The sequence below is a fragment of the Pelodiscus sinensis genome, chromosome 3 (assembly GCF_052426305.1).
Source record: "Pelodiscus sinensis isolate ZL-2025 chromosome 3, ASM5242630v1, whole genome shotgun sequence".
Classification (NCBI taxonomy): Eukaryota; Metazoa; Chordata; order Testudines; family Trionychidae; genus Pelodiscus; species Pelodiscus sinensis.
The window spans coordinates 134,602,165-134,674,253 of record NC_143054.1 but is presented as its reverse complement, the minus strand read 5'-3'; the positions used below and the strand labels follow the sequence as shown (position 1 = coordinate 134,674,253).

Below are 72,089 nucleotides of genomic sequence, written 5' to 3'. Positions count from 1 at the left end.
CCAGCTGGGGCAAAAATTGGGCATTTGCTGATGTGCTCTGTTAAAACAAGTCTATTATGGGAATCTTCCTTTGATGAAATATTGGCTGTATGATGGACTTCAAAACAACCATCTCTGTGTTCTGATTTGTAAAAAACCCAGCTGTCTCATTGTGGATGCCTGAGAGGTGTTGAGCCAACAGGCGTATTCTGTGTTGACACCCCATCCAGGCCTCATGGCCTGAGAGAAGGGAAGAGAGAATCCCTCTTTGCCTGTGAATACAGTTTGTTGCAGCCATGGAGCTTTGCACTGTGGTGTTCCACAAAGTAAGCAGGAATACAATGCAGGCCACTGTGGTGGCTCTCAGCTATAGAATATTAATATGTAATTTCAGGCTGTCCTGAGAGCTTGTTCCATGCACCATGATTCAGGTGGATATTCCTTGCTGTTCCTAAAGTATGCATCTGATTAAGTGGTTTTTAGCTATGAAAACTAATGCCAAAATAATCTGTTGGTCTTTAAGGTGCCATAGAACTCCTTGTTTTCCTAATGTGTCTGTGATAAATGCTTGTTAGGGAGGAAATAAAGGTATCTCTTTTTGTATGTTCATTGAATCTGGCTAAGTGAGCTCTTGGATGGGTCTGTGACCATTTGAATTATGTGATAACTGGATGTGGAATTCATTAGACCTCTGTCAGAGTTGTAAAGGCTGCAGGTGATGTCTGTTATGTGATATCATGTACATGTACACAGATGTGTAGCTTAACAATCCCAGACTTACATGTGCAGTTATTGCATTTGATTTTTTTTGTTGATTTGCTATCAAGCAGAGCAACCAGAATCTGGCCTCTGGGAGATAAATTCTTGTCTTGCAGGAGTTGGCCCCTGGCAGCCTAGTTGGTTATGTGGCCTCTCAAGCTTCAGCATCCCTGCCAGCTTCCCTGCTTCCCCAGCTGCAGTCTCTGCTGGTGCTCTCTGGTGTAGGGTCATCTGGCAGGACTACAGTTTCAACCTGTAGGCTCTTGTGAGAAGGGGCTCTGAAGAGGGAAGGTGAGGAGGGTATGGAGTAAAGTGAAATTGGATGAGAGGTAGCCATGGGTGATGAGCTCTAGCAGGAATAGAACAAAGTGGTGTTCAAAAATTGCCATGCTCACAAGACTTGATCGAATATGGATCCCACCATTTCTCACATTTGCTGATGCTATAGAAGTGGTGTGTGGTGCTGTGCAGAAGAGAAGCTGGGGTCCTTTGTACCTCAAGTCTCTTCTTGACATGGTATTTGATTGCACTGGATAGTAGGATGCATCTATTGTCTCCACTTGCACTGATAATGGTACAGCTTGTGGTATGGTGTTCTTCCCCTGTATCACAATAGCCTCATACATCTCACAATTACTGATATATGTAACCTGTAAGGAAGTATTTGCATTTTACGTATTTACAAGCCTACAATCATACAAGAGCTTTGTGACAAAGGTAGGAATTAAACTGAGTTCTGACGTGATTTTCATGCCTTAATAAGGAGATGATCCTGTTTATATCCCTATTGCTCCAGGGAGCCATAAATATACTCTTAATTAAACACGGATTGACCTGCAAGCAGCCACCTCTGAAAGAATCCTGCTACTTATGAGTAGTGGGGGGGGGGAAGGTGGTAGGCTATTAGTGACATCTGCTGAAGATTCCTACTGTAGCAGGATTTAGGGGTAAGATATTCCAGTTCATGTTCATCTTGGAGGTGGTGTAGACTAGTTTTAATGTGGGGGGGAGGGGGGGAGAATCTCATTACAGGAATTCATGGATATAAAAATCATCAATCACTATTTAAGAACAGTAGGAAAGGGGACACAATTTAGCTCAACTTTTTTTTTTTCTCTTGGATTTTAAAGAGAAATCAAAACCCAACCAATTGCGGCTCATACAGGATACATCACCACTGCATAGTGGAAGATCCTAGCTAGGTTAAGCAAATTTTGTAGATATTACTAGGAAACCATTAGGTAAAAGTTCATGTTCAGTTATTTTTGTAATCAATTTGTCACTCAGCTCACTGACATGGTTACAAATCACCAGCAGCTTTTTCACAACACAATCATGCTTTATCTGAACCTATGTATTGATGCCTATCATGGTGCCTGTGTTTGTATGTTCTGGAAGAATCCAGGCAGCTTATCCTGTATTTCCTCAGTGGGAGTTAGAGCTTCTGTAGCGCATGCATATGGTAACATGGGACAGTGTTCTCTCACCTGTAGGATGTTGCAGAGATCTGAAGGGAAAATGATTGACCAAATGAGCTGCAGTTACAGCTATAGGCATCCACCTACACAGTGCAGAAGTATTAGATCAGCTTAGGCCTCTGACAATTACAAATACCATTGTGTAGCCAGACACAAACCCCATCTTGTTTTTCCACGAACCCCATCTTGTCGTCGCCCCCAGAGAGCAAGAGAAAGGCAGTCAGCCTTTGATGCCCTGGGAACACAGCTGTGCTGCCTGTCCCTGACTCTACCATAAACAGAAACCAGACAGTAAATGGGCTAGCTGACGACCCGGGGCCTCTCATTGCCCTAATGGCTAGTACCAGTAATTGACATGCCTGCACTGTCCCAGGAGAGGAATCTTTGCCCATCACATACCAGAGGTGCCCATTGTCTGCATTTTCCCAGGTGTAAATTATGCTTTGCACCCTTCGTGGGAAACTTGGCATTCAAAGCCATTTTTCCTAATTGGCCACTTGAGCCCAGGAAGAAGCCTACATAACCCAAGGAGTATAAAAGAGGTTCAGCAGCCCACCCCATTTGAGCTCCAATCATCTATACCTGCTGGCAGGTATTGATTGTCTCCTGAGGTCTGTGGGACGCCCAACCTCACCCTACTTCTTCCCGAGGGATTGAGAGAAAGACGCTGGCCACGCCAAGTCTGGAACGCAGGGGTGAGAATATATACCTGCTATGTGTCTATTTTGCATGCATTTAATAAGAGCTCAGAGAACCAAAGGGTTTCATGGTACCTGTAAGTGACTTATTAGTGTAATTTCTGTCCTGTCCTTTGTAGTGTCTGTGTTATCTGTAACACAGTAGTAGCATTTAACAACTAAGTTTACCCTGTAACAATAAAATAGTAACTGTTTAAGCTTTAACCTGACTCCTTCAGTTGCTGTAACAGAACCAAGCACAATTTAAAAGAACTTCAGCCGGTCATGAGGGACTCACTGCCCTGACAGTCGGCTGACAGATTGTTAACCAAATATTAAGATTACGTATAGAGGTAAACAATCTCTTAAAAACTGTTATGCTACTAACTAGTTGCACATTTGGTTCAAAGTTGAAAGGACTGAATAAGCCCTCCATGTTTCACACAGAAAGCACTCGGACTAAAATCTTAACATATGATGATGTAGCTCAAGTACAAAAATGTTATAGGAAATCAGCAGCTTAATTGACAGTCATGACAACTCGAATAGCTTGAACATCAGAATTGATATTTTCAAATACAACACAATGCTTTCAGCCAACTGCACTGAGTCTGATGCCTCAGCTTTTTCAAAGATAGTTGGGCTAACTTTCATTGTAGATACTCCTAGTTCCATGTATATATAAACAGTCTTAAATAGGGTGGTTACAATAGGGTAGGGTTAATAGGTAGCTGATGCACAGGTGTGGCCTGAGGTTACTTAATAGCTGTGAGGAACACGGCTCAATTTTAACTTTTTTTTTAAGTGCTACAAAGAAAAATAGTTCCTACTAGGATATAATAGGGAATTTATATAAAAGATAAAATGTATTTAAAAAAAACCCTCCATGTATTTTGACTAGACTTTAAAGATTTCATAGTTTTGCTGCATGTCCCTCAGCACAGCAGCAGCGCATTGTGTCCAGTCACTTTCAGTTTACTTTCTATTGTTGGCACAAACAGCTGCAGCAGGCACTGAGACAGGGATGATGTCAGAGTGCATCTAGTTTTAATCTGAATATTCTTTCCCCTTACAACTGTTCCCTCTTCTCACTGTAGCCCACTTTCCCCTACCTTTTGTCTCATCCACATTGTAAATTCTTCAAGCCAACTAGCACAATGGTGTTCTTAAGCACTACTGAAATTCAAAAATAATCTATCAATTGAAAGTGTCAGTCCTGCAAGAATATATGTATCTGATTTGCCACACTGAATTCAATGGGATGAGTCAGGTGAGTAAATTTAGATCATTGAACAGTCTGCAATTTTGTTTTTACAACAGCTAGTAATAAAATCATGGCTGCAGGGCCCTGGACAGCTGCTGAAAAGCACTTGGCAGCAGTTTAAAACTGATACTACTGCTGAAAGGGCAGCAGGGAATATTACCACTGTCCTCCCACACTTTGAATATAATGCAAAAACAGTGAAATTATTGCTGCTTTCAACTTTTTCCCTATTTTGTTTGGTTTCTTCTACTAGAAGAAAATTCTAGTTTAGAATATTTTGCAAAATCCAACCCCACAAATTAGTGTTTTTTAAAACAATTAGCTACAACACAAGTAAGTAATTACCAGTTACTCAATGCAAATCTCTCAAATATAATACACAGGCACATGAGCTTATGTTCCAGCTTTGTATAATATTCTTTACCCCTATACTGTAACATGGGGTAAGTGATCCCTAACCTGACCTAGCATAACACAGGGCTACTGAATGTCAATCTAAAATTGAAGTTTCCTCTCTTCTATTCAAGTTTTTGCCAGTTTCCTCTACCAGATGATCTTTTGTTGGAAAATCTGTTCACTGCTGATTGCTGGGGAAGGAGTTAACATGCAGATAAGGGCAGTCATGAGTGGATTACACTTCTTTTCAAATAAAGTTGTAAACTGTAATCTGTATTATTGTCTTTTTTCCCCTATCCCATTTATGCCTGTTCAGCTAGTAAGCATGCTCAACCCTTTGTTAGGCTGTAATTCCATTGCAATTCCTATTCTCCCAGAGCAAGAACTACTCAGAGATGTATTAATATAGCAGTGAACAATGCATAGCAATCTGTTCCCTTGTCACTCTCACTTGCTGTATGTAACAAGTTGGACAGAAACCTATGAGGAAGTCATAAAACTAGAGAGGAAATACTTACCTTTCTGAACTGGGAGTTGTTTTGTGTGGCTACTGTCCTATGTATGAGTTTGTACAGATACTCTGGTCAATGGAAGATTTAACAAAGTAAAGTACTTTAGACATCTGTCAGGGATGGTGTAGGTGGAGCTTGGTCCTGCCTTGAGGGCGGGGGGCTGGACTTGATGACCTCTTGAGGTCCCTTCCAGTCCTATTATTCTATGATTCTATGATTACCAGAATCCTGCAGAGATTTTATACGTCATACAAAAACTTTTAAACTGAACATCTCTCTTCCCAAACAAAATCCCCTTTTACTGTTAATTTCTCATACAAGATGAGAACAGGATAATTCAACTCAACAGGAGAAGAAAAATAGGATTAAAAAAAATCAGTTGGGAGATTAATCCACATGTATGTAAAATTTAAAAAAGTTTGTCTATACTCACAGGTAATTTTAAAGGGAAGTGCTTTGGCATAGAGTGGTGTTTTCTTAAGTAAAAGACATTAAACATGACACACTGGTTAATATTCAATAGGTCTGTGTAAAACTTGCTTCCTGATCAAATGATTTATATTATATGAAGTTATTACAGCCCTGAAATGCAAATAAATCTAAACCCCTTTCAGAGTACACTAGAAAGGATTGACTACTTTGGACCAAGAGCAGTCTATTAAATAATGCACTTTAAAAAGAATAAAGGCTTGATTCTATCAAGTACTAAGCATCCTCATCACTGACACTAATGGCCCAATATAGGGTAGCACTATCTACAAAGAGAAACCCTGAATTACAGGAAAGTTTCAATAATATGCTAAACAATAGTATATACAGGGGTTTCTAATATAGAATAGTGAGTTTTAAAACACCAATTTAACAATATATGGTGCACATTTCAAACTAACAAACTACTGCTGGGTCAATTTAACTCATTACTGTGACTAATCAAGGCAAGCAGGTACCTCTCTGCCAACTATTAAACTACAATTAGTACAGGTTACTGCAAAGGAGTACTTTAACTGGAAGATCTGGACTCTTAAGATAAAGGCTTTGTGTATGCTAGAAAGTTTGGCACTGTGTAGATAGCACACAATTATGAAATAAATTATTTCAAAATTGACTTGAAATAAGCTATACAAATTGCATAGTTCAAATTATGTACCTTATTTCGAGCTAAGAGTGTAGTGTGGCTGCACCCTGGGAGAATTGTGTGTCAGCACCTCCATGGAGGAGAGTAGCTAATGTGCTCCCAGCACTATAGTCAGGTTTATACTGGAACTTTGCAGTACTGTAAATTGTTGAGAGAGGTGCTTTTTCACACACCGAGGCAGAAAGTTGCAGTGGAGACTTAGCCAAAGAACCCTGAACATAACCGTACAAAAGAGTAGCAAATAGACTTCTTGAAGACTTACTAGCAAATTACTATTTCAAACTTAAATCAAGAACATCCCACCTTTATCTAGCCTCTATTTAAAAGTGTCTATTAAGGGACTTCATTAGCTAACATCACTGGTAGAAATTGCCGGTTATTCTGCATATGTTTCACAGAGATAAAAGGGATCTTTTCATTATTCATTTTGTTTCAGCCAACCAGATTAATATTCCTTTTATTAAAATAATTAATAGGAATAATTTTTCACATGAAATAACATGAAGCTGCATAGAGACTAAACTGCATTTAATGTTATTATTTATAAAGGTCTTGTTTAGATATGGGGAAACAATTATAGCCTGGATTATTTCTCTTTCAATGTAAAATACAAAATCTCCAGTCATTTTAGCAGAGCTATACACCATTGGTCTAAACAATTCTGAAACTTTATTAATCCTCAGCAATGACATTAATCTTTTTATTCCCCCCCAAAAAAGACAAGAAGTTAGAGACCAAGCAGCCATCCCTGATTCGTATATAAATGTACACAATGTTTAGATATATACACAATCCTAACATTTGATAGGGCCTTCTTTAACAGACTGAGTAGTTTGAGTCCAGTAGCAAAACAACAGGTAGGTTATCAGTTTTGTTCTCATTCTGTGCTTGCTTTTGCACTTCCAATTCCATTTTAAGATGCCACAGGTTGCATTTGATCATTAGGTTGCTCTTCAATAAGCTAAGAATGGCTTCCTTGGCTTTTATTTTGTTTACTTTCTGGATCAAAATCACTACTTTCATATAAAATCTTGTTTCTCATCCCTTCTTGAATAATTCTTTGCTGAATCCTTAGTTTTGCATGATTGTATCTGCAATAGACCCTTAAAGGGAAAAAAAATGAGAATATCAGGTTATAGCTGTTCAACTAGTTATGTATGAACCATAAAATTCTATACATCATTAACTGGACATTTTACAACATTTATGTAAACATTAGCACAGCTGCTAATTCTGTAAGGCATGGGCTCTATAGCCACTTTGTACTAGGAATTCCCACATGTAAGCAGGTACATATAACATTTATCCTAAACATATAATCCATTTCTACTTTTAAAGATCTAAATTTGGTCCTGATCCTGCAAAATAGTTACATACATGTATAGTTTTAAACACGTGACCAGTCCTCGCTGATTTCAATTTGACTACTTTTGAACCTGAAGATAAATACATCTTTCAACAGTTCACAGGATCACTCAGGGTGTAACACTGCACCCTTAGCTCGAAATAAGCTATGCAATTTGAGGTATGCAAGTTGCGTAGCTTATAGTTCATTTCTAAACAGCTTATTTAGTAATTTTGTACTGTCTACACAGTGCCAAATTTTGAAATAAACCACTATGCTGAAACATCCCTTAGTTCTTTGTGGAACAAGGTTGGCAGGGATGTCAGAATAGCGAGCCCAATATATTTAAAAAACCCAGCTTGCTTAGAAGTCTCAGAATAGCTATTACAGGATACTGGAAGTATCCCGAAATAGCACCACAGTGTAGACATACCCTAAGTTACAATTTTAATTGAAAGACTCAACAGTGGGAGGAAAAGGAGACACGAAGAAGGAAGAGAACAAGAGGACTGCACGGTCTTTTGGGCGAATAGCCACACGTAGCACAGTGCTCTTTTAATATTTTATTTACAATTAAATTTAAGTCTGATAGCTTAAGATTAATGAAGATTCTTTCCAAAATAAGTTTTGGGAATGGATTTATAGGAGAGGAAGGAAGCATGGCTAAGAGCCATGAAGACTTCCAAGATCAGTATGAAAGGTCACAGAGGATAGCACAAGAATACATGTATAAATTTGCAGCACTGATCTGTCATAATTCAAAGAACATTTTATATACCAGCATCCTAAGGTTGTCAAAACAAAACCTCCCATTCCAAAGTGAAAAGATCTTCTAACTCTACCTGAAAAAGAAGGGGAAAAAATAGATAATGAAAACTATTGTCCATCTTTTTTTTTCCTCAACTAGCAAAACAAAAATCAAACATATAAATTAATCTCTCTTTTTGAAGAAATGCAAAAAAACACCACACACACTTACTGGTAGCTAAAAAGTGTCCAAGGCCTGCAACTAGAGAACCCAAAGAACCATAGAGTACTGACTCTCGTGCACAGGGAATATTTTGGACATCAAGGATTCCTAGGAGCTTAAAGGACTAGAATTAAAACAAAAACAAAGTATTTAAAAATACATTAGAGTTGCATTCTCCATCCCTCTTTCTGATTTTTGGACAAAAAAGTGGTCTATAAATTCAGTCATTAGTACAACGTAGTTAATTTGCTTTTGGCTTTATTTTAAATATCCCATGAGACTCATTTCCAGCTATATTTGTTTGCATAAATAATGCACTGTCAAATATGAGGTTACAAAAGTAGACAGAGCCAAATTCATCCCAAATCTATCCAGTTATCTATCCCTGACATTCAGTAGCAGTCAGTGGAATTTGTCCCACTTTGTAATTCAATTATATGAAGTAAATGCATGTTACCAGTAATTTTCATTCATTATAAGCATTAATCAATTCCATCTAAAACCATACTGGGACTAATTCAGTGATTATACATTTGCTAACGAGTTCCACTTTCATTTAAGTTCTAGATAAATAAATGTACATATAGAGCCTCCAATCTCAGCAGTACCACAAGACATACTTGATTCCCTTTTTGTGTTTGTATGCATGAAAGGGCACAAGCACACATACAAACAAACTCGTATCTTTCAGATTTTCAGAGCTGTCTCCCATCACAACTAAAATGTGTTCAGAATGAAAAAGTATTTTTTGAGATTAAGACTTACAACGGCACAATTCTGAAATGTTTGTGTCCTGCCTTTCCAACAAAGTCACATTACCCCACAAAATTTGAGACATAGGTAGATGCTGGACACTGGCTAAATCAAGAGTAAGTATTCATGGGGGGGGATTATTTTTTTTAACCATTATTCAAAAGCTAGACATGAACATTTCAATAAAACACCGGTGGAAAAAACATGGTGAATATTCTTGTCATGCTCAACCCCCACCCCCAGGCTAATTTTCATCTTACCCTTAAATAACTTAGTAAAAGATGTGAGATGTTTGTGGCAGTATTGGAAACAGAACCCCAATTTATAAGTTTCTCGATTAATTGACCTAGGTCTACGTACCAGGCCATACAGGCTCACACAAACTGCTTTATATCTCTTTACTTGGCCAACCACAAAAATAAGGATATTATTTATCCACTTTATGAAGTTATTTGAGATGTACAAATTTAAAATCTGTTTTTCTGAGGCATTATCTTAAGCACTGAAATTTTGGATGACTTAGCAAGGAGGGCTTTAAGAACTTGTAGATTAAGCATTATATGTTTAGTCAGCAGGCCAGGATTCTAAACCTGAACCTGACTAATTTATTGAATTGTTTAAAGCATATTTTATCTGCATCTGTCTTGTAGTTCATATATAGCACAACATACCGTGACTAAATTATAGAGAGAGCATGTATATCTTTATCAGGCAGGCATTGCAGGAGACTGGGCAGCACTACTCAGAATACTTTAACAGAATAATTTGAAGTTATAAAAATCTATACACCTTCATTTATACTCACAAAAATAGTAGGTCTTCCACAAGACCTCTCCCCCCCCATTTAAAACATATGTTCTAAAAGAAGTGCAGAATTTCAAGAGCACAATTATCTTTACTCTGATCAGAAATACAATGATAATTGACAAAGGAATTAAACACAATCTTTTATTGGGGAAAAAAGGTTATATACCCTAGGATTACTAAGGGAATTGAGCACCTATTACCCTTGGATCCCTTTGAAAATTCGAACAACAAACATTATTGAATACTGATCAGCCTCATATGCTGGTCCATAATTAGCAATAACATTATCAAAAGAAAAAATGTTTATTATTTTAGATTTATAAAAGAATCCACACACATTTCTAGGTCATCTGCACTGAAAATAGTTAACGGATAGTATTTCTTACTTAATAGTATTTTTCCAAAAAAATCTATTTAAATGCTAATGTGTGTGTGTATATATATATATATATATCAAAAGGCCTAAAAAATTCATGGTTGTAAAGGTTATTGTTGTGTTGAAATCTACATTTCTTGCTTATAAGTATGTCCTTGTCCATTATGAAGGCACATTTCTGTATTTATTAATTCGGTTGCTTTTAAATCCTTATATATTGTATATGTTATGATCAATGGTTACTGTCACCCAGTATCTTTAATTTGTTTTTCATTAGCAATGGTACCGTTCTTGGACCATTGGTGACACTCCATTGTAGCTTTCCTCTCTCAATCACCCTCCTAACTCCTGACCACTAGCCATCTTTCTAGCCTCAGGTGCAGCCAAGCCCCCTTTGATAGGGCGGACTGGACTCACCTACTCTGATCCTGGAGACCTGCGCCTAGACTAACCATAGAAACCAGTTACCCTGTGACAAGGTGGTACAAAAGATGCTATACAGGTTGAACATCTCTAGTCCGGCAACATCTGTGATCTGCCATGATTTTATGTCCCCTTACCAAGAATGTGGCCAAGTTTCCTGCGGTCCCAGAAAGTTTGTTTACGGCCATCAGTCCTGGCTCTGTTCTGTGCTATTATTTAGCTCTAATCTGCCCCTAAACATTTTTAAGAACCCAGTAAGCAGTAGAGAAGCATCAGTAATGCTGCTAGACAATATTGATCTCCTGTGGTTTGACAAATTCTCTGGCTCAGCACCAGTCAGGTACTATTATATTACTTGTGAGAGACTTAATTTACATTCTTATGAATCCTTATGACTAGTAGTAGCCTGTAAATCTATGAGATTAGAATTTGTACACACGTTTAGAAGCCCTATCAAAATCTTTTTGCAGAAAGATTAAATACATGAATGTAAATTGATTTAGGACCAAATCCATTCAACAACTGAGATGAGTAAGGGCCAAGAGTTATGTATTCTCAGTAGGAATATTTTCAGCAGTTTATGTGGAAAAAGTCATTTGAGCTGCTGTTTGAAAAGAAGGCATCCTGTATGTACTGCATGATGCATACCTCTAAAATAGTATTTCAACTGTTGTTATACTGAAAAATTGTTTACAACTCCAAACAATACCAGAAAGTATGGATATTATGAAAGGTGATCTATTTGTCAAAAAAGTTATGAAGAGACAAGCCCATACGTAATGTTTACATGACAGAATGCTCCATGGCAAAATCTTGTTTCATTATTCATAAACTTCCCTAGTTATGTTTAGTATCTTACTCCACAAACAGTTCCACTAAAATCAGTAGGCCTACTAAGAGAACAGTATTATATGAAGTACTGAACATCTCAAGTTTCCACTGATGTTAAGGGGAGCTGGAAGAAGGGTGGATTTGATTTAAATCATGATTTAAGTCATTAGTTAGGAAGACTATTTAACCATGGTTTTCTACATACAAGTGCATTCTTGGTGGTTGTTATAACCTTAATACATATTGTTCACAACTCAGAGAGGTCAGTTTCATTTGTAGAAGTACACACTATACGTTTTAAACAGTAATTTTTTTGAAAACTTTTCAGATTAGTTTTACAGCTATATTTGAATATTAATGATTGTTTGGTTATTTCATTTACAGAAGGTAACTGAAGAAGATATTTATGAAGTCTTTGGGAGATGAACTATCTCCAATTCAACAGGCTAATCATTAATGTTTGGTGGATTTTCTTACCATGCTGTATTAAGAGGAGACCATCACCAGACAGACATTTAAATTGTTTTATTTAACTAAATATGTAATATTCCAGTATGCATTCTGGATTTTTTCTTCAACAAACATAATTTAACAAAACACGCATATCAATTTGTGAATTTAGTTAAACATTCAAGTTTTTTTTTAAAAATCGGGTTCATTTTTTAAAATAGTTAACTAAAACAGTTAAATGCAATTAAAAAATTATACAAAAATTAAATAGACTGTCAGCCAGATCACAAGAAACTTAAAATATTGGCTTCTGCAGCTAACTCAGTCTTCACCTTTGTTTTCCTGTTTGTTCGTAGTTCGGGGAGAGGGAAGGGGCGCGCACAAACAAGTTTTCCTGCTTTTTCAGGTCCCAAGTGATTTTTCAATTTGGATGAAGTAATCCAAAGGAAGAAAATATTCTTTCTACACCAGAAGAAGCAGGTACTGCTGTTAAGTGAAATTATCACTTCAACAGTTTCTGAATTCAAGTGCTTAAGTGACTTATACCAGGTCACTGGTATGACTTTCTTTAAAACATCAGCTAAAGTATTTCTTGAATGGTTCATTCTCAGATCTAAATATTATTATAGTTGGGCATTATGGAAAGATGATTGCTGGATGCCCATGTCATAGCCAACTCCACTTCTCCAGCAGTTAAGGTTTGATCCTGGTACCTAGTATTGAGAATATTTGCAAGAAAGTGAGCTGGAGATAGTGCTTGACCCATTCATTTTTTTAATACTTGTAATTTAACAGTCATTGCATATTTTTCTTTTTAAGATCTCACTCAGTTCCTTCCAAATTTCAACAGCATCAGCAATAAAATAGCTATTTCCCTGCATTTTGCTCAAGGCAACAGAAATAAGCTTCAGGGTACTCAGCATGTGTTCAACATTGCTCTTAAGCTCAATATTGAGAACTTTGTGACAGTGTCATCTGTTTTTTCATGGATTTGTTCACGAACTGTCATCAGATTAGGCCAGTTCTTGATATAGTGCTCAAAACAATCCACTAATTAGTTCTATCACACCTTGTGAGAGAGTTCACTTGGTTCCTCCCACTTTTTTTAGAGCAGCTGCTGCAAAATGGTTGTTATGGAAGTATTTTGCCATTTCAACATTAGCTTTTATTTCGGGAACACTGAATCCTTTGGCTAAGAGGTGCATCAAATGAGCACTGCAATCACATTATTAGCTTGGGACTCTCCTCACTCTTCTAGATGTCTTCTCATATTGGATACATTTGCAGCATTGTCTGTGACCAAGCTGTGTATTAGGCATTTTAATTTTTTTTAACCCCACTGTCTGTTACAGCCTTTACTGCTACATCTTGTGACCATTCCGCAGTGTGTACATTTCCTGATGTATCAATTGTTTCTATGGAAGACATTCCCTTCTCCTGTTGTCACACAAGCACATACAACAGGATCATTGTGGACATTCCTCCTCCCATCAAGAGTCAGATTAAAATCTTTTACCCTTTAGACTTTTTGCATTTGGCTCAATCTCTCTTTTATAAAACTTTATTCAGCAATTTGCCTGCAACATCTGCTGTCGGGTGGACTGTATCCTGGTCTTAATGGCTGAACCATGTTAATGAAACATAGGTTCTCTATCATATAGAAAGGAGTTTATTGCATTAACAAAATGGACATTTTCCCCCATCACTTACCTCTTTTTGTAATCTGGTTAGAACAAACTATCTATGGTTGTTTCTGGGATGATGAGATTGTTTTCTTTTTTGCTACAAGTGATATTTCTTTGTTGCACTGTTTGCATTTCACATGCATGTCTGTCTTACCCACAGGTAGAGGAACTTTATTAAAATATTCCTAAATGGGGTCTTTTTTACAGCCTGCTGCCATTATAGGTTTTACCTTCTTGCAAGACACCAGTATGGCAGATCTGGCATCAATGAACGCTACATTCAGAAACAACTCAAGACTTCTGGAATATGCTGCTCAGTTAGTTTCACTTTTGTTTCTACTGCTGCTCCCCTCCTCCTCACACTTCTCTCAGATTATTTTTCTTTGTTCAGATCTATTCCACTCCCAATAATCTTCTATTCTTTTTTAAACTTTGCATTTTTAGAGATGGACTCTGTGTACACATATTTGTAGAGGGCCAATTGGGTTGAGATCTGTTATTTCTCACCTCTATATATTATTTATTTAAAAACATTTTTTGTTGTTAAGCATGTTCTCTCTGGAGACACAAATCCACATTTTGAGAACTGCAAAACTAAGTATCTCTGATAGTATCTTCTAGACTGAGCACTGAGTCCCATTGAGTAGATAGAATGATTAACCTAAATAATCTATACAGAAGACTCTGAACCCCAATCTAGGATCTTCAGGTTGGTAAACTTTTAATTTCATACATTTTATTTATTGGGCCTCTAATCCATGCACTATTGGAACTCATTTACAAAAATGTTCTTAAACATTACAATATGTTGTCTCCTACTATAGAATTAATCTCTATTCCATGAGGAGATCGTTTTAATTAAGATACATTATAGCTCAAATATATCTTTAGATCGGATTTTTTTATAAAAGTGATTTTTGAGGAAAAAAGCAATTTAAATAAAAATAATTTTAAAAAATGTGTTGATTTTTATCCTTTTCTGGAAGTGGTCAACACTCCACAGGAGCATTCCACATATCACAGAATCAAGACATTCAATTTTAATGCAAAATTGTGTCATAGGGACATGCAACAGAAAAAGTAAAAACCTTTCAAATACACAAATTTCTTATACAAAACATTTTTACTGTACTTAGATATGTATGCAAGAAAAGTAAAGAATATGTCTAACAAGCTTTGTTTTAGCAGATATTTCTATTAGTAAAGAGAATGCATGTTAAATTAATAGGTTCACTTTCTACTGTAAATATTTTTAAACAGTCTGAAATATACTGTCCAGTAGTACTAGACACAAATTATAACAGAAAGGAAAAGGTTGGAAAAGAGTAACAGAAGAAACAAGCAACATTTTTAACATGTTACTTTTCCTTCCACTTTCATTCTGTAAGGCTTTAGTCATGTACAAACCTGTAGAATTCTCAAAATATCAGCATGAAAAATAATGGCCTTCAAAATTGTGGAAGAAAAGGTGAGACCACCATTTCTTTGCTTAAGTTAAAATAATAAACAAAAAGACAGGAAATGGTGATTTTTTTCCTTGTTAAAAAGACCTGAAAGGCTGACTTGGTTGGCAAACTTTTGAAGTTACCACAGTGAAGTGAAAAAAACAACTTTCAAAAGACTTACTAAATGGTCCCCTTAACAATTATTCTTAAATGCAGACACATCTTCATGAATGCTCACTTAGGTCCCAATTTTGCAAGCTGCTCTGCACCAGTGATGACCTGTGACTGACCAGAGTCTCAGGGACTTCAGAGAACCTAGCACAATCAGGGCCTTGGTCATGGGTGGTTCATGTAGTTGGGGGAGACAGGCTCCCCTCTCTCTGCTGAGCCCCCCCCATCCCCCACAGGGAGAGGAAGTAGTAGGGCAGCACACTCCAGCCTCCCCAGGGCACTAGGGAGGGAAAGAGATGCAGGGCAACATGCCAAGCACTCCCCAGAGCACCAGGAAGGGGAAGAGAAGTGAGGGGATGCATGCATGCAGCGCAGCTCCCCAAACCCCAGGGAAGGGAGGAGGTCACATGGCTCCAGCCTCCCTGGCCAGGAGCACAGGGAAGGCAAGCGTTGAGGGCAGCAACACTCCACCCTCAGAATGCCTACAATAGGCATTCTGGGGACAGAGAGTGGGCGTGGCTGTGTCTGGCAGTTTGGGAAGGCAAAGCTCCCCCCCCCCCCCCAACATACTGGACATCTATGGAAATGGTTGACAAGACCAGCAATTTTGGAGCATCTATAAACAATGCTTAAAAGAGGTCTGTGGCTTAGGTTAAAGTAACCATTGTCTGAAACTAGTCCTAAAGCAGAGAAAGGATTTTAAAAGCTTTTTCATAGTTGTGGTTCACACATTAAATTTCATAGACCATCTTCCCTCCCACTTTCAACTGTACTAACTGCCTCTCTTCCCAACTGTGATTGCATAACATTCCTGTGACAATTAAATCACCTGATTATGTAGAAAAGCTATATTTAGGAAAGCATCTATATTTTTAGCTATCTTTAGTACACTTCACCAACTGGATAGAATGATGAAAGCCAACACCGTATGACCTAACCACCCCTGTAGATCAGAAGTACTTCAGCAGAGGACAGATTGCAACTACTCTAACTTTAGGAGAGAGGTTCTTGTATAGTTAAAATTAACTGGAAGTAAAATTTAAGAGCATGTAAGAGGTTTCAGTTAAGTTGTATTTTTCTACACAACATTTTGGTAAACAATATGCTGCATATGTGCACACAATGGTGCCATCCATTAAAAAGGAGTAAAAAAGTTACAGGAATCTTCCACTCCTTTAAATTCCCATGAGTTTTCCTATTTACTTGTCAATGGTTGATGGCATCATGGCAATCATCAGGCTCCTCTGAATCTAGAAGAGCCCTGATTCACATTCCATGGAAAAACATGTAGGGAAGGGGATCTGGACATCTTAGTATCTCTCTCCCCCATCTCACTTGGATTAGCCCACAAAAGGACATGAGGAGTTTTGCCCCAAACAGAGCAGATTCAAGGGACTCCTTGGGATGGTCTGTGCCACATCAGTATCGTGAAGGTGGGCAGCTCCATTGGAGCCTTGGTACCAAGAACTTTTACCTTACAAATGAAGCCTCCAGAGCATGTTCTGTAGTAAAAAATAGTTAATACAGTAGAAATTACAAGATATATTAAATATATAAAATACCCTGGTCACCCAAAGATCCATGCCCAGATCTCAGGGAGCAGCTAATCAAAGCTAAGTGAACAGAAGACATTTACCTAGCACATACCTTCTTCAGCTTTTAGAATATTCACATATGAGCTGTATGCATAATAGATAGGTTTCAGAGGACTAGATATTATAGGTACGCATTATAAACACTGATTTCACTTGTACTTACAAATTGTTGGAATTTTTTTATGAACTGAAATGTACAGTTAAATATGAAAAATGCTGCTCAAAAACTGAAGTTTGATTTCAGAATATTTACTTTGGAAACTTTTGACGTGTTTTAACAGTTACAAAGCTTCAACTTTTGACTCTCAACATCAATTACATAAAAAAGCTGAAAGGACAAGTGGTCCTGTAATACCTTAGAGACTAACAAAATATAGATATATAAAATACCATGAGCTTTCATGGACAAACCCACTTCTTCAGATGATTGGCGCAAGAGGCACTCCCATTCATCAGAAAAAGTGGGCTCTGCCCACGAAAGCTCAAGATACTATCTACATTTTTTGTTTAGTCTCTAAGATGCTACAGGACCTTTTTTTTCCGGGGAGGGGGGCGAGTGTCAAGTCTCACACTAGCATGGCTACCCCTCTCATCAATTACCCCCCCCCCCCCCCAATCCCCTACAACTGTGAACTTAGGTACACAACGTTTCACTCTGAACCAGCGGCGAGTCAAGGCAGGGCTTTGGGAGCCCTGCAACCTTGAGGAGGCACCTGCCAGGGGCGGCGGGCCGGAAACAGCTGGGCAGCCCAAGGGCGAGCGGGAGGGGCGCGCTCCCTCCCCGCGCCTGCCTCCGGGATACACCCGCAGGGGTCCGGGCCGCACTCCCAGAGCGGCTCCCCTGCGGGGGCTGCAGCAAACCCCGCCCGGGGGAGGGGCCCGGCTGGGGGGGCAGGACACGCGGATCAATCACCCGCCGGGACCCGCCCCGGACACCGGGGGGGGGGGGTCAGTTCTCGGCCCCCGAGCCGAGCTCCCTTCCCGCCCAGCGAGCGCACGAGGCGAAGGTGCCGCTGTGACCCCGCTTTACCTTCTCCGAGCCGGGCTCGCCCTCCCCCGCCATGGCGCCGCTCACGGCCCCCCGCACGCTACCAGCGAGGCCGGGCCAGGCCTTGTCAAGCGCGAGAGAAAAGCGCCCGCGGGAGCCACTCTAGCCGCCCCGCCTCGTCTCTATGGTGCCCGAGATGAGCGCGCCGGCCGCCATTTTAGGTACAGCGCTGAGAGATTCCAGCAAAATCCTTTGTTCACTGAAATGGGTCACGGAGCAGCACGGGGGCGCGCACGTGCGCGCGCGCGCGCCTCGCTTTCCTGGCTCGGCGGCCGCGCGCGCGTTCTAGCTCAGTCTGTCACCCGTACACAGGGCGCGCGCGTCCCGAGGGCAGGGTGGGCCCGGGCCAGTGTCCCTGGGGAGACGTGACGAGATGAAAAACGGAGGGGTGGGGGGGGGAGTGAGCAGCCCTCCCCTCAGGCTGCGAGACAGGGCCAGGACCGGCCAGTGCTTTGTGTCACCTCCCAACAGGGGCAGCTCCACGTGTGGGGGGGGGGGGGCTGCCCCCCTGGAGAGGGAGTGCAGAGGCGCGGGGACAGTGCAGGTGCTGAGAGCCATTGACCCAAACTGCAGCCCCTGCAATGGAAACCACTTCAAGCCCCGGGGTCTTATAGCTCATCCCCCCCCCTCTAGTTCCAACAGCTGTGCGTGAGGGAAAGCAGAGCCTGCCCCTGTCCACATCTGTCCCTTTCAGCCTAATACGCCCATTGCAGGGGTGTCTAATCACCAGTCCCATCTCTAGCAGTTTTGGCATCCAAGTCAGCTAAATTGCATTCAATATAATTATGCTTAGCACTCCCTGTGATACATAACATGAAGCTTTAGGCCTTGCCCCAATTTAACAGCTAGATTAAATTCCTATTGCAAACAGGGCAACCAGAATTAAAGAGTGTTAAGACAGAAGCACTACAAACCAAACATGTAAACATGCTAAATATGCTGGGTGAGCAATGACTAAGTAGTGGAAGAGGGAAAGTGATGCATAACAGCATATAAATAACTGAATGATGTGCATGCTGTGGAAGGAGAGGGATTATTTAGGGTACTGTAGGAAACAACAGGAATAACAGGATAATAATGAAGAGAAAATGTACACTGAGAATCAAGAAAAACATCCTGATTGGGAGATTTACTAGAATAAATTGTTCATTTGATTTTTTTTTCAAGATGAGTGCTGAAATACTAGTACTTGGGACATTTTCAGCTAAACTAGGCAAAACAAGCAATAAGAAATTGTCATGAGATGATACTGTAATTGGTCTTTTCAGTCTATTATACATTATTTCATACATATGAAATCAATAAATGTAGTATTTGAGAAGATAGTGATAAACTTTTTAACCTGTTCAATGGCATAGAACAGCTTTTTCAGTGGGGCAGAATGAAAAAATTAAAAAGAGTTGCTTTAAGAAAAATATAGGTTTCTCTTAAACTGAATTGTTGGGAGAATTCATTTTAAAAATAGAATCCTCTCCTTCTTGGTGGGGTTGCACTGTTGTTTCAAGACATTTGTAATATTGCTTATTGATTTAAAAATATTTTCTCATTGGGGAAATGCCACTGATTTAAATTTTCAAATAATGTTTGAGAGCTGATTGATGGACTAAAAGTGTAGTCTGCTCTTTTTCTATTTAGGAATTTGTTGTCTACAGGGCATGCTCAAAAAGAGTTCATGCACTGGTTACCAGTTTCTTAAAATCAATTCAAGACAGACAAGGATAGTTTGAATTCCGAATGATGTAAGTTAACTTGAAAACATTTTAAACTATGATTATGATGATTTATATAGTTCTGTAAATATATGGCACTGTACTACAGGTAAAACATGTTAAACAGAAAACTAGTAGCAATCTCTTCCCTGAGACATTGGAAGCATATACTTTTATTTTACACTGAATTCTGTTTTTAAAAATAAATTACACCTTCAAGAAGACTTTTCAAACAATAAGGACTGAAATAAGGAATGATATAGAATACTAATATTCCTGAGATATTAATCAGGCCATTATGAAGAAAAATAGAACTGTTGCTCCTGATTAGGTTAATTGAAATAAAGAATGTGATTATTTTGGAACAACAGAATGGAAGAAGTTATTTTTTGCCTTAAAATACTGCAGTGTCATCTACTGTACAATAATATTGTCATTTATTTGTATTATGTAGATCTTAGGTACACTCCTCCTGAGCCAGAACTCCATTGTCCTAGGTTTTATACTGGACCTCAGATGAATTCTACCTTGTGTTTTATATGTATGCAGGGGAATCAAATAACAATATTACTAGAAAGAAGAGTCTTCATGGTATTTTGCCTGTCCAATACAAAATCATTGACTCCATGCACATTTCCAGTGTCACAATGAATAAGTTATTGTCTCCTCGAGTTAACCACTTACCTTGCAGGAAATGCATTCCAGCAGACAAAACATTGTTAGAAGAATTTCATTGTTACGTGGTATAATGAAGCAGTTGCCTCACACTGTTCAATTTAAGTTTCTTCATAATTCCCACGAGAAGGCTGACAAGCCCATTATTTTGTATGCTATTAATGCTATAGAGAGAGGTGCTTCTAAACTCTGGATTTTTTCACAAGACCCATGTTCTAGTGCTCTCAATGGGATGATTTTACTACATTATGTTTCCAGACTATGTATAAGAGCATCTGGAACTTGGCTGAGCAAGGGTCACCCATCAGGCAGATATTGATGCTGCCTGCCCTCCTCATCTTCATGACCCAGTGGTTGCAATCTCTGATCCCCAAAAGTAACTATATCAGCATGATCTTGTTTACTTTTTGTGGGGTCTAGTCAAAGATCTCACTAACAGTGGAGGCTGTCATCCTGTTGTAGAAATCCTCCTTTCCCACCCCACCTCTTTCCTTGTTTGATGGTACATTAGGGGAAGGGGGAACAGCACAGCTGACAGTGTCAGCTTTTATTTGAAATTGAAATGGTAAAAAACAGAGCACCACCAAATTTATTAGCAGAATTGCTGCATAGCAAGAATAGATGTGACTATATTTCTGTTCAGAACCTTCTGTTTAGCTGATTGACGCTATGCTGTGTCTGAGAGCCAACAGTAGTAAGAGAAAATCATATTTTCCCCTCTTGATATGTGTGTTTAATTTCTAATTTTTCTCTGAATATTTCAATGATATAAATTACACCGAGAATTCTTTTGGGAAATAAATTTACTACCAATATTTTAACCCTTGAGTTTGTCCCATTTATTGATCATGATCTATTCTAGTTTTCCTTGAATTATATTGATCATTCTTGCTTTAAGAAGGATTGTAACTGTATGTAGAATCGACAGCATACAGAGACCTTGATTTTTATCTTGTCCAGTGCTATTCTTAATTGATAAGAGAGAGTTACTTACCTTGTGCAATAACATCTGTTCTTTGAGATGTGTGTTTTTCGAGTGGGCGCTCCACTCGAGGTGCTGGGCTCGTCCCAGTGCCACAAACTGGAGGATTTTTGCTAGCAGTAGCCCCACCGGACCGCACATGCGCGACTGCTGCCTCACGCCTCTCAGCTGAGCGCGATCCGGTCTTGTCAGTTTCCTCCGAACTGGAAGCGTCTGAAAAAGATAAAACAGAAGCTCCGAAGCAGGGAGGAGGGCGGGACATGGAGCACCCATGGGGACACACATCTCGAAGAACAGATGTTACAGCACAAGGTGAGTAACTCTCTCTTCTTCGTCGAGTAGTGTCCCCGAGGGTGCTCCACTGGAGGTGAGTACGCAGCAGTGGTCCAATGCTAGACATGTGCTTTGGACTTACAGCCTCTGTACTGTGGACAGGACAGCTTGGGCCACCGCTGCATCGCTCTTGAATATTTTTGTGAGAGCATAGTGTCTGGTGAAGGTAAGCACAGAAGACCAAGTCGCTGCATGGCATATGTCCTGCAAGGGGACACCCTTAAGGTAAGCAGTGGATGCAGCCATGCCTCTGGTAGAGTGGGCATGAGATTTGTTACGCAGGGCATAACAGTGTGTGATGCAGGAGACGATCAAATTGGAAATCCATTGAGTGGACAGTTGTTGGCCCTTCGAACGCTCTGCTCTGTTGTAGACAAGAAGAGGCTCTGAGACTTCCTGAAAGCCCGTGTTCTATCCAGGTAGAAGGCCAACGCTCGTCTGACGTCTAGCGTATGCAATCGTGAGTCTTCGAATGAGGTTTGTGGTTTCGGATAAAATGTCGGTAGGATTATGTGTTCGTTTATGTGAAAGATGGAATTCACCTTTGGTAAAAAGAAGGGGTGAACATGAAGCACGAACCCATAGCCAGAGAATATTGTGTACGGTGGGTGGGCGGAGAGAGTCGCTAACTCGCTCACTCGCGCTGAAGTCATGGCAAGTAAAAACACCACCTTCATTGTGAGCATCCATAGGTTACACGTCGCAAGTGGCTCAAAAGGAGGACGAGTCAGAGTGTCCAAGACTAAAGCCAAGTCCCACGGCTCTGGTGGGATTCTGTGAGCCAAATATAGATTCTCGAGCCCTCTTAAAAATCTTTTGGTGAGTGGATGTGCAAACACCAAATGATTGTCGATTGGTAGGCGGACGGCCGAGATAGCCGCCAGATGAACTCTAAGGGAAGAAGTCATCAACCCAACCGCCTTTAGGTATAGAATGTAATTGAGTACCTGTTGAATAGGTAGGGAAAGAGGGTTGAAACCTCTTGTCGAACACCAAGACTGGAACCTGTGCCATTTATGGAGGTAAGTTTTGCGAGTAGTGGGACGTCTACTGTTTACCAGCACAGCCTGCAAACAGATCAATTCAGGCGCTTGGAGCCAACTAGGAGCCACGCTGTCAGATGCATACATTCAATGTGCAGATGGGTTATTGTACCGTGCTGTTGAGACAGCAAATTGGCCAGTTTCGGTAATTGCCGTGGCTGAGTCGCCAACATTCGCAACAGTTGTGTAAGCCACATTTGCCTGGGTCAAAAGGGTGCTATCAGAATTACTGTTGCACCCTCCAATGCTATCTTCTCCAGTACCCTCAGAATGAGTGGGAAAGGAGGGAAGGCGTAGAGTAGATGATGGCAGCCCCAGTCGAGCAGGAAAGCCGAGCCGATGCCCACTCGTGAGCAGTAATGATGACACTTCCTGTTGTGATGAGTGGCAAAGAGGTCTATACTGGGGAACCCCCAGAGCTGGCAGAGATTGTGAACGACCTCATTGTTCAACTCCCATTCGTGCTGGGGAAGGAAGTGGCGGCTGAGGGTATAGTCGATAACATTGTCCTTGCCCAGAAGGCATGACGTGGTAAGGGTGATACCATGACGAATTGCCCAGTTCCACAAACGCACAGCCTCTGCATAGAGGGGGCGTGAGCGTGCACCACCTTACCGGTTGACATAATATACCATGCATATGTTGTTGGTGAGGATCTGGATCGTAAGACCCCGGATCATGTGAAGAAAATGTCTGCAGGCGTTGAATACTGCTCATAACTCAAGGAAGTTTACGTGTAGTAGGGACTCTTGGGGCGTCCAAAGGCCCTGAGCTTGATGTTCCTGCACATGGACCCCCCCCAACCGATCAAAGACGTGTCTGTCGTGATCTGCAGTGAAGGCTTTTGCCCATGAAAGGGGACTCCTATTAACATCGTTTTGGGTCTGCCCCACCATGCTAGTGAAGCCCTGACGTGTCTGGGAACGGATACTGTCCTGTTTGTGCCGTGCACACCCAGCGTGTAAACCGTAAACAGCCAGTGCTGACGGCTGCACATGTGAAGTCTCGTATGAGGCACCACATATGTGGTGGCAGCCATATGACCCAACAGCTATAGGCAGGTCAGGAGGCGGCATTTTGGAGCAATTGACACAGTCTGGACTAAGTCCTGGATCAATTGGAATCTCTTTGTGGGCAGATATGTCTTCGCCGTCAGTGAATCGAGTCGTGCACCAATGAATGCTAGGCTGTGACTCGGCGTCAGGGAGGACTTTTCGAGATTGATAATGAACCCCAGAGCCTTGAACTCCATTGTGGTAATGGTGACTGTCTGTGTAGCCTCGCCGAGGGTAGGTGCCTTTAATAGGCAATCATCCAGATATGGGAATATCGCGATGTCGAGGCGTCAAAGGTAGGCCGCCACCACTGCCAGAGTCTTGGAAAAAACTCATGGTGCTGCTGAAAGTCCAAAAGGTAACACCCTGTATTGATAATGGTCCGTGCCCACTACGAACCGAAGGAATTGCCTGTGGGCTGGATGTATCGTAATATGAAAATAAGCGTCCTATAAATTGAGGGACGCGAACCAATCTCCTTTCTTGAGAGCTGGGATGATAGAGGCGAACGTGACCCATCTTGAATTTTTACTTCCGCAGGTGATGATTGAGCTGGCATAGGCCCAGGATAGGTCTCCAACCCCCTGATTTCTTCTGGGTGAGGAAGTATCGAGAATAAAATCCTTTTCCCTGAAACTGAGTTGGTACCCTCTCCACTGCTCCTATGGTAAGCAGGCGAGACACCTCTTGCTGCAGAAGAGTCTCATGAGAGGGGTCCCTGAAAAGGGATGGGAAAGGTGGGGTGGGGGAAGGGATTGAGTTGAAAGGGAAGACGTATCCTGAAGCGACTATGTCGAGGACCCAACGGTTGGTGGATATAAGAGACCAACGGTGTTGGTAAAGTCTCAACCCGTGGTGAAATAAACCTTATGTGTCTTGTAGTGCCTCTGTCAAAGGAGTGGTCCACAGTCCGTCGATCGACATGTCAAACTTGCTGCTGACCCTGCTGGTGAATGGGCGCTTTGTTAGGTTGTTGCCGTCATTTTTGTGGATGTTGACTTTGTCTCTGCTGCGTATATGGTCGTGTACGGGGTGCTGCATAAGAAAAAGGCCTCTGTTTGTTGTAGGGCGTGTACCTCTTGTGCTTGTATGGAGGCGTGCCCATCCCCAGTGTTCTCAGAGTTGTGCGGGAGTCTTTGCCGGAGTGGAAAACCTGATCGGTGGACTGAGTGAAGAGCAGCTGACAATCAAAGGGCAGGTCCTCAACCTTGGCTTGCAGGTCTTTCGGGACAGCAGCTTGATGCAACCACGATGCATGGTGCATGACTATAACGGTAGCTGCGGTTCGTGCCGCTGCGTCGGCCGTGTCAAGTGCGGTTTGCAATGCTGTTCGCACCTTTGACCGCCTTTAAAATTTGTTGTTTCGAGTCCGGCAGATGTTCTAAAAGAGGAACCAATTTCGAATAGTTATCAAAATCGTGATTTGAAAGGAGAGCCACTTAATTACACATCCTCATGGCTGAGGTGGTGGAAGAATAAACTTTCTTTCCTAAAATGTCCCGACGCTTAGCCTCTTTGTCACTGACGGTGGTTTTGGCTTGTGTCGTCTTCGATCGCTGCTGTGCAGCATCCATGACGAGAGAATTGGATTGGCGCTGGGTGAACAGAAACTCCATCCCTTTGTTGCTTATGAAATACTGTAGCCAGACAGACCGCCCACCCCCATCTCATCCATCTTATTTGCCTCTCTGAGGTTCCTGAAGCATACAGGACAGAGAAGGAGCAATAATATCAGCATAGTCTATGCTGGCTCATCTGATCCTGAGGAGCTGAAAACAGATGTGTGGAGAGAGAGCGATTAAGTCAATAAGCTGGCCTCGAGGCTGCGAGAACTGCCCCGGCTGGCACCCATGTTGATTCGAACACACACACAGTCCCTGGAAGAGGAATTTCCCACTGAGAAAAGAATCCCCAGTAATTCCAATTTAGTTATCTCTCTTACAAGTGTAAATTAAGTTCACAACTCCCTTGTAAGAACTGGTCTCACAAAAGACAGAACAGCCCCATTTGGCATGACAGATAAGAAAGAGAAATATGTGACCCAAAATGGGTATAAAAGATGGGTCCAGCACACACTCACTTTGAGTGTCATTCTACCCTCTACCTGCTGGTCGGGTTAGGTGTTTGACCTCTCGAGGTTCTATGGGGACGCCCACCTCGTATTTTCATCTTTCCTAGGAATTGAGGGACCGGCCCTAGCCTGACATGCTGGAGTTGAGAGGCACAGAAGGGGGTAAAAATTGTACCTGGATGTGGTCCTCTGTCTTAAGTGTACACATAGAAAGAGTAAGCTGTTACTTGGTACCATTATTTCTATTTTTCTATCTTTATCTTCTTTGTAACCATTTTTAAGATCTATATTTTGCTAGTAGTTAAGAAATAGAACAATAGCCATTGCAACCATATGATTTATAAGCTTCCTCAATAAACCTGTAACTGTTTAAGTTTTAGCCTGACTCCTTCAGTTGCTGTAACAGAACCAAGCACAATTTAAAAGAACTTCAGCCGGTCATAAAGGGACAGTTATAGGAAGAGCTTGGGCGTTTGGATCTGTGTCACTCCCAGGTGACAGGGTCCACTGGGACACTTCTCAGCCTTTCCTGGGCTGCCCGCTGCAAAGGAACTCCCCCCCCATGTTCTAGCAGCTAAAATCTGAAGTGTAATAAGCTCTTCCTACACACTGGGGCGTCTGTTAGCCTGTTTGGCTACCCTCTGTGACGGGACCTCGGTCCTAGCAGTAAAGTCACGGACGTTAAACTCTCGGGGCTCCTTTCAGACTTCTGGGCTGCCCGCTGCAATGAGACTTCGTGTCTTAGCAGCTAAAGACTTAGGAGACACACCCACACACACTGCCCTGACCGTCGGCTGACAAATACTTCTTATCCGACCATTTATTGGTTGGAAGAGAAGCTGCTGGAGTCTGCCAGATGTCATTGGCAATCTCCAAGATGGCCTCATCAAAGGGAAGCGCTAGCTTAGATTTTTGGGAAGGATGCAAGTTTTTCAGCAAGCAGTGCTTCTTTCGTTGCACGTCTGTGGTTTGCACATCCTGAGATTGAGCCACTCTTTTAAAGAGCCCTTGAAATTGTTTGTGGTCCTCTGTCGACAACGATTCCTCTAGAAAGACTGCGTCATCGGGTGACGATGATGACTAACAGTCAAGGGAGCCTGAACACTGTAGTTCCTGGCATGGGACATGATTGTCACCCTGTTCCTCCTGACTATGGGCCGATATTGTGCCCTCTGCCGGTGTTGGCAGAGCTGCAGGAGGGAGGGGTTCTGGCGGTGGGTGACATGGAGAAGCTGGACGGCTGCGACACGGAGATCGCGATCGCGGGTATCGTCTGCTGAATGAGCATGGACGGTCATAGTAATAATGGTCATAGTATTGTATGTGATGATACAACCCTGGCAAGCATCCTGGGGAATACCTTTGTGGTGAACCATAGCGATGTGAATATGCTGAAGGTCTTGATGACCTTGGGGAAACAGACCTCATGGTGTAACATGACTGGGAGTGAGAATAGTGATCTTGATAGTACCGTCGTGAAGGGGAGTGATGAGGTGACCTGTAATAGCTGTCCCTAATAGAGACGTGACGTGGTGCACGGTGGTGACTAGCAGAGCAAGATGATTCTGGTGATAATGGCCCCGGAGAGAAAGCAGCCTGATCTGGAGTGAGGGAGGGCGTTCTAATGCACTCTGCCTTCCGCTGTGCCCTGGCCAGCACCGAGGAGATGCATGGAGAGGACGGTGCCGTGTGTAGGGGGCTGGCCACTGCAGAGTCAGCTTCAGCAACGCAGCTGTTGCCTTATAAGTAAGCCGGTGCTGCTGGTGCCAAAAGCTGTTCCGGCTCCAGCACCGGTGAAGAGGCGCACCGGTACCCATCTCTGGCTGCCGTGCCGGTGCCTCCGGCACCGCAGAGAGCGATGGCGCTGTAGCCGGCACCGCTGTTGCCGATGCCGGCCGAGTTGCTTCCATCTGCGCAGGCGCTGGGGAAGGTGATGCCAGTGCGGCCATTGCCGGCTTCTGAACAGCCGTTAAAGCTGTTGCCGGTGCTGAGTCAGCCCGCAGTCCTTTAGCAGAGGCCGGTACTGGGCATTTTGGCATGGTAGAGCTTGGGGCCGATGAACTACAGCCCTTGGTCGTTGTGACGGATTTAGTTCTGGGTGCGAGCTGAATTGCCCTCGAGCTCCCTGGCAGGCATGAAATTCGCCCGGCTGCTGAGCAGCCTCAGCGCAGAAGGTCGAGTCCCTGTCCCAGAGTGAGTGTGGGGGATAGACCCGGTACCTCTGGCATACGACCGAGGCACCTGACCAAGATAACAAGTGTGACGGATTTAGTTCTGGGCGTGAGCACGCAATCCCTACCTCGGGATCACGGCGTGACCTCCGGCAGGAGGTTTAATAGCCACCCCCGAGCCGGAGCAAGGGGGAGAACGCCAGGGAGGTGATTCCTTCCCCCCGATGGAGACGGGAAGCCAGGACTCCAGGAGAGCCGCGGGGAGGACTCTGGCGTACCTCCGTCAAAGAGGTAAGGGCCAACGGCTCAGGACCAAAAACCGCAGACTCCAGGGAGGCTAGGAAGCAGCATGGCGCAGAGCCATTCTGGGACCCCATCAGCTGGGTATGGGCCGAGACCCAAACCCTTAGAGCCCCGGGGTGGGACCTGGTGGAGGGGGGTGGGCCTGGGTCCTCCTAGCCACCCCTTTATCCCTCCATGCTGCACGCAACGCGGGAGAGAAGCAAACAGGTGCGAAGCAAGAGGGACCTCCACCCCGAGAACCGTGGTGACTGACCGAGGCACCCCAGGTGGGGAACTGTGGATGCAGGGCTCTCTGGGCCCCGATCCACCCCACAGTGGGGCATCAGGAGCTCGGCCCATTTAACTGTTGAATTTGTAATTTTAAGACGGCGGGCTCGCTGGGCCATGATCCCGAGGCAGGGGTTGCGTCCTCACGCCCAGAACTAAATCCATCACACTCGTTATCTCGGTCAGGTGCCTCGGTCGTATGCCAGAGGTACCGGGTCTATCCCCCACACTCACTCTGGGAGGGGGACTCGACCTTCTGCGCTGAGGCTGCTCAGTAGCCGGGCGAATTTCATGCCTGCCGGGGCGCTCAAGAGCAATTCAGTTTCTTCGGGCACTTGGAGGGCTTTGTTGAAGAGAAGCATCCGTAGCCTCATCTCCCTATCGCACCTTGCCCTGACTGTCAGTTTCATGCAGAGCGCACACTTAAGCGGAATATGTCTGTCTCCCAGGCACTTGATACACCGGGAACACCCATCCGATGCAGGCATTGCCTCTTGGCACTGGGAGCATTTCTTAAAGCCAGAAGGTCCTGGCATGATGATATTGTAATAAAGTCTTGATTTTAAACACCAGAGAACTGGAACTGAAACAGTTGGGTTTTTTTAAAACGCGATAAAATCGTTACAACTACTAACAGGAACTGCTAACATGAACGCTGAACTAACAAACTACTAAGTAAGTACTAAACACTAAAACTAAACACTAAAACTCCCTTTCTCCTAAGATCATAGAGAGAGCGCGTCCTATCTCCGTCTGCGGCCGTGGACGGTTAGAAGGAAACTGACAAGACCGGACCGCGCTCAGCTGAGAGACGTGAGGCAGCAGTCTGGTGGGCTACTGCTAGCAAAAATCCTCCAGTTTGCGGCGCCGGGACGAGCCCAGCACCTCGAGTGGGGCACCCTCGGGGACACTACTCGACGAAGAATAAATACTAAATAGGAATATGTTCAGAGAATGGGGTAACGTGTCAGTGTGCCCATATTCAGAATAGAAATCTCACGTTACATGATCCTGTACTTTTATGTTTGCCAAACAATTTTTTTACATTCATTGATTTGGAACATGGAGCAATTGTAGACAAACAATGTTGTTATCTAAATGAAGTTCTGTTGCTTTTGGCAGAAGTCTTAGGTTCTAGTAGTGGATAAAGAAAGTACAATTATTCAGACAATTAAATTATAGGCTGTATCTAGATTTCACCCCTTTTCCGTAAAAGGGATGCAAATTAGACACAGCGCAATTGCAAATGAAGCAGGGATTTAAATCTCCCCCCCTTCATTAGCATAAAAATGGCTGCCGCTTTTTTCCGGCTCGGGGCTTTGCTGGCAAAAAGCGCCAGTCTAGACATGGATCTTTCGGAAAATAAAGCCTTTTCCGAAAGATCCCTTATTCCTCTTAAAATCAGGAATAAGGGATCTTTTGGAAAAGGCTTTATTTTCCGAAAGATCCACGTCTAGACTGGTGCTTTTTGCCGGCAAAGCCCCGAGCCAGAAAAAAGCGGCAGCCATTTTTATGCTAATGAAGGGGGCAGATTTAAATCCCTGCTTCATTCGCAATTGCGATACGCCTAATATGCATCCCTTTTACGGAAAAGGGATGCAATGTAGACGTAGCCATACTATTTTAAGTTAATTGTTTTCTGTGGCTTGAGGAAAATGTATAATACTGCTTAGAGATGTTAGATAGCATGTAATTGAATAGTCCATGTAACCACTAAAATTTGATGTGGTTATATGTTTCATTTGCATAATGGCGTCTGGGTGCTTTTTTGAAATACTGTATTTTGAAACCCGCCCCCCCCCTTAGTTTAGATGGGGTTATTTTAAAAAAATACCCTTCTTTTGAAATAACCCTTACTCCTTAAAAAATGAGGTTTAAGGGTTATTTTGAAAGAAGGGGTTTTTTTCGAAATAACCCCATCTAGACGGCGTTTTTTTTCCAAAATAGGGTATTTCGAAAAAGCGCCTGGATGCAATTATGCAAATTAAGTGTGGGAAATTCAAATCCATGCTTCATTTGCAATTTCGCTCCGCTGCATTTGCATTCCTCTCTCGAAAGATGAATGCAGTGTAGACATACCCCTCTGTGATACCCCTCTGTGATGCACAGTATAAAGCAGCTAAAAGCCTTTTGTAAGAAAATCAGCACCAAGAACAGCACCCAGCCATGCACCTGAAAGTATGCAAAGAGGAGCAGAAAACATCATAAAAATCACCTCCCTCAGTTAGCATAACAAAAGTGGTCACAGTATCATAATGCTTAAATGTATAAAATGTACTTCGACATCTAAGACTTTTAATAAGTAATAGTTTGAAGGTATAGCTTGAAGTCTAAAATTGCAACCACACTGATTTTGCAACGAAAAAAATCAAAATGGAGGATTCAGACAGAATTGACCAATAGCATACAGGAGTGAAATCAAGTTCAACCAGGGAAGGCTGAGTTCACTTCAGAATACCTGATGGGAGGGATGAGTTAGGTGTGCGGGGAAAATGTCAGCTATGTCTAGCTCAAAGAAGTATCTCCCAATACGGAGGAATTATGGTTATGGCTGAAATTGAGAAAGCATCTAATCAGAGAGGGTAAAAAATTGTATATTAGGCAAGAAGTTGTCAGATTTTAGTGTGGGTGTATGAACGGACTAGGAAAAGCACAGAACAGCAGCAGAAACAGCAGAAGAACCAGAGAGAGACAGAGGACCATAGGTGGTACAGAGGGATTCTGGAAGGAGAGCAAGTATATGTCCTTCTTGATTGTAAGGAGTATTGGGATATGGTTGTAAATAAAGCTGGATGCTTGTGTCTGAATGGATTTTTACCCTACCCATTCTATGGTTGCCAGATCACCACTCAGAATGCTATTTAGTAATGCGCAATATTGTAATACTGTCTTATACATATGTATAAGGATCTGTATGTTACATTATAATAGGTTTGGTACTATACTGTAACATTAAGTTAAGGCTTTATATATATATATATATATATATAATTTTACACACACATATATGCATAGTCTGCCTGTACCATATTGCACAACATTGTGTTTCCTGTATGTTTTGTGCATTGCCTGTATGACTTTTAATTGCAATACAACTGTGCTTTGCTATTTCTTTCTCAATTATCAAATGTATTGCAGTGGATTATTTCTGTTATTTTTTTAAAAAAATAATTAATGCTTAAGCATCAATCCTTTGAGCAAAAGACTGCATTTATGTCTTCTTATGACTAACAGAACTGGTCTGTTCTGGGAAGTCTTCTGATAATCAGAGGCAAACTCTCTGTAAAACCCAAGCAAGCGATTTAAGCAGGTCACCTCCTGTTACCCATGGAAGCTGGCCAAATTGATAATTGGTTTACAGTTATAGGCAGGCCATTATTGGGGTGGCTTGGGTCCAAATTTTGGGGTAACATCAGGGGAGAGGGCAGAGATCTGAGCAGCAAGTAAGGAGGATCTTAGGGGAGAGGCCTATTGGGAGCAGAACCTGGGGCAGAGTGGGGAGGAGAGGGAGAAGTCCTTAGGAGGCAGAGTGGGGATGGGTGGGGGTGGGGAGATGGGGACACAGTCTGGGTGTTGGTGCCCCTCCTACTTCTAGGGAGTTCTAGGGCTGACGCACAGCCTCCCCAAATGCAGGAATCACTTGCCACCCATAGCAACCGGGAAAAGTTCATCTGCCTTATTAGGAGTGATGAGCATTGTATACTTAATGGCTGTGTCTAGACTGGCATGATTTTGTGGAAATGCTTTTAACGGAAAAGTTTTTCCGTTAAAAGTATTTCTGCAAAAGCGTGTCTAGATTGGTACGGATGCTTTTGAGCAAAAAGTGCTTTTTTTTTGCGGCCGCTTTTGTGCAAAATCTTGCCAGTCTAGACACACCCATTGTGTGTAGTTGTTCTGGTAACTGTTAATAAATAAAGGAGTATTGTCACTGGTAAAAAGACTTCACAGATCCTCAGAAAATTGTATGGGATGGACTGGGGTGCCTAAATTAACCAGGTTATACTTTGAGCCCATGTAAGGATATAGGCGGGGCGCCCTAAGTGTGAAGGTAACCATGTATTTTCTGGGCCCGTCTGTATATGACACTAGTACAGTCCACTTATAGATATGTGGCTCAGGTCACCATATGCTTGAAAATATCTGTGATCTATGAGGCCTGCCCCCTGCTTGAATAGAATGCCCTTAGCCATTCAGGAATCTTCAGGATTATGGCCTTCTGTTATTTCCCAAATTAGACTTTAGGCATCCCCACAATGGCCTGTTTACTCCAATAAGTCAATCTATTAAGTATTTTGGTAGGTAAAAAGTGAGGGAAGCCGACTTTATCAGATTTGTCTGGACTTTACCAGACGTTTATCTCCAACCTTTAGAAGACTCCTCAAAACTAAGTAACTCTGTTGACCTTTGGAGGATTGACACTCAGGCATATTATTCCCTAATACAATAAGGCTGTGTCTAGACTGCATCCCTTTTCCGTAAAAGGGATGCAAATTAGACACATCGCAATTGCAAATGAAGCAGGGATTTAAATCCCTCCTGCTTCATTTGCATAAAAATGACTGCTGCTTTTTTCCGGCTTGGAGCTTTGCCGGAAAAAAGCGCCAGTCTAGACGTGGATCTTTCGGAAAATAAAGCCTTTTCTGAAAGATCCCTTATTCCTCTTAAAATCAGGAATAAGGGATCTTTCGGAAAAGGCTTTATTTTCCGAAAGATCCGCGTCTATACTGGTGCTTTTTTCCGGCAAAGCTCCCAGCCTAAATGTATTACATGTATCTGTTGTGGAACTTCAGTGGGCTGATGGCAATGCAGTTTTTGCCCACTCTGAGGGTATGTCTACACTAGCTTGTTAATTCGAGCTAGGTAGGCAAATGAGACGACCGGAGTTGCAAATGAAGCCCGGGATTTAAATATCCCGGGTTTTGTTTGCATGTTCCCGTCCGGTCGCCATTTTGAAATTTCACTAGCCCAAACTCACTGCCGGGCGGCTACACGCGGCAGTGAAATGTTAATTCGAACTAGGACTTAGTTCGAATTAACGTTTCACTGCCGCGTGTAGCTGTGCGGCAGTGAGTTTGGGCTAGTGAAATTTCAAAATGGCAACCGGACGGGAACATGCAAACAAAACCCGGGATATTTAAATCCCGGGCTTCATTTGCAACTCCGGTCGCCTCATTTGCCTACCTAGCTCGAATTAACGAGCTAGTGTAGCCATACCCTGAGAAAGATCTTCCAACTATCCTGAATGTGTTTGCTGATGCTTACACAAGTCTTGGTTTCAGCCTCAACATCAAGAAGACCAAAGTGCTTCATCAGTCCTCCCCAAATGAGGTACCATACACCCCATCTGTTAAAATCAACAGAAAGGCACTGGAGAATGTTGATCATTTTCTCTACCTTGGAAGTTATCTTTCATCCAAGGCAGGTATTGATGTAGAATCCAACATTGTCTGAGCTGTGCCAGTGCAGCCTTTGCTCGCTTACGGCACAGAGTTTTTGAAGATCATTTGAACAGACACCAAACTTCTTGTCTGTCAAGCCATCATTCTCCCAACACAATTCTATGGGTCTGAAACCTGGACAACCTAAAGACATCACTTGAGAGGTATCACCAATACTGCCTTGATAAGAGCTTGAAGATCAAATGGGAAGACAGATGCATCAATGTTCTGAAAGAGGCAAAGACCACCAGTATTGAAACAAAGATCATCCATCAGCAACTTTGCTGGACTGATCGCATTGTTCGGGATTGTCTCCCAAAACAGGTCTTGTTTTCCTAGCTGAAAGAAAGATACCGTAACGTGGAAGGACAACGGAAGCATTATAAGGACTTGTTAAAGGATAACTTAAAGAAGTGCAACATTGACGTTGACACTTGGGAGACACTCGCCTAGGATCGCTCAAAATGCAGAGGAGTCCTACGCAACGGCTCCCTGCATTTTGAACTTGCCCGCCAACAAGTTGAGGAGGCGCAGGAGGAAGGGGAAGTTGGCTTCTAGTCATGGTCAACAGCCTCCTGCTATACCTGGAAACATCTGCCCTCACTTTAATAGAACTTGTGGTTCAAGGATTCGCCTTATCAGCCACCCGAGGGTCCACAGCTCCCATGGAAGATAATCACACTCGGCAATAAGTGATTGCCATCACCATCATCACTCTTAGCAATGTATGTGCTTGAGGAGGGTAAATTATAGATATATGAGTGGCTGTGGGTATGAGTTGCTTTGGTGCAGTTTGGAAACCCCATTATCTTAAAGACTGCAGTTGCTTCAGGAATAGTATGCCCATTCCCTTGAGGGAAACCACATGTCTAATTGCCTAAGAAACCTCTGCTTCCTTGTTACTCACAGTTGAGTTACCAAACTGGTTAGCAGTGGATCTGTAAGAGTCTGGAATAGCCAGCTTCCAGGTGGTTATAGCAAACCACTTCTAAAACAGCATCACCATGCTTTATGAGTATGTTGTGATGCTAGAGGGTTGGGGCAAGCGACTCACAGAGCTCCAGAAATGTAGTCTTCTTCATGCAGAAGTTCTGTAGCCATGCTGATCATTGCTAGTCTGCAAGACAATGAGATCCCACCAGTCTGTGCTTATGGCCCTGCTTCAGAATCGCTAGTTTAAATGGGGGCCATCAGTAGCATATGAGTAGCATCAGCCTGTTCAAGTCTGCCCATCCCTGTATCCTCCTCCTCCTTTACCAGTTGTCTCCAGTGGGTCACAAAATACCACCGAAATGTCCACCAGTGTCTTATGAATGTTCTGCCTATTTCCTGAAACAGCAGTGATAGCCCACGCAGGACCAGTTTTTCCAGTGGTGACTCCTCCATGTGGCTGGCGCTGATTGTTGGGAGCATGCAGGCTCAAAAGACAGCAGCTCAGTAGGGTGTGGTGGGCAGGCTATGACAACTTCCTTTAAAGTGCTGTGGGAAGGAGTGTCACATTTTCCTTTTCCCAGAGCACACTATGAACAAATGGCTGGGGCAGCTGCCTCTGGAAAGGTACTGAGATACCTGAGATAGTCTGGGGTGAGTCAGGTCTGTGTAGTACAGGGTAGAGGCCTGAGTGCAGTTCTGAGACCTAGGTCCATACATTCTAAACCAAGGGTCAATATTCAGTGTGGATGCACAAGCTGAGTCTTAGAATCACTGCATCTGACGGCTCAAGACTCATATAGCCTAGCTTACAGTACTGTGCAGATATACCCTTAGGCACTATAGTATCAAAGTGCCTCACAATTATTCATCTATTCATTTTCACAACAATATTATCCCCATTTTGAAGATGGGAAATTGAGGCACACAAATTAAGTGATTTGAGCAAGTCTGTGGTAGCACAAGATCATGACCTTGGATCCTACCTTAATCACAAGACCCATTCTTCCTCCCTTATCTCAATTAAGCCATTTCTTTCTGATCTGTGCTCCTGAATAGATCTCTAGACAGGAGAAGCCAAGAGAACAAAACGTTCTTCTTTGCTTCAGGTGAGAGGTTAATTATACTCTTTTCCTTCTGCTCACTGAGTGGTTACTTGGGTCCTCCCCCTCATGCACCATTGTACCCCATTGTAAAACTGCAACAGGAAAAAGCAGGGAATTAATCCTGTGTTTAAGTCATCATCTAGAAATGGATAAAGTCTGGAATGAACTAGCACTGAAAGAGACTTTGTGGCTCTAGGGAACAAGAAAGAAAAGTCCAGGAAAATAAACTAATATCTGAGGCAAGATACAGATGCCAGCTTCCTCAAAGTTCTGACCTGTATATGTTTGGAAGGAGCAACGATTTTGCTTTGGCCTATTTCAGAGGCCTAATTAGATTGGGACTTCTCCACAGTTCAGAGGACTTGGATCCATTCTTGGCATTCAAATCAAAATTCTAGCACCCATTGTTTTCCCCAGAAAATTGAAATTAGGGGAGGTGCTTGAATTTACATGGAGGTGGGGAGGGCTATCAGAGCTAGTGAGGGGTGAGACTGAAGGAGAAAGTGGGCTATATGATGAATGCAAAGTAATGAACATTGGAAAACACAATCGCAACTAAACATATAAAATGTTGCTATTAAAATTAGTTATCACTCAAGAAAGAGATATTGGAGTCCTTGTGGATAGTTCTCTGAAAATATCCATTCAATGTGCAGCAGCAATAAAAAAAGCTAATGAGATATTAAGACCTATTAGGAAAGGGATAGATAAGACATAGCATATAATAAAGCCACTATATAAATCCATGGTATGCTCACATATTGAATACTGTGTTCAGCCTGGTCACGCTACACCCCAAAAATATATTGGAATTGGGAAAGGTACAGACATAGGCTACTAAAATGATTAATGGCATGAAACCGGAAGAGAGATTAAAATGACTAGGATTTATAAGCTTGGGAAAGAGACAATTCAGTGGGGATCTGAGAGAGGTCTATACAATTCTGAATGGTGGGTGGGAATAAGGAAATGTTACTTAATCTTTCACATAAAACAAGAACTAGGAATCACCAAAGGAAATTAATATGTAGCAGGTTTACATACACACCCCCTTCCCACACCCTCTCCATGTACCCTCTGGATAGAGGTGAGTAACCTCATTTTTTTTTTCAAATTTTCTCTCCATCTATGCCAATAATTTTCTATTTTCACAAAATGTGTGTTATTTTTTAATGGATTAAAAATGTGAACTAAAATCAGCTAATTGATATGACCAAAGAGCTTCATCATTAGACTGGCAGTGAAAGGAGACACTGATTGATGGCCTGCTTTAGACTTTTGATTTCATTTTGTAAATCTCCCTCGCAGTGAGACATGCTCTTTTTTAAGCAACTTAAAGGATGTGATATTTTAAAATTCTGTTTTTGAACCATGACAAATACATTGTCTTTAATTTCTTTGGCCTAGATTGTGATATGCTAACGCATGCTGATAGTACCTTACATCAGTGGTTTTCAATTTTTTTTTTCTCATGGCCCAGTTGAAGAAAATTTTTGATGCCCATGACCCAACATTTGACCAGTGTGGGATCCAGAGTGGGGCTGAGGATGAGAGCTTTGCAGAGTAGGAGGGGGGACACTGCAGCAGTGAAACCTGGTGCCTGACATTCAATGACCTGATACAGGGTTGTAACCCATAGTTTGACAACCACTGCCTTACATTATAGCTGTCCCCATTGAAATCAATGTAACTACTAGTGGAGTAAGATATTACTCAGGTTGAGTGGGGGTATTTAGCTGATGTCCCCTTCCTTTGTTTTAAGAAAACTGGCGTAAGAGGGTCTGTATCAGACTGTGAGGGTCCCTTTCAGGTCCCAAAATGCCTGCTCTTCTGGTCACAGGCATTTACATTTATCTATGTGTAGATGAGTCTACATTCTCTTTCTACAGCACACCAAATGTCACTAGCTTACAATTTCAAAAAATTATCTTCACAATAATAATCCTAGGAATTAAGTTACTATTAGAATAACAACACTGATGGCCTTTTTCAAGTCACTGATTATATGGTTGAAAGGAGTCTAAGGTTTTATTTATTATTGTGAAGTCATCATGGTAATGATGTAATCAACACACACTTCCATAGTAACAAAACAGAACATCTGTTGGCCAAGCTGTTTGATCTTTATAGACAAATATATGTAATTGACTGTGTAATTTCTCTAGTTTAGACACAAAAAATAGGGTGACAAAGTTAGTAAGTACAGGTATAGTCCTTTGCTACAGTTAAATTGTTACAGTTTATGACATTGACATAAGTTAACTAATCTTACTACATTTTTCCTCACAGATGCAACTTGAAAAACAATAGGTGGGTCTTTGATGATCAAGATCCCCTTGAAGGAAAGTAGACTATATTAATAGTGGTCTTCCTCTAAGTAGGAAAGAACTAGTAGAAAAACTACTACAGTTGAGAGAAAACTGAGTGAAATTGAATGACAGATTCAAGGTTTCCCTAAATATCAGGCTTAAAATGCAAAGAACAGCAAAGGTGGAGATGAAGAGAGACATTAGTTTTGACAGTTGCTGGTATTTCAAGAAACTTTTCAGGAAGAAAACCCAGCCGACCAGATGGCGGAAGAATGTGAAATACAAAATGGCAAGTGAACAGGTCAAGGAAAAGAGAAACAGTGAAAAAAATGCCTCTTTTCTGGGATTGTTTAGAAGGCTGAGCAGTTGGAGAAAACAATACGAGGGAGAAAAAGATGAAGCTAAGGAACTGATTGCTATGGATTTATTAGGCATATGCTGTGACAGGGAGTAGAACTGGAAATGAGCATTATCTGATACTGAGTATATTCCTAGATATATTTTCTCTATTTTTCCTGCTGCATGAATGAAGGTATTTATTTCTTAGTAAAAGAAAGTGTAAACCATTTTAGTACCAACATAGTTACTTTTTAAACGTTGATATCATAAGGTCATTATTTTACTTGTTTTAGAAAGAATACATTTTGAGGCTTGTGGTCAAGCAAGCTTTTATTGCTTGCATTCCAAGTGTTAAGCCTTCAAGGGTAAAATCTTACCTAAATAAGAGTGCGTGCAATTCCACGTGAGGAACTATTTTTTGCAAGTTTGTTGGTCTTTGTCTATACTGAGCAGTGCAGTTAAATTCCCCGTCAGTATTTTAGTTAATACCAGTGAATTTCCATTCCAGTATATAACAGGCAATAGTTGTAAATCTGGTGTGAACCAATTGGTACCCTTAGGGTATGTCTACACAGCAGGGCTAAATCCGCAATAAGCTATGCAACTTAAGCTACACCAATTGCATAGCTTAAGTCAAAATAGCTTATTTCAGCTTTTGGCCCTGTCTACACACCAGTAAGTCCAAGAAAGAGCACTTTTCCTCCAACTTCCCTTAATCCCCGCAAAATTTACTACAGGTGTCGGAGTAAAAATTCCTCCGGCTGCACATTATTTCGACATTATGTTGAAATAACTGCTTCTATGTAGATGCAAACTATGTTATTTCGGAATAACACTAGTTATTCCGAAATAATGCTTCTGTGTAGATATACTTTTAGGCTACGTCTACACTGGCATGATTTTCCGGAAATGCTTAAAACGGAAGAGTTTTCCGTTATAAGTATTTCCGGGAAAAGCGCGTCTACATTGGCAGGATGCTTTTCCGGAAAAAAGCCCCGATCATCATTTTCGCGATTGGGGCTTTTTTGCGGAAAAGAAATCTGTGCTGTCTACACTGGCCCTTTTCCGGAACAGTTTTCTGGAAAAGGACTTTTGCCTGAACGGGAGCAGCATAGTTTTTCCGGAAAAGCACTGATGATTTTACAGTAGATCGTCAGTGCTTTTCCGGAAATTCAAGGGGCCAGTGTAGACAGCTGGCAAGTTATTCCAGAAAAGCGGTTGATTTTCCGGAATAAGTGGCCAGTGTAGACACAGCCTATGGCTATGTCTACGCTGGCGGGTTCTTGTGCGAGGACCTGCAGAGCATCCACACTGCCCGCCTGCTCTTGCGCAAGAAGACTTACAGTACGGCGTCGGAAGCCAGGGTTTCTTGCACAAGAGCTACGCTCTTTTCTAAGTGAAAGCCCTCTTGCGCAAGAGGCAATGTGGACACGTGGCAGGGGTTCCTTGCGCAAAAAAGCCCTATGGCTAAAACGGCCATCAGAGCTTTCTTGTGCAAGAGAGCATCCACACTGCCATGGATGTTCTTGCACAAAAGCACATGGCAGTGGGGACATTTTCTTGTGCAAGAACCCACCAGTTTAGACATAGCCTTATTGTGCAACCAAACTACATGATAGTTGTGAGTCTGGTGTGAACCAAGTGGAACATTTATTGTGTATCCAGACTACATGATGAACTTCAAGTAGTTTGGTTCTGGTAAAATGTTAGAATTAATTTGCTTATCTTAAGATCAGCTGCATTTAGCTGTAGCTGATTGGGCCAAGAAAATGAGCTAGATGTGTCACAAAAATCAGTTTTTCTTGGAAGATTTCTGATACTTTTCACATCCATCCAGACTCCAAAAGTGCTCTGAAAATAGCCACTGATACAGTATTTCTATAGATACACATCAGTTTTAGTTCCTGCTGAAACCAGGAAATACATGAACATGAAACAAGAGGTAACAATGTATCTGAAAAGAAGTGTTTAGACTGCATTTCAGCCAAGGTTTGGGGCATATTTTATTGTAGAAACTGAACGGAGTGACCAAAAGCACCAGGTATATTTTTAATTCCAATGGTGACAGCACAAAGGCTAAAACTGGCATGCCTGCTTCATAGAAAAATACTCAGAACAATCCTAAAGACTTTGCAGACTTGTTGACCATCTGCTGTTCAAGTCACATATTTGACTTTCCACAAACTTCATTGGCAGTTATAGTCCCAGTACATCTGGCTAAATAATGTTCCGATACTGAAGGCATTTTACACTCAAATTACATTTTCTGTGGATGGGGGACTGAAGCTGATGTACAAAGTTTACTATGCAGGCATTCCTTGGAAATTAGAGGGGGATTGCTTTGGCAATCAATAAGGTCAAACAACGCCGATGAGTGAACGGAAAAACAGCAATACTCTAAAAGTTCAAAGGCAGGTGAGTGGGCTTCTCTTACCCCTGTCTTTTATATGGGGACCGATCTGGTAGGGAACTTCGTATAAGAAAAATAAATAGAAGCTTTCTTTTACCATCGGTAGGTTCTGATTACTGAATTCTAAAAGTTGGGTAAGTCTGGGTGACTGGTTGCTGGTATTACAACCACAAATATTGCTGTTAGGAAGGAACATGTAGGGGCAGTGCTGCAGCTATATTTAATAGCTCTTATCCACTTCAGCCATGCAGGCAATGTGTCAGCCATCTTTGTGCCAGTGCTTCTCCTTTGACTTTTGATATTGAGGCGCTCTCTTCCCTGCCCCCTCTTTAATGAGAGAAATAATACATATTACCTATCACTGCAAAATCCTAGTACAAACAAGATTCAGACAGTTTATACACCTCGCCCACCACTTTGCTGATCCCTCTTCATCAGAGTTGACAGGGCTTAACTACAATGAGGTGGATACTATATTTTTGGCAAAGACACAGACAATAAGGTCAAAAGGGACCATCATAATAATCTAGTCTGACAATTGATAATGGCTATCCTGACTGCCCCCAGCCTTGCTGGCTGAATTTGATACTACAGGCCCTTAATCATCCTTGTACTGAACACAACGCGTCTCGGCTGGAAGCAGCACTTTTCAAACTGTGGATTGGGACCTCAAAGTGGGTCATGACAGCCCCATTTTAATGGGATCACCAGGACTGTTAGATTTGCTGGAACCTGGGGTCAAAACCAAAACTCAAGCCTCACTACACAGGGTCAAAGCACAAGGACTTCAGCCCTAGGCAGCAGGGTTCAGGGTTAGGACCCCTGGATGTACCTATCACCACCAGAGATGCTCCAGGTTTCCTACATGTCTCTGAGGTCCTCAGGTGATATTGCTCCTAATGGTGCAGCCTCCTCTTTGAAAAGTTCAGTACAAATTTAATCAATCATCAGTATGGAAGCAGGTCTTCTGAACTGGTGGCCAAAGCATGAAGGGACATACGAACGTTTAAACATATCTGGCATGTAAATACCTTGCAACGCTGGCTACAAAAGTGCTATGCAAAGACCTGTTTTCCCTTTCAGGGGACACATTATACAAGAAGCAGACAGCATTTGCTCCTGTAATTGTAACTAAATGTTTGTCTTTGTGACTAAGAACTAGGACTGATTGGACTTACACTCTCTCAAGTTTCAGATTGTTTTGTTTGAATGCAGAGCTTTTCCAGGATACCAGAGGAATCACAGGAAAAACTATGCTGTGTCCAAGGAACTCATCTGCTTTTTCGGAAATTGTTCTGAAAAAGCAGACATGTTTTTGCCATCCTTGTAATCCTCATTCTATGAGGAAGAAGAGAGATGCTGAAAGGAGGTTTTTCCAAAATTTGGTGCCATGTAGATAGGCTTTTCCAAAATTTGGCCTCTTTCAAAAGAAAAGCAGAAGAAGATATGCAACTTGCGTATCTGTTTCCGACTTTTCTTCGCAATGTAGACCACCTAGCCTCAGTTGCACTTTTACTATTGAGAGTTTGCATTACATTCAGGAATTGATCGGAAACTTTCCCCCTAATTTTTACAGTGCAAATATTTTCAAAAATATTAAGTGAGCACTGTACACTCCGTATTGTGTTGTAATAGAAATGTTTAACATCTAAAATTTTGAATAAGTTTCCATCAAGATTGAACAATGAAATTACAACTGTTTTAATCAGTTAATCGCATGAGTTAACTGCAATTAATTTACAGCCCTATAGAGACTATGTTTTATACTTATTGAGCAAAATATCCTTCTACATATGGTCAGAAAGTGATGAGCTAATACTGCAGTATTGAGAAAATTGCAACCAAAATATTTGGAAAAATGGTAAGAAAACGATACAGCAATTTTTATAAAAGTATGTTTTAATAAACTGAAGATTAAGTTTAACATGATAAGACAACTTCTTGACATGTCAAATATCTGAATATTGTATACAAATACTATGAATTAAATCTGTGAAGCTTCAACAACTTGTAGCCACCTTCCAATAGTTGTTACATGAAAAACATTTCCTATGATTAGAATTGCACTGCAAATTTTAAAAGGAAACCAACTGCATTTTTATCAAAATCATTGTGCACTGACAGTACATTGGATATTTTTGGCTCACTGAACAAAAATGGCATCTTAAAGTGATTTTTGAAACATGCTGCATCTTTAATCACAAAAAATACTATCTTACAGATATTCAACAAAACCCAGAAAGCAAACAGATCAGAACCCTGACGCGATACATTTTTCTACCCGTTTTATGATGGAAAGATTCCACAGGTTTCCAGCATACACAGCCTTTTGGAGTGTTTTATTCCTACTACACAGTGTGATTATTAGTAGTCTAAATGTGTAATTCCCTGCTTGGCAGTAATGCTGGTGAAAGGTAACTTGCACTATTGCTAACAAATGAGAGCAACTGTTGGCAGGGTGATTTCTTTAGGCATCAGGTGGACACTGAGTTTAGAGCACACTATCAGAGATACAGTAACCATCACTTTAAGATGCAATATGGAATAGACTTCAGGGTTCCCATATCAATTATTTTTCTACAGTATTAACAAGTGAATGGATGGCTTGAAATAAAGTAGAACATGACAGTATCTTCATCTGTACAACTACTAATACCAAACACATTTTTATAACAAAACTTTCCTGTCTGCTTTATAAAAAATATTCTTAGTTTTACTTCAATAAAAACTGTGCTGTGTATTTGTATTTTGCTTCTTGCATTGTACATGCTGCAGTTGTCACTTTACAAAAGTGTAGAGATTTGTGGCAGTGCTCTGGGTGTATTAGAAGCCTAAAAATCTGACGTTGGTACATAAAAATTAGGTAGCAATGAAAACCAGTTATGTTTCTTTCAAAACCTAGGAAAAATGACCGTTAGATTATTGGCCTCTACCCTGAGCTGAAAAGAACCTGCCTTGCCAAGAGATAGCCACATTATCACCTCCGCTCTAGAGCGGAGACAGAAACCGCCATCTATTTACTACTGTGCTAGCTGTATGTAGTGCTTTATTTACTTCAATTATCCTTAAATGACTTGAGACCTTAACTTTCACTAGAGAAAAAGCAGACGGACCTGAATTCAGAATTCTACATGAAAATACATCAACATGGAAAGTCAACTTGTATGTCTTCTGGAGTTTAAAATAATCACTCTTGTTAGTCACCAAAGGAAACTGCTGTCAGTAGATTTGTCAGCTGCCTCAAATAACCACTTGTTACTTAAAGATATTTAGTAAAATACAACAAAGCAGCTTTTACAGTAAGATGATATTTTGTTTTCTCTAGAAATAGCCTTATATGATTTTTATACTGTTCAGTTCTGAAAAAACCCAATGTCTACAAACATTTTTACAAGCTACTATCGGGCTTTTCTTTTGATGGTATTAATATACAATTATCCCAAAAAAGAATCCAATATAAAGTTTGCAAATTGTTTTTTTCCCCCATGGGGCCCAATCTAACTCCTACTGAAGCTAGTGGCAGCAATTCCACTGTCAAACAGGAATTTAACTGGACCCTTCTGGAAGTTATAAATAGAATGATGTAGTCTATTCTGCACTTTTGAAAGGTTAAGTGGCACTACTTGCTTAAGGTTTATAGTTGCAATTTAGAGCATGATTTTATCCCGCTACCTGCGGATTCAGCTATTGACAAAAACAGAGTCAGCATTTTCATTTAGTCTATTAAAACAAATCCTTACTCTAATGTAACTGTTGCATTTATCTAATCTAGTGACATCCTGGAAATTAAAAAACCCAAACACCTTCTTAAGAAATTTAGTAATGCAGATGTGTGAACTGACCAGTATATAAATGTTGTTCATGGTTGGAATTTTTTTGGGTAGTTCACTGAAAGTTCCGTAAGGCAGCAATCTAATAGAAATAGCCTTGTTCCCATCTTTTGCTACTATATATGTGTGTGTGTAGAACCTCATTGATTTATGGTAATAATGGGGGAACCAAGTTTCAAATTAACTTTCTAAATGCAGTTAGTGAACAATAAAGAATAAGGCATTCCATAACATCTTCTGATCATTAATTAGAATTAAAACTGAATTACAATCCATGATCTGTCTACCAGCAAGAATGTCATTTTCTAAAGTAAATTTTATATCCGTTATCTTCATGTGCTATTACATCTCAAGTTAAGTGAGGTTCTGCTGCGTGACTATAAAGGTGTATGTAATCTTCAAGTTTGTCTTCTTTGCATCTGACAAGAAAAGTTAATGCCACAGAAAGATAATAAAATCAACTTTTCCCTATTATCTGCATATGTATGTAGGAGAATCTAGCATGGAATAATATATAGTATTCTGCTTTCATTAGTTCAGAATGGTTACAGAACTAAAAGCACAATCATGAGTAAAGTATGGCCATTCCCTACCCATGTGTCATGTATTATGTTACATGAAGCATACAAAACAATTCAAAGTACTAATTCTTAATCCAATTATTCCACATTTTAAATTAACCAAACCAGATAGATGACCTGATGTGACAGTTTTGAACTGATACTCAAAATGATTTTACATCTCTACTCAACATTTAAAATGAGGATGAAAATGCGGCACCTTTTAAAAAAAGAAATGGATTGATTGAAATATGATGCTATGGAGATGTGTAAACACAGCATGAACTGCAATTACACATCAACCCTCCCTTCCTATGTGCAAAACTCCACAATTTAGTCAATGTGGAAGTTATATTTCCAGGAACTGTTTGTTACACACTAACCCAATCTCCTCACATCCTGGCATCTACTCCTTTTAGATCAACCACTCTAAATGTACAGTACACTGTTCACATATACAGTACTCAGCCATTTCTGCATACATCTATCTCTGGCAACTGTCAGAAGTTGAGAAAGTTTACACCTCTAATTTATGAATATACAGGGCAAAATTTATTGCTTGGTGTGACTCCACTGCCTTTTGAGTTACACCAGGAATGAATAGAGCCCAGAGTTTCTCTTCTTTCAAGGTGGCAGGAGTCCATATAGGACTTGTAAACAGCAGTACACAATACTGTAAACAAATAACAGATCTTGTATAAAACAGAACTGAAGTTATGTAAATCCAAGTTCATAGAACAGGTGAAAATGAAGAGTGGCTTTACACAAGTGTCTTCCCCTTTCTCCCAATGATTCTTTCCCATTACATATATAATCCTGAGCTGAAATAACTGGGTCTTGGGGGGCTGGAGAGCGCCATTTTTCGTATAAAAGGAATGTTCAACAGTCAGCTCTCTAATGTTGAGTAACAGTCAATTGCTGGAGATATCAAACTGACGTGTATAGAACTGTGTGTTACTTTGGAAAGAGATTTATAGTTTGGTGTGGCGCCCAGTCCTAGACCCAGATGCAGAGTTTGACAGGGAAGCTGCTGCAGCATCCTCTGCTTCCTCGAGCTCATCCTGTAGTTCCTGGCTGACACTAGACTGAAGGGCTGCAGGAGTAAGCCATTCCTTCGGCAGGCAGCTTTGGAGAAATGGTATACAAGAGCTGAAATAGGCGAGTCGATTCACCCAACGTGGAATCTCTTTTCCACACAAAATCTAAAAAGAAAAAAGGGAATTAGCGTTTGCCTTATACCTGTATCACTAACAGACTACAAGAGACTGTCGTACTGAACAACGAAATCCTTAAAGTCTTAACTACATAATCCTAAAAGCTTAATCAAAAAACATCAGTGAATTCATTACATACAAAAGCAAGAAAGTGGTCTTAGTACACAGATCAATAAAACATTCATGTAGATGTTGTGAAACAGAGTAATGCTTCTAATTTAAGAACTGAATCTGTCTACATTGTCTACTTATCCCCTTCAGAAATCTCACACTAAAAGTACTGGAATGATGTCAGAGTTTAGTGTTTTATATCTGTAGAGCACTCCTCAGCAGGAAAGACAGAAGATAAAGAAAAGTTCACTATGCCTAGAGAGTTTTCTATGAAACTAGAAAAGAAATCAAAGCCACAAAAGAAAGCTTTCAAAAAAGTCAAAGCTACATTTATACACTTAACCTTAACTCTGCCCAGATTTTTATATTCATTTGATAGCTTACAGTGATATGATCATACAGAGAAGATCATTTTCTGTCAGTCAGTCAATAAGCTAAATGCTGCCCAGTAAATGAGGCATATATTCAATGCTTATTTTCCTTACATTTCAGTAAAAATAAGCATTTTTAATATAAAATTAACTACATTCAATTTTATCCTTGTTATATAATGTGAGGAGTACTGTTTCATTCACAGCACATTGTTGAATTCTGGTTTTTACCTACTCCAGTGTAAAATTGTAATAAGTTAATTGCTATCAGGAATTCTACCTTGATTTGTGCTATTATAAAGACAGCATAATTCTTAATTAGGGATGTTAAAATGTGTTTAATTATGTAATCGTGTAACAGCTGAAAATTTAAGCCAGCTCCCTGCATGTACCAGCTCCCACCTAGTACAGAGGCGGCAGCGCAGGGGGTAAGGGGACTGCGCGTAACCATGCACGTTCACCAGTGAGCCTGGTTACACTTTCACATCCCTAGTCTTGAGTCCTGCTTTTCATTACATACAGTCTTATGCACTATACATTGTCTAACCTGTGCACTGTATGGGACAGAGGTGCAGCACAAGTTATGTGATTATGTAATTGAAGACTATGGATTAAACCTTTGTCCAATTGAAGTCCGTCAAAACAACTACTGACTTCACCAAGACCAGGATTTCACCCTTTGCGTGCATAAGCAGACAGTTAAGATTATTTGTACACCCAAAACTGACATTTGGCTTCCCAGATTCATTTTGTAACTAACACCTTTACGTAGATCAGTGATGGGCAACCTAGCTAGTGAGTGGACTGCAAGAGCAGCCTTCCATCTCAGTGGGCTGCAAAAATGCCATAAACAAGACAGTCTCTTAGGATAGGGTCGTTTTGCTACCTTTGCTTGCGCACCTAGAATTTGCACGGCGTGCTGATTGAACTGTAGCAGCACTTTGATTGGATGCAGAGGGAGCATATCGCTCTCACAATCCACGTTGCATACAATCAGCACTCACCTCGCTTCATGTGCTGTTGGTGTAAGTGCGTGTCACTTTAGAAACATCAGTAGGTAAAAAAATTACACAGGCAGAAACCAGAAAAATCTGGCAACCCTGCACTTGGGTAATGGTAAACAAAATGTCTTGCAGGCCACACAGAATGCTGATGGCCCACAGATTGCCCACCACTGCTGTAGATTTTATTAAGTTTCCTTTAAAAAAAAAAAAAAAAAAGTAAGTTCCAGGATGGCTTAGAGGGGAAATTATTCCTTTTGGGAGTAGCTTTGATCAGCAGTAAACAATTAAGTATTGAAATTCAAGACTCAGTTTTCTGTACTACATTCTAATAAGTGATGGAAACAAGTAATTTTGAGGTAAGATTCTAATATACAGTGTTAGTGCTGATCCTTTGTCTCTGTCCAGTGAAAGTCAGTAGTATCTCCATTGAAGTAAGTGGATTTATACGGACACAACACTTGTTTAGCATAAGGGGAGGATCTGGTCTTTAGAGGATAAAAATGGAGTTTGACCTATAAGTGGCTAAGGATACAACATTAAATACAAGGTGGATTTTGTGGAACTTCAAATATTTTGTTATTTCATTTATAATGTTAAACATACACCACCACATTTCTGATAAACTCAATGTATTTTCAAACCTAACAGTTGCATATTTGAGGATTTGTTGCTGCAATTTACTTGAAGCATGGGTGGAGAACCTGCTCTGCTTCATTTCATTCCCCCATGGCAAGTCTGTGCCATGGGTTGGAAACCCCAAGCTTTGGTGTCCCCCTCACAGGACTGGGCTCATCAGCATGTCTCTGCAGCCCTGAAGCCGCGATCAGGGAAACTCTGAATGCTGTCCCCATCCCCAGTGCTGGCTCTGCAGTTCCCACTGGCTGGGAGCTGCACCCACCAAGAACTACCAGGATAGCACTTGCAGGTGTGGGCAGTATGCATTACACAGAGCCATGTAGACTCTTTCCCTGGGGACCAGAAATGCCATAACCAAGACCATCTGCTGTCAGAAGCAATGCAGAGCCAAGTAAGGCAGAGACAGTACTTTAGTCCTGTTGTGCTAACTGGGAGCTGCCTGAGGTAAGCACTACCCAGCAAGAGCCCACACCCCAAACCTCTTCCTGCATCCCAATTTCCTTTGTTCCAGGTCAGAATGTTTGCCCTCATCCTAACGCCTTCTCAAAGCCTGCAACCCAACCCTGAGCCTTCTCCCACATCCAAACTCCTTGGCTGGAGCCAACACTCTTAACCTCCTCCTGTATCCCAACCCTGTCTCCACACCAGAGCTTATATTCAAAGCCAAAGTCTGCACCCCAACACCTGGTCCAGCCTCGAGCCTGCTCCCATACCTCTTGACCATTTCTCTACCATGAATCCCTCATCCAAGCCCCCCAGCAGATCCCACGCCCTCAGCTGGAGTCTTCCCACACCCAACCCTGAGCCACTCTCAAACATCCTGAGCCCCTCATTCTGGCCCCACCCTGCAGCCTAGGGGAATCTGAGTCTCCATGTTGCTATGCATGTATGTGTGGCTCCTGACTTTCTGTAAATTGATGGCTCTCCTGATAGAAAAAATTAGAAGGTTCCCCACATCTAATTTAAAATAATTCATCCTATTTTCAGTAATGACTTCTAGACTCCTAAGCTATTTCAAACTTATACTAACACCCATTATACTATACGTCTGACTTGGAAATGTAGTCTCTTTGGGTAGTCACTGAGTCTTATTTTCATAATAAGAAATTCACTGGCAGCACTCAAATAATGCTAATTAACTAAGCTCTACTGGTGCTAAAGTCTTGGATTTTGGACATAGGTATAATCATTATGCCTGAAACATGGGAGATATTTACCTAAGATGTTAGAAAAAAATGAAATGGCAAAGGTACACACTAGGAATATTAAAATGAATCTATTTATGTGAACATGTAACTGCCAAAAATGTCAGCAGTTATAGGTTTATACAGGGGCCACGGAGTGGTGGAGGAGGGTGACTCCTATGGAATTGCCTCCCCCACTGTGCTGCTGCCTGTTAGAGAAGGGAAGGGCTCTCCCCCTCCCCAATGAGCCCAGGCTCTACACATTCACATTCCTACTATACACAATTTACATGACAAATACTGATGCTGTCCAACCACGAGAAAGGAATTTTGCAGAAAGGTAAATGGCCCATGTTTGTTTACCTCTGATAAAGCTGAAGAAAAATGATTACAGTTTTTGTGCATTAAGTGATAGGCATTTCCTTTAAATTCTTTTCCAAGTTCTTCTACAATTTTTTCTATGTCATCTTCCATGAAGTCAGTACTGCCTAGAACCACAGCTTCTCTACAAAAAAAGAGGAGAGAATTGGGTGACAATACTTCCAAACTTAGGACACCGGACAAACATGTTCTCCTGCTTCTCTTCGGTGCACTCACATCCCACATCACCCACAGTTGTGTGTGGGGGGGTTCCTCCTATCCCCCTTTGTTTTCTCTCTCTCAGGCTCCTCTCTTAGGGTACGTCTATACAACAGCATTATTTCGAAATAACATTGAGCTGGAGGACTTCTTGCTCTGACTCTCATAACCCTCATTTCACAAGGAGTAAGGGAAGTCAAAGTAAGAGTGTTTCTCCTTCAAACTTCCTGCTGTGTAGACAGAGCCAAAAGCCGAATTAAGCTATTTAGACTTCAGCTACACAATTGACATAGCTGAAGTTGCACATCTCAGTTCAACTTCTGCCCTGCTGTGTAGATGTGCCCTTAATGTTCTCCATACAGAAGACCTCCCCGTTTTCCACTCGTCTTCTCATTAAACTAAAGATTAAAGTTTGAGAGACTGTTCTTTTTTGAATTGGATACAATTTCTACTTCCCAGATCTTTAAGAAGCAGCTAGCTGATGAGTGAGCAGCAGCACAGAACTAGCTACTGGAGGCAATGCCAGGGAACTCGAAGGCTACATCTACACTGCCGGCTTTGCGGGCAGTGCTTATGCAACTGAAGCACAGATTAGCATTTTGCCATGCTTGATTTGCATAATTTATTCAAGCCGGTTTTGCGCAGGGGGTTTTGCAAAAAAAACAAACAGTGTTGACAGGGTTTTTTGCACAAAAACCCCTGCGCAAAAATGGCTTAGATAAATTATGCAAATAAAGCGTGGCAAAATGCTAATCTGCACTTCATTTGCATAGGCACTACCAGCAAAGCTGACAGTGTAGACAAAGCCTAACAGTACAGTGGCAATACAGACAAAAGCCGGGAAGCCTCTCGATGTTTCAAATTCCAAGGCCAGAAAGGACCATTGATCATCTAGACTGGCCTCTTGCATAACACAAGACACAGAATTTCCCCAAAATAATCCCTAGAGCATATTTTTTATAAGAGCATTCCATCTTGATTCAAAAGTAAGTGATGAAGAATCCACTACCAGTTAGCAACAACTTACTCAAAAAGAAAAGGATTTTGAAACACATTTTTACTATAAAAGCACAATATTTAACAAGTTTATATAATGTATATTTTAAGAGGATGAAACACTTAGGGCTTATCTTCACTACACAATGTTTCTACCCACAGTCGATTTACTGTGTCTGCTTAGATACGATAAATTGATCTAAGAGTGCTCTCCCTTTGACTCTGATTCTCCACCAGGATGAGAAGAGTAGCCACAGCTGACAGGAAAACAGCCTTCCCCCCCACTGATCTTATGGCATGGAAGACAAATACTTCAACTATTTGCATAGCTGAAGTTGTGTAGGTTAGATAAAGGGGGAGGAGGGGGAGGTATAATGTAGACTAGGTCTTAATCTTGAACAGGAGTCTATGGGAGTGAAGGAGTAGGAGATTCTTTGCTTAAGATTGTAGGTTGTGAATGCCTCACTACTCTCCCCAATCTCCTTTCACAATGCCCCGTACAGAAATACTACCTGCCCTGGGTCATCAGGTTACAACTGTGACAAAAAGCTGAGGAATTAGTGCAATAAGGCAAAGTTTTAGTCTTCACACTTTTGACTAAAACAAAATACCTTCCTCCTTACTTAAATTTAAATGTTTCTCCTAGTTCAGCAGCATTTCCCGGAGAAATTTCAAATATGCCAGAAAAAGGGTAAGGATGACCACCATAAGCAAATTCTGAAAGAAAAAAAAATTCAAGGTGTAATACAGTCTGCACAAACTAAATTTTAAAAAAAAATCAGATGTGTAGCCCAATTACTGGATGACTGACCTTAATTTAATGGTCAGTTTCTTCAAAGAAATCAAACAAAAATCAAACATTTTGCTTGCAAGAGAAATAAATGCAGAGATCTAATAATGAATATTTATTGTTACCAATTTTAACAAAATAAAATTCAGTCAAATGTGTTCATAGTAAGTTTGTACAGTGTATGCTATTACTCTGACATCTGTAATAACACTGCTCTGCAGCCAAAATGCTTCTGAAATAAATGTAGTCAAACTTTACTAATTCTGGGTCACTAAGAACGAAAATGATGCTTAAAATTGTTGATTGGCTCTAGTTTTCAAGATATGCTATTGGGTCAGTATATATGACCCTTGACTTGCAAATGGCGAAGGATAAGTGAATTATAAAGGGAAGGGATCTCAATTTAAACCAGAAATGACTAAGATACATCTTTGACTGGATCTATGAATAAATCTATGACTGGGTTTGGACAGTACTTAGTTTTTAGGCAAAACAATAAATGATGCAATCTGAAGCTGGTATCGCGTCATACATGATATGAATTGCATCATGTTATTCCTAGAAGTCATGGATGATGCAATCATAAGAAAGCTTACATCACTCTGAACAAATTGCCCTTTATCAGCTCTAGAAATCATACAGTGTCGTGCTCTCTTATTTGTCAGTGTTTGATTTTGCAAAGGGACACATTTCTGTTTAGCCAAAGTGAGCAGAGAGGCCTCGTACTTGTGTGAACAGTGCAGATAACTTCTGCTATGTTTGTGGTGAAGTGACTTTTGCATCACAAAAGCACAGTATAACCGCTATGGTTAAGAAAGCCTATCACCTTTATTTTGGCTGCAAAATTGGAGATCAGGAAAAGAGGTGGGCCCCACACATATGCTGCAACACTTGTGCAACAAATCTTCACCAGTGGTTGAAGAGGAAAAGGAAATCTATGCCTTTTGCAGTGCCAATGATTTGGAGAGACCCAACAGATCATACCAGCAATTGTTACTTCTGCATGGTGCCTCCAGTTGGGAAAGGTGTGTCAAAGAAGAAAAAGTGGACTGTGCATTATCCAAAGATTCCATCAGCTATACGCCCAGTACCCCCACGGAGAAGGACTGCCAGTTCCTGATGCACCAGAATCAGTCTCACTTGACTCAGATGAGGAAGAGGATGAAACTTCTGGTCCTGAACCATCAATGTCACAGGAGCCACATTTTCTCCCATCCTCCTCCTCTGAACCACACCTCATAACACAAGGTGAACTGAATGACCTTGTTAGGTATTTGGAACTACCCAAGAGTAAGGCAGAGCTGTTGGGCTCCAGACTACAGCAGTGGAATCTCCTGGCAGGTGATGTTAGGGTTTCCATGTTCCGTGACCGTCAAAAGAATCTTGTCCCATTCTTCTTCATGGAAGGTGATCTTGTAGCCTGCAACAACATCGATGGTGTGATGGCAGCCCTCAACATCGTTCACGATCCAGATGAGTGGAGACTGTTTATTGATTCATCGAAGAAGAGTCTTAAAGCTGTTTTGCTGCATAATGGCAATGTTTTGCCATCAATTCCAGTTGGTCATGAAGTCCATATGAAGGAAACCTATGACAACATGAAGCAACTTTTGAGGTGCATAAACTATGATCAACATCAGTGGCAGCTTTGGGGCAATTTGAAGGTTGTTGCTCTCTTGCTTGGTCTGCACACTGGATACACAAAGTACTGCTGTTTTCTCTGTGAATGGGATAGTCATGCAAGAGATTCCCACTACATCAAGATAGATTGGCCACTCCGACAGTCATTGGAGCCTGGGAGGAAAAGTGTTCAGCATCCACCACTTGTTGAATCAAGGAAGATTTTGTTACCACCATTACGCATCAAGCTAGGTCTGATGAAGAACTTTGTCAAGGCCATGGACAAAACACAAGCAGCTTTCAAGTACCTCCGTGGAAAATTTCCAAGGTTAAGTGAAGCTAAGATAAAGGAAGGTGTCTTTGTTGGTCCTCAGATTCGTGAATTTCTTCGAGATGATGCATTTGACCATGCACCACGTGGCAAGGAAAAGAAGGCATGGAAAGCCTTCCAGTTAGTGGCAATAAATTTTCTCGGAAACAACAAGGCAGACAACTACAGGCTGTTTGTGGAAAACCTCCTCAAGGCATACAAAAGCCTTGGTTGCAACATGTCACTAAAGATACATTTTTTGCACTCATCTAGGTTTTTTCCACCGAACTGCGGAGCAGTGAGCGACGAGCACAGCGAGCGATTTCACCAGGACATTGCAACAATGGAGAAACGCTATCAGGGCAAATGGAGCCCGTCAATGCTTGCAGACTATTGCTGGACAGTGACAAGAGATGCTCCATTTAATGAATACAAGAGACAAGCCAAGAAGCGCCGAGTAGACACTGAATAGGACTAAACTATGTACATAATAGTTTTTTGCCTTTTGTTTCATAATAAATTTTATTTATAACAACCCTTTTGCTGATTTTTAAAGTGTTACATAAACAGGACAGGTGAAATATCATGTAAAGCAACCATAAACACATGAAAATACCTAGGTTTACAATTTATGATTAAAACTCTACTATCTACACAATATACATAGACGTAAAATATAAAAACCTAAATATCTTGGAAACAGTAGCCAATCAGTTGTTTTAATTGTCATATTTGAATTCAGCACATCAAAATACATAATAGCACATTTTATCTCTGAAGCAGACGACTTCTAAAAAATTGTAGACCAGTGTAATTTTACATCCTATCACCACACATATACATTATATATATATATACACACACACACACACACACTTTAGCTTCAAGTACGTGCCTAAATATTTGCAGGATTGACACCTACAGTACTTATACTGTAATTACATTTGCTGGCTAGCTTGTATATTTGGGAGTTAGCATTAGTATACCAAGCTTGGTGTTTGAATTCCTTGATTCATGTATTTACATTATTTTATTTTAATATTACATTTAATTTCTGTTTCTCTAAAAGAAACAAGATAAATTACTCAGATCTGCAGTCTGTGCTTCATATCTACTGGCATAAACAGAGTTAAAAGGAATACATCACTTAGCACACAGTTTCACTTAGTATCTTCGCAAGGATATTCCTTCTGCCTCTGCAGGATAAAGAAAATGCTGTACACCAGCAGTTCTCAAACTTTAGCAACTTGAATTATTTTGATTTAAAATGTGTAGACCTCCAAACCTTCAGCCTCACCCCCGCTTCCTGCTACTCCTTCTCCCTGCCTCTTTTCACTCCCTCCCCCAAACATACCCCAGCCTCTGCTTCCCCTTCTCACTCCCAGTGCTTTCTGGGCACTAAACAGCTCTTCTGAAGCATGCAAGAGGTTTTTAGAGGGAGGAAGAGCAGTTCAGTGAGACTGATGGAACCCTTGGATTACCCTCCCGCAGGCCCCCAGGGTTCACAGAACCCAGTTTGAGAAATGCTACTGTACACAACACAAGGGACTTAAACGACTAGTCCACTATCCAATAAGCTTATACTTACCGGATAGTCAAGTAGTGACACTACTAGCTGCTCCTCCAACCCCCTGCTGCCTCTATCAGAGGCAGCAAGGGGAGGGAGGGGGAGAAAAGGAAAGCAGCTGGTGCTGGGTGGGCAAGGGAGGTCAAGCACAAGAATCAGCTGACTTGGCTCGTGCTGTCTCCCCCACCCCCCCGCTAAGCTTCAGCCTTTTAAATGTATTAAGAGCCCAATGGCTCTGAATACATTTAAAAGGCAAGCTGCTGTGCGGTTAGCTCCTGAGGCTTGGAGCTAACCCTGCTGTAGCTCTGCACTTTCCCCCTTTATTGACTAGTCGATGGAAATTCCATTGACTAGTTGATAAAACACAATTTAACACCCTGAGCTCTGAGGGAGACTAAACTGTGACTTCATGCTTCCCTCTCCTCCAAATTCACAACAAATCCTTATCTTATGGTTCACCATCATTAGAAGACATTTTAAAATAAGAAGTGCTTTGTCTATAATAGATGAAAGCCCAGTTTTTTTAAAAAACCCACATGAACAAACACTTTTAAAGATATAATCTATTGTCCTAGTCTATTTGTGGCATATTGTACTAGAGAACTGTTATCTTATTTAGGAAGGAAATACTTTGACTTTACCCAAATTAATACCACCATAACTAGTTTGCTTAGATATACTTATTGCTAACAGTTGCACAGAAGGGTGAGAGTGGATAGCCAAAACTTATGTTCTAGGTTTATTGCAGGAAGAGAACAAAAATATAACAAACAAGATATGGGAACCAGACAATACTGCTGCCTCATTGGTAACATACATGAAAGATAAACATTTTTATTCATAACAAAGCCTATCTAGAATTTAGAGCAAGTTTAACATTTCCTGAATGTGCATACCTCTGCCATATACTTCTATTCCTGAATGGAATACTCCAATTCCAAGGGAGGAGGTATATTCATTCATCCAATACTAAAAAGAGAAAAAAGTTCAAATGAGCTTCCAGTACAAAGAATTTACAGTTGGTACAAAACTGAATTAGCTGTCCTGACTACCAAAGGACAAGAGCTGAATGTTTAGTGAAATTATATAATCATTCTTTGGAAAGAAACTACAAAACGCACTATTAAAATTCACAGTCATGGATTTCACTAATTCCATTAAGTTCTACTCTCAAATGACATTTGTGAGCAATCAAAATCTCAAGATGTAAATTTTTCCTTTTCTCACTATGTTGCAGGTAGGCTAAACCTTATATCAGATGGAATATGTTAGAAGTTGTTTTATGCAAACTGACATGTATTAGCAGGGTCATGACCTCCTATTTACTGTTAAAAGCATTAACATAAGTAAGATCATACTTGTTTCTACAGACAGAAAAAAAAACTGGTCTCAATTGTAATTTATAGTGATGCTGCCCTTTGGGGGGGGGGGGGCAGGGGGAGACACCAAGGTGCTCAGGAAAGGACAGAGTTAACATGAAAAGTACTTCTGGCTACAAACGTTAAAATGTTGCACTCACCAAAAGTCACAGCAGTAAGCAAACAATTTTTTTTTAAATTAAATCAACCTTGTAAAGTTTGCTATGAGATCTGAATTAAGTTGGAGGTACTTACAAGTCTAAGTATCACCATCAAAACGTTTTGCAAACAGTTCACTCAACATTTCTGGTAGCATCCAGGCCAAAACTGAATTCCATCATTCTGTCATAGCTGGGCTCTACATAACTATCAGCAGTGTTCCCTGTAAGCTGAGCATTTGGGTGGCTACCTAGGAGAGAGTTAAATGCTGCCCAGCTGATTAGCAGAGCACCCACTACACCCACATGTTAACATGTTTTTCTACCAGTGATGCATATCCACATATGTCTTGGTGCACAGAGCTAAATTTATTTTGCACATGGATGGAAAAAGTTAGAGGGAACATTGGCTATCAGGAGTAAAAACTAATAAAGTAACAAAATGAAACAGATATGATCAAACAAGTAGCTTTAGTGTTCAAAAGGGTGACTTTCAGAATTAAACAAAGGGTCTGGTAGCACTTTATAGACTAACAAAACACGTAGATGGTATCATGAGCTTTCGTGGGCACAGCCCACTTCTTCAGAACTCCGGTCATCTGAAGAAGTGGGCTATGCCCACAATAGCTCATACCACCATCTATACGTTTTGTTAGTCTATAAAGTGCTACCAGACCACCATTTGTTGTTTTTTTCCTGTACAGACTAACTCTGCTACTCCCTGAAGTTTCAGAATTAAATTGAGCTGTGTTTAAATTGCAAGCAAAACAAAAACCATCACACAAACTACTTTCATCCATATTCTACTACTACATGGAGTGGAGACAAAAATAGAACCAGATTGTAATACCGTATTTTCCGGCGTATAAGGCGACTGGGCGTATAAGACGACCCCCTAATTTTCCAGTTAAAAAGATAGGCTTTCGTCTTATACTCGCCGTATAAGACTACCCCCCCTTAAGAGGCCAACCGGCAGCGCCCCAGCGCCCCTCCACCTTCCCGCCGCCGCTTCGGCTTTGCTCCCGGTGCCTCTGGTCTGCTGGGGACCGTCTCCAGCAGACCAGGGACACCGGGAGCAAAGCCTCTGAGGACGACCGGGCTGCCCCGCTGCCGGCTTCCCCCGAGGCTTTGCAAAGCCATCCCAGGCTCAGACCAGGGAGACGCGGAGCAGCTTTTCATCCCAGGCGCAGACCAGGGAGACGCAGAGCAGCTTTTCTCGCCCCGGAGTACACGGGCGGAGGGACCGCGAGGTCCCGCAGTCTGTGTCCTCCGGGGCGAGAAAAGCCCCGTTCATACCTGCAAGTCGGGGACTGCCTGTATACCCGGCGTATAAGACGACCCCCGATTTTTGGGGGATGTTTTTTAGCATAAAAAGTCATCTTATACGCCGGAAAATACGGTACTTCAACACCATCCTGTGCAAAACAAGTAGACCGTATGACCTCATTATGGCCACAACCTAGATGCTTGACAAAGTATCCTATTCAACTGCATAGCCCTCACTTAACAGTTATAATGCCTCAAGCTTTAAGTACGTTGAGTGCTCTGAATAACAATTATTGAACCATTGTGATTAACTGCACAACTTGCTTTGTGCAGTTTTTGTAAAACTGCTCACAATTGATAATTCAATCACCATACCTCCAGTTTTACTGAAATTCTTATGCCTCCATGAAATCCTTCCAGTAAGGTAGAATTAGTTTTCCTCAGAAATCGCAATTATACATAATTACTACTGATCTGTATCTGCCATTGAATGCTTGGTCACATTTTTCTGCCTGAACAAGATTCCTTTCAACTCCCACGAAGAAAAGTAAATGAGATGTGTGGGGGGGGGGGGACTGCAAAATATTGTAAAGCTGTTGGCAACCTTTGTTAAATAATTTGTGTATAATTGTTTCATAGTACATAAAATATGGAGTGAAAATGGACAAAGACTTGTCAGTGTCTCCTTGTAACTTCTAGAAGCCCAAAACAATACAATAAATATAACTTATATGAACCCAATTCATTTTCACACTCAGCAAAATGTATATAATTGATGTAAAAAAGGGAATATTGTATTCTGAAAACACCTATGCTCGTTTACATCAGCTTAGCAGGGGTTAATGTTCAATATTTTTGTTCCAACAGCTCTATTCAAGAATTCTTCTACTAAGTGCACTTTAGTTGGAGTTGCCACTAGGAAAAGGGAAAAATTATAGACATTGCACACAAAGGTAATATTATAGTTACATTTCTGTAGCTACTTTTTTCATATCTTTTATCAATACTAAAACTGTAGATTTTAAGTTTTAATTGTCAGAAAAATGTACAGAGTTACACTGGGGGAAAAACCAAACCAAAACAAACTTTTTGGGGTCAATACAATTCGCGGGAAAGGCTAATATTACTCGTGAGAGCATTCTGTGCCAAAAAATTGTGCAAATTGTCAAATGTGGAGGCTCCAGCATAACACTAGGAGGCCTTTGGCTGCACAGAGGATTGGAGACTACTGTGCAGTTTCCTCACTCCTGCCCTAGGATACTGACTCAGTGGTGAGGCTGTATCCAATCTCAACAGACCACCAGGACAGGGACTGCTCGAGAAATACTCCAGTACCTTGTCCTTCCATGTCAGGTGGGCCACATATGGGCAGGCAGCCTCACCAAGCAAGGCAGGATCCAAGTGTGGAGGTACTTAGTGTAGGGCATGGGTGAAGGTGGTTCTGCGGAGGAGGGCAATCTGGAGGCAACAATAACAGAACTCTGTGGGTGAAGGTGGTTTGGTGCTCAGCAGGGACTGTAGAAGGATATACCTTGGCATGGGGTTCTGGGTGGGGTAGGAGGGTTCAGGTGAGGGATCCAGGTGTAGTTGCAAGTGCAACCACTTAAAATCCTAGTTTTGTATTTAAATAAAATCACTGTAATATTAAACCCAGTGTAAATAACTGTTACCATGGGGTGAGGGGTAACAGCTGTGCATCTCTTTCATTGATAAAGGGGGCAAACATCTTATGAGCTTTCTATGTACATGACGTTTATAAGAGTAAGATGGATTTATCTGGGAGGTTTGATCCCACTGGGGCTGTGTTAAGTCCCTGTGATTGAGTCCACCCAGGGAGGAGCTGCTCTCAGTCTGTGTTGCTCTGCAGTGGACATGACCCCAACTCTGTGCCTTTGCAAGAGGAAACCAGAGGATCTGGCTCACCAGGTTAGGGTGGCGGGGTGCCCCAGAGGGCAGGGAGACAGACTCAGCGGTATGATCGGCCCATCAAGTGACACTAAAGGGGATCTCTGTGACCCAACTCATCACACCTAGCAGGTAAGAAAGCACTATGAGATGATGTGACGGGGTATCCTCACCCCGCACTGCGACTCCTGCCGAGCAGGCATTGCTCGGCACCAAGGGGGAGGCAGCCCGGTGGTGCACGGCGAGTTCCCGCGCCGCGGCTTGCCGAGTCGGCCGACCCATGGGCAGCAGGCTGGGAGTGCGGAGGCAAGAACGGGGACAACGCGGAGGCGTTCCCCTGCCCCGTGAGCCCGGCGAGTTGGGGAGCCGGCGTGGAGACAGCAGGCCCCCCCTCCCCCCCGTTTGATGACGTCTGGAAGGAGGGCTGCAGCACGGCATTTTAAAACGCCACCGCCATAACTTGGAGGGGGGAAGAGAGGGGGAGAAGATATGAGAGAGTAGCCTGGTGGAGGCTTAGAGACACCACTGGGGGGGGGGGGGGGGGGGAGGAGGAGTCCTCCAAGAACGGTTGGGAGGCTAGAGAGGGCGTTAAGAGGCCGGTGATTCCGGTCCGCTAACTCCTTTGTTTGTGGTGTGCGCGTTGGCAGCCTGTCTGCCAAAGGAAAGGTGAGCCTTCCAGGGGCGAGACGCTGGGGGCGGGGAAAGGAAGCAGCCCAGGGCAGAACCCACTAGGGATGATGGGTTGATGAGTTGCAGCAGGATGCCCCATCAGCCGGATCGGATCCAGACCAATCCGTGTTCTTAGGGCCCTGGGCTGGGGCCCATGAGTGAGGGTGGGCCCGGGCCCCCCTTTCCCCCTCCCCGCGACCTTGGTGGAGGAGCCAGTATTCACACGCCACGGAGAGTACTTTCGCTGAGGCAGGAGGATCATTCTAGCGTCTGCCAGGAAAGGCGCCCGGACAACATTACTACCCTGCCCCGGAGGGGGGGGGGGGTCATAGGGACCCGCCGGACGAGACGGGTACAGATGACTATTTGGTCAGCTATGTACCATATCCAAAGCTGTAAATGATTCAATGCAGATCAAGGGGAAAACTGATCTGATATATAATGCATGCAAATCGTGCTGTCTGTCACTATCTTGGATGGACTTATTTTTTAGTAGAAGGAAGAAGTGAAGGAAAGCATTTCTGACTGCTCTTAACTCCAACAGATTTGACAACACTATTTCTTGTTGTGATCAAGGACAAAATGTTAACCTAGCTCCGACAAAGAGAGGAATCATACCCCTAGCTCACAGTATAGAGATAGAGTCTACATTAGAGATGTTAAGAGGTGAGTAACTGACTAACTGTGTAGTCAATACAAGCGGTATCGACTATATGATTAATCAATAAGGGAAGGTGCTCTGTCCCAGCTCATGCCAGTCCAGGAGCTACCCCCACTGTGGCTCTGCAGTTTAAAAATAGTAACAGTCAGGCAGCTCTTACTACATTTAAAATGCAGAGCAGCAGTAGGGATAGCTCACAGACCTGGTGCGAGCTGGGACTGAGGAGTCCTGGCTCGTGCCAGTCTGGAATCGCTGTGGTTATGAATTTTAAATGTCAGAGTTGCCCAGCTCTTACATTTAAAATGCAGAAGTGTAGTGGTCCCAGTCTGGTGTGAGCCAGGAGTGCTTGGTCCCAGCTTGTGCCAGGTCCAGGAGGCCCTGTTCACAGTGGCCTGGGCAGAGACTGCTCCAGCAACAGCCCTTGCCCGTTGGAAGCTTCGGCCTTCACAGCAGCCTCCCCATCTCTTCTCCTGCTGCCTCTGATAGAGGCAAAAGCATGGAGTGGGGGAGGGGAGACGGAGAAGAAGGTGGCACCATGGTGATGGTGCTGAAGGGAACTGGCTTTTAAGCTGGTCCCCTCCCCAGCACTGACTCTTGTTCACCCCACTCCATTGCTATCTCTGATAAACACAGCAAGAGGGGAGCGAGTACTCGACCACTCGCTTACATGCCTAGCCTGTATTGGTCATAGCTACCCAGTCTGGCTTTTAAAGGAACTATGCAAATTCCCCTTGCCTGATCATCAGGAAAGGAGAGACATAATGACCCATCCCCAGAGGATACATGCCTGCCCCTGCAGCACATAAGAAGCAAGGGCATAGGTGATGCAAGAATTCAATAAACAGAGGGCCACCATAAACTAGGGTGAAGAGATTGCTGGGGCTTTTGTACATTTCAAAGGAGGAACGCGGAACTCCATGTGCAGCCTGGGGTCAATAGGAAGTGATAAACTAGGGTGAAGAGCACATGTGCACTTTCCTAGCTATTTCAAAACATACTCCTGCAAATGAGACTATTTTTATGCTTATTTATTCACTTCTACACAGACTTTCAGATGTTAGAAGACAATCTATTCTGTTAGTAGCCAATAAGCAGCGCTTTTTAAAAATGAGTTTCAGGGGATTCTCTGAACTAGGGATGTTAACTATCCGTTATTTACTAGTCAAGGGCTGCATGCAGCGTGCCAGCTTTGAAATGTACAAGAGTGCCCAGAAGGGGCTCTTGTGCATTTCAAAGCAGCAGCACAGCATGAAGGCCGGGGTCAGCGAGGGACTAAGTCCCCCGCTGACCCTGGGCGCCATGCCGCACTGCCAGTTTTAAATGTCACATGGAGCCGGGGTCAGCTGGGGTTGCGGAAATGCCGTGTTGGAGCCGGATAGAGGAAGCAAGGGGGTGGAATTGACTAGTTGACTGACTAGCAGATAAGCATTTGCTTATCAGATAGTTGGCTAGTTCTTAACATCCCTACTCTGACCATTTAAGATTTGCACATAAGTGTTAGGAAATGAGTAAATAGCTAATCATGTAGTGGATAGAATTTTTATTGACTACACAATTAGTCCATAAAGGAGGAAGCCTCTGGGAGTTACTACATTTAAACTGTAGCGGAGGATAAGAGCCGGGTGGGCAAGCAGCCTGGCTCTGACTACATTTAAACTGCAGAGCCGCAGCAGGGGCAGCTCCTGGACCCAGCACAAGCTGGGACTAAGCCAGGCTTTGCTCAGTTCCATCTGGTCTAACGGCCACTGTCCAAGAAGGGGGCTAGCAGGGAGCTAGAGCAGCAGCCTCTGCCTGCAGTTTGCCCCAGCCATCATGGACAGGGGCTGCTCCACAGGATGCAGAGCAGCCTCTGCTCATGGTAAGCCTGGGCCCGCTGCGGGTAGAAGCTGCTTCACAGCTTCTCAGGGTCAGTAGCCAAAGCTGTGGTGTAATCCTAGTTAGAGCCCTTTAGATCGCCAAGATCAGCTCTCATGCTAAGAAAGTTTCCACAGACTTTCATATGGAAAAAAAAAATCTGATGTTTTCCATCAAAAGTTCTCTTATCCCATCAAGAACTAGGCTCATTAAAGCCTCCTCACTTCATCTGGCTTCAAAGTCACATAATTACACCTGCACAAGTTTGTCTGCTTTGCTCTGAAGTCATTCCTACTCCTCAACTCCCTTCTTTGATCTTGTTTCCTTTCTTCCCTCTTCGTTCCCCCTCCTTTGTTCTTGTGTTAACCCAAGAGGCGCCTCAGCCCCGCTTTAACACTATTCTACTGTGCGTCAATAAATCGCTAGAAGGGCAAAGGTTTAGGTCAGGTACGACCACAAGTAGCCCCGGGTGCTGCCAAGAGAGTCAGCAGCGAAGCCTAGTTCTCCCCCCGCCCGCCCCTCTCCCACCTGTTGATGCCCCGCGAGCGTCCCTTTCCTTGCACAAGGCACAGTGGCGCTCCCGCCCCGGCGTGCCACAGCCCCCGCAGGGGGGAAGCAACCTCGCGCCCGGCCGGCAGCGGCGGGGCTTGGCCGTGGAGCGGCGCTTGCTGGAGCCCGGGAGGCGGGGGACGGAGCAGCGGGGTCACGGTGCAGGCAGGGCGCCGCCCGCCCCCACTCACCATGTCGTAGACGTTGAGAATCACCAGCTGGTTCGCCATCCTCCCGCCGCCGCGCTGGGGCCGGTCAGGCCGGCGGCCGCGGGGCGCTCGGAGCTTGGGCGGGCGGGACCCCCGGGGGGCGCCTCCTCCGCGTCCTGCCTGTGACTGCAGGCACCATGGAGCCGCGCCGCGGGGAGCCGGGGCCTCGCCCCCGGGAGACACGCTGGCCCCGCGGCAGGCGGAGGGGAAACGCCGGCACTCGGTGCTGCAGGGCGGGGCTTGGCTCCGGCACCGCCTCCCGCGGGCCCCACCCCGGCCTCTTAGGCAGGCGGGGCCAGGGCAGCGCTGGGATCCGCCCGCGCGCGGCCGGCGCCTCCCTCCAATGGGCACAAGATGGAGCCGCTCGAGCCCGCCCTCGGCCGCCTCCCCCGAACCCAGAGGGCAACTCCCGGCATGCAGCGCGGCGTGGAGACTACAGCTCCCAGCCAGCAACGTGACGAGCGTGCGGACGTAGGGATCCCGCGTTGGAACCCGGCCCAGGCCGCTGCCCAGCAGCGAGTGGGGGATGGGGGGGGGTCGCTGCATGGAAGGCCAACGGGGCCGCTGTGAAAGCTGAAGCGTGAGGCAGTGGGAGCGCCTGGGTTTCCCGGAGCAGGCTGCGAAGCCTCTGGGGCAGGGTACCCGAGCTGCAGTTAGCGGGGCCTGCCAGCCAAAGTGGGGCAGTGCCAAATACAGATAATAGCCACACGTCATTCCCCCCCCCCCCCCCCCCCCGCTAATACACCGACAAGATGAAGTTTTTTCCCTGCAATCTTGAATCATCATCCCTAGGCATTCTCCTGAGTAGACTGCACAATAAACGATACAACTTGCTGTGTCAATACTTTACACCTGTTAAAATACATTAATATAGCTTTACAGTAATCACTAAAGCCAGTCTACAGCTTATATAGCCCACTCCTAGCCTCATTTAGCATAGACACATTAATTGACAACATTTTTTCTCCATTTTTCTCCTCCTCTTTCCTTCCCCATCCTCTCCCATTTTATATTTATTTGTGTCGGGGACTTTAACCCGGACGGCCTCCGTTCGTTGTCTGACTGCAAAGAGACAGGCAACACCAGCAAGATCCAATCACAAGCTCTTTATTGAATAGTGCGCACTACAATAGAGAGCAGCCCGTCTCCCAAGTGAACCAGGCACGATTTCAGTAACAAGTAAGATTATATAGACAGTTCCGTCGCGTCATAAAACATTTGCCCAAGCATCTCAGCCCCCCCTTAATTAGTTAGAAGCTTCTAGTGTTAATGCATATACTTCATGGCCTTAAGCAATTCATAATGCTGCAACAGCTTTCTTATCAGCCTAGAAGGCAAGTACCAAACAACAAGGAGACAGGGAGTTAAAACAAACAGAGGGCAGAGACAGTTCGTTAAGATCAGGGTGAGAACAGAAACAAGTAGTTACCTTATCAGTTCTCAAACTAGCTGTTCCCATCACAACCCGCATAGGAATGCAGCCTTTCACTTACTTTATTTTGCAGCTTAAGCAAGTACATAGGGATTGCCCCTTTGCTTGAACCGTGTCTCTAGTTCTGCTCAGGGACTACCCAGAAACCTTTGTTAACCTCTTTCTTTGATCTGTCTTAACATAACTGCACTGGGCCCAGTTCTCTAGGGCCTAACATTTGCAACCTGAACTTCTTTAATTCAGTCATTTGAAAAAATGGGTTGTGCCCATGAAAGTTCATGATCCCATCTACGTTTTTTTGGTTAGTTTCTAAGGCTATGTCTACACTGGCTGCTTCTTGCGCAAGGGTTCTTGTGCAAGAAGTCTTGTGCAAAAACACGTCCACACTGCCATGTGTGAGATGTGCTTTTGCGCAAGGGCATCCATGGCAGTATGGATGCTCTTTTGCGCAAGAAAGCGCTGACGGCTGTTTTAGCCATAGGGCTTTCTTGCGTAAGAAACCCCTGCCGATTGTCCACACTGACCTCTTGCGCAAGAGCTCCTGCGCAAGAGAGCTTACACCTGTTAGAAAAGAGCATAGAAAAGAGCAAGAAGCCTTCTCTTACCATGCCCTACTGTAAATCTTCTTACACAAGAGCGGGTGGGCAGTATGGATGCTCTGCGGATTCTTGCGCAAGAACGTCTGTTCTTGCGCAAGAACCCGCCAGTGTAGATATAGCCTAAGAGTGCGTCTAGACAAATTGCGTAGTTTATTCCAAGCTTAAGTCAAAAGAGCTTATTTTGAAATTTGGTGTTGTCTACACAAATGTCAAAATAAGACACTACAGGCAGTCCCTGGGTTACGTACAAGATAGGGACTGTAGGTTTGTTCTTAAGTTGAATTTGTATGTAAGTCGGAACTGGTACATATTGTAGGGGAAACTCTAGCCAAACATTTCTCCAGAGCTCAGTTTTATTCTCCCACACCTCTCTTCCCTCAGTCCTTTATTCTCAAGCTGAGGTGTCTGCTGAGAAAAGCCGCTCCGCGTCTCCCTGGTCTGCTGGGGGGTGGGGGTGGGGGCGCTAGCTTTGCGTCTCCCTAGTCTGCTGGGGGGAAGCAGCTAGTGCAGGGTTGCCTCACCCAGTTTGTAAGTAGGGATCCGATGTAAGTCGGATCCATGTAACCCGGGGACTGCCTGTATCCTGCCTGGAGTTGCCCATCTCCTGCCTAAATGTCAGAGTGCTTCACAAACTAGGAAAGAAAGGCAGTCAGCCACCTAAATCATGTACCAGAGGCCCAATCAACTGGGCATGGTTGCAAGCTTCCTACTGCATTGGGCCTTTCAGGCTAGTTCACAAAAAACAGCCAGGTGGGAGGCCATCCTTCATAACCTTTAGCCTCATGTACTCATTCTGAATGTGGGAGACACTTCTCTTTGCCACCTTCCTGATTGAAATCCCTCTTCTACTGACTAACACTATGCTAAAGAGCAGAGGTCTTCGATTTGTGGGGCACTTCTCCCAAGGGGGGCATGGAGTAATGTTCGGGAGGCTGTAGCTAGGACCTTTATCACCCCTTCAGGGTGCATGGAGGAAGCACCATCCAGCCCCAGTCCTGGCCCCATCCCTATCTGCTGGCCTGGGGTCCTGGCTGCTGGCCCCACACCGGGTTATGGCAGAAGCTGCAGACCTTGGCTCCTAGCCAAGAGTATGGCTCCCATTCCCACCTGTGGCTCCAGCCTCAACTCCCTTACCCTTGTCTGTTTCCCCTCCTCCCAGAGCTGTGGTCCCACTCCTGGCTCTGGGGGGGGGGGAGAGACGGACAGACAAGGGCAATGGGGGCACAAGGTTAAAAGTTTGGGGACTGCTGCTATAGAATCTGTCACTGTCCCAATTAACATTTAATTAAAGCAGAACAACTTCAACAGAAGAGATTGAGGGAGGACACTACCCCTGTATCAGTATATTTCATGGACTCATAGTTAGAGCACTCATCTGTGAGGAGGCCATTTCCTTCTCATTTTGGGTGAGCACCCTACCCACTAGGCTTATGGTTATCAGGGAGGTCTTCCTCCTTGCTTTGTGGTTTCAGGCCCTTCACTTGACTTAGTGGTGGTCAGACACATATCTTCCTCCATTTGTGGAGCTAAGCACCTATCCAAGATAGGGTGGGGCTTAGAACACACTCCTCTTGTCAGCATCTCCCATTGACTAGCTTAGGTGGCACCTCGCAGCATCCTGGCTTTGTGATTCAGAGTCAAAGGTAATTGTCTTTCTCCATTCATTGTGTAGGTGTCTAATTCAGGTTTTGTAGATTGCTGTGTTCTTCCTGTTTTCTAGATACCTTAACATTGGGCTCTGCAATGTTCAGCATCATAACAGCTAAGTCCCCTTATGCACCTGGGCTTCATTGCCTTACTCCTAGTAAATGGCATCTAGACAATTTGATAATACATGCTCTAGAAACTTTATTAGATTATAGCCAAAGACCAAAGTCATTAAGTAATGCTAAAAGCATGTCCAGCTTTGGAAGGCAGGTGGGAAAGTATAACTCTATTACAATTTTAGTTTCTCCAAAAATGCAAGCTGTAATCAGTTTCCTCTCTTAGGAGTTAAGAAAATCCGAGATGGGTCCACAGCAGCATGATTCTGCCAAAAGCAGTCCCTCTGCTGTAACTACATGGACAACTACTAACTATACCTGGGAGTGGTAAGATTTGAAGTGCCATGACAACAACATTTTGAAACTCCAGGCATGTATGGAATAGAGTACATAGCAGTCAGTCCTGAAGTGCACTGGGCATCTAGACAAACCAAAGGTTTGATTTGGTATTTTAGTATACAATCCAGGCAAATCAGACTAGCTACACACACACACACAAAATTACTGCTAGCTAGGTCAAAAAGAAAGTCTGGGAAGAAGAATCAGTTCTCTGCACAGGAAACAAAAATGAATGATCTAAAAGGCTATTATATTTTGAGGAAAGTTGTGTATTTTGTAGACTGAATAAATAGTGATGATCCTTGCTCACATCAGCGCTTTCTCCTTTCTTTTAATCATGAGAGGGATTGGATTGGATTCAGCAAAACTGCAGAATAATCAGTTGCAGAACTCACAGGTTCTGGGGCTCCTTTATTCCCTCGAGCTATACTGAAGATCCGAAAAGATAGATCACCACATCTCTGAGCAGCACTTTGAGGAGGGAATTTTCTTAGCTGTTCTGTAATACTAAGGAATTAGAGCTATGTGGTAAGAAATAGATTCTATTAGAAGTGGCGAGGAGTCCTGTGGTACCTTATAGACTAACCGAAGTGTTGGAGCATAAGCTTTCATGGGCAAAGATCCACTTCGTCAGATGCATGTATTAGAAGTGCTTCCCTGGGCTATCAAGACCAAATCAGCCCAGCCTGCAAATGTAACTAGATCTGCAGTTTATTTAATCTGTTAAAGATCTGAAGTCTACAGCTGGAATGGTATGGTAGTCTATGTGCAAAGTATCCTTAATAAGGTATAAATAGCAAACTGTAAAATGTTCCCTTCAGTCCTCTCATAGTTGGTATTATTCCCATTTTAGTAGTGAGTAAATAGGCACAGAAAAGTTAAGTGACTTCATGGCAGAGAAAGAGGGGCATGAAAGAGACTTCTGAGTTAGGCATGGGTCAGCCAGTGAGAATACCTCAGTTCTAAAGCTGGCTCTGGTACTAATTTGCTATGGGTCTTTAAGAGTAAATTTTTCCACCTCTAAAATAGTAAGTGACATTTATCTGCCACAAAGGAGTGAAGCCTCCCTGAATAATGAATGTAAAGTGCTATGTAAGTGCAGTGTTATTCAGACTAGCCAGTGGCAGAGGTAGAAAGAGAATGTGGGAATTCTTGGCTACCATTGTGCATTCAATGCACTAATTACACCAACTATTGTATGTTTTCAAGTAGGAATGGACTGCTTTCGCTTCAGGTCAAAAATTCACAGCTGGAAATTTTCAAGCAAAATTGTCTTTATGATTTTTTGTAAGACCCGATGCAAAACTTCTAATTTACTAAAATGTCAAGGATGTGAATCATACCAAATGCTCCTGAATTCTGTGAGCCAGTTTTGCACAGCTGCATTAGTGTTTATGATTTTCATGCACAGCAAAGTGTGACTCTGCTATCTTTCATGACCAACTAAAGAACCAATGCATTAAAAATATAGCTTTTCAAATGAACTTTGACAACTAGAAAATTTTGATTAGCAATGGAAATATGTCCTCAAATGTAAATACAGAGACTAAAATATTTTTATATTTTTTAATTGCTACATCATGTCTTTCAACTCTTTTATGAAATTAACGATTAAAATAGATGATACATTCTTAGCATAAACTTGGCCACTGTACATTTTTATTGTATAAATTAATGTTTTTAAAAGAACCAATAAAAATCATACCAGTAAAATTCCTGCAGGAATATAAAATCAATTGCAACTTTAAACAATGTAAATTCTATTTCAAATTCTCAAACAATACCTGTTTGGTTAATAATAAAAAGATTCAATTTGCTGTGTCTAAATTCCTTAAGTTACAGTAGCTGATGAGATTTGATTCTCTTTTGAAGCTTTACAAATAATATCACTTACTTGAAGAAGCTGTGATGGAGGTCACATGAGCTCACTAAAAGTTTACATTTGTTTCAAGTTTGTAAACAGAAATCTAATACATTCTGCATACAGTGGTAGTTAATGAGATTCATTCAATAAATTACAACCAATAATATATTTGAATTGAAGGAGTAATCACAGAAGTCTTCAAATCTGTGTAACTGCTATTTGCCGTACAATTTATAATAGATATTGAGAATTATAGCTGTCAGAAAACTTTAAAAGTAACATTATCTACTAAGGCTCTGAAACATTCTTTTTATATAAGGCTCTGATCTACTCAAAGTATAAATTATTATTAGAACTGGTGGGCTATACTATCAGCTAATATAAGTTAATGTAGATGCACTGAAGTCAATGGAGTTTCTGTGACATTTACCAGCTGACAAAATGGTCCTGAGTGCCTTATGGACAAGGGGATTAACTGACTCATACTTGAAAGTGAGGCACTGTTTCCCACTCCTAGGGAAAGACGGTAGTAAAGTGCAACTGGGGTTTCACAGGAGCCCATATCCTGCATCAGCATATCTCCCTGCTGCCCTGGTCCTCTCCTGTTCAGAGAGCACTGCTCACTTTGGGGACTGCAATGATTGCAATACAGATGCTAATGTGGGAGTTTTGTGTACTTTGTACTGACAGAGCCATCCCGCAGATTTCAAATTGCCAAATTCCCTGCATGCTAGTTATGGGGGGTGAAAGCCAGCATAAATTGGGGCTGACACAAGCCTAAAGCTCATAACTGCATTTCAGTGTAATTTGGTTTGAGAGGTGGCTATTAAACAGCCCTCCATCTATACACATAAATGAAACCAGTGGCAGTTAAACTCAGTAGAAGAACTGGAAACTAAATGGGAACTGAAAACTAAATACACTAGTCACATTAATCTTATATGAAAGATGAAAAGGTATTTGTGAAAACAACTCTTAACCTACCCAACAATATTACAATTATTTTAAAAGCAATGTACTCTTATAATTTCTTTACAAAGAATGCCATCAGTGTGGTAGATAAATTATTGGTCTTTCTTCAACTTACGAGTAGACTTTCTTGTTTGATCTGATTGGTCATGCGATAACAGTGGATCAATATAACTGAGTGTTCGGAAAATCTTCACATACCGGAAGTAGCTTATAACAAGGATGCCCCCAAAAATGGACAGTATGAGGACTGAAAAGCCAGCAACCTTACCAATGTGTGGACTGAAATATAAATGAAAGTTGATTAAAAATAGATGTATATTTTCAAATTCTCCCCTTTATGTAGTCAAGAATCTCTCTGACTTTATATTGACAGACATGACAACTTTATTTGGAATCATGTCTGCTGGAAACTCTCAAAAATGATACACATCTTTGTGAAAATATGGCTGATTAATGACTAAGTTTTGCTTTTGCTTTTT

At 42.4% G+C, this 72,089-nt stretch overlaps 3 protein-coding genes and 1 long non-coding RNA gene across 4 annotated transcripts in view; 1 reads left to right on the top strand and 3 right to left on the bottom strand.

Moving 5' to 3' along the window:
* Positions 1-6,711: 6,711 nt before the first annotated feature.
* COX20 (cytochrome c oxidase assembly factor COX20) lies at positions 6,712-18,254 on the bottom strand. Its single transcript, XM_075924894.2, has 4 exons — positions 18,082-18,254; positions 8,525-8,639; positions 8,324-8,387; positions 6,712-7,303 (listed from the first exon to the last, which is right to left on the bottom strand). Exons 1-4 carry the CDS (start codon positions 18,112-18,114, stop codon positions 7,162-7,164), a joined length of 354 nt encoding a protein of 117 aa, XP_075781009.1. The 5' UTR covers positions 18,115-18,254; the 3' UTR covers positions 6,712-7,161.
* A 19,689-nt stretch (positions 18,255-37,943) lies between these two features.
* Positions 37,944-39,057, top strand: LOC142827983 (uncharacterized). Its single transcript, XR_012902830.2, has 2 exons — positions 37,944-38,388; positions 38,472-39,057. It is a non-coding gene; the product is annotated as an uncharacterized LOC142827983 (long non-coding RNA).
* A 4,064-nt stretch (positions 39,058-43,121) lies between these two features.
* On the bottom strand, positions 43,122-65,014 carry DESI2 (desumoylating isopeptidase 2). Its single transcript, XM_075924892.2, has 5 exons — positions 64,624-65,014; positions 56,909-56,981; positions 52,349-52,442; positions 50,514-50,655; positions 43,122-46,832 (listed from the first exon to the last, which is right to left on the bottom strand). Exons 1-5 carry the CDS (start codon positions 64,660-64,662, stop codon positions 46,602-46,604), a joined length of 579 nt encoding a protein of 192 aa, XP_075781007.1. The 5' UTR covers positions 64,663-65,014; the 3' UTR covers positions 43,122-46,601.
* A 5,334-nt stretch (positions 65,015-70,348) lies between these two features.
* CATSPERE (catsper channel auxiliary subunit epsilon) overlaps positions 70,349-72,089 on the bottom strand; it is a 98,302-nt gene continuing 96,561 nt past the window's right edge. The window contains exon 22 of the mRNA XM_075924873.2: positions 70,349-71,889. Within this exon, the coding sequence (XP_075780988.2) occupies positions 71,703-71,889 (187 nt within the window). The 3' untranslated portion in view covers positions 70,349-71,702. The remainder of the gene's footprint in view (positions 71,890-72,089) is intronic.

Excerpts from the sequence above, each read along its gene's own strand:
- DESI2 (XM_075924892.2), bottom strand. The coding sequence starts at position 64,662 with ATGGCGAACCAGCTGGTGATTCTCAACGTCTACGACATG. Across the intron at positions 50,656-52,348 it reads GGAGAAACATTTAAATTTAA|AGAAGCTGTGGTTCTAGGCA; the intron begins GTAAGGAGGAAG and ends CTTTTTTTGTAG. Across the intron at positions 46,833-50,513 it reads TTTCTTCAGCTTTATCAGAG|ATTTTGTGTGGAAAAGAGAT; the intron begins GTAAACAAACAT and ends TTTTCTTTTTAG.
- COX20 (XM_075924894.2), bottom strand. The coding sequence starts at position 18,114 with ATGGCGGGGGAGGGCGAGCCCGGCTCGGAGAAG. Across the intron at positions 8,640-18,081 it reads GCGAGCCCGGCTCGGAGAAG|TCCTTTAAGCTCCTAGGAAT; the intron begins GTAAAGCGGGGT and ends TTTTAATTCTAG. Across the intron at positions 7,304-8,323 it reads TTGACAACCTTAGGATGCTG|GGTCTATTGCAGATACAATC; the intron begins GTATATAAAATG and ends TTTCCCTTTAAG.